Here is a 72,089-nt window from a genome sequence, read left to right as displayed (position 1 = left end):
AACCCAGAAGCTCTGCCAACTTCGATTTTGTGCTAATTTGCATAATATGCAAAATCACACATATTTTTGAGCGTGAACTAGTCCCTGGAAATGGACCCAATATGGACATATGTGGTATCAGCAGAATCCTAAGAACCCGAACTGTAAATGTTATCAAAGAAAAGCCTAGGGGGCGCTATAACAACTTCAAAATTGTTACGCTTTTTTATGCTTCACAGGATTGTCCAATTGACATGACATGAGTGGGTGATGTCCTGAATCAGATTCTATGATGATGATGTCATATTCAAAGAAACATGGCCACCATTAGCCAATAAGATTTCATCAGCTATTTGACAAACTTAACAAGGTCCAATCATCATGACACTTGAATGGTATGTCCATGGCAGCACTTCCTAAGCACATAAAAATGTATTCATATCAATAGCCACTAGGGGGCGCAGAATTACATTTTTAACATGGAAAAATGAAATATCTCAGCGAAAATTAAACATATCGACAAGAAATTTGTGTTACAGTATACTCTGCATAGCGTCTTACAACTATGCAATTACAACTATTGTCATTAAATGCATAGTTTATCCACAATAGTCAGGTATGTGAAAATGCAGATTTTCAAACTATTTTTGTTTCCTAACCATTTTGGGACACCACCCATTTTGGTAGTTTCATCAATATTATGACAACACAAAATAGGAAATGTCACAAAATTGGAATTCTAATGGGTGAAATTTAGAAACAGCCACCATAACAGGTTGTGTATCAAAATGTGTAGCACCCCAAAATGGGTGGGAAACAAAAACAAGTACAAAATTGTAGAGGTGGAGTCCAAAACTAGGCACAGTATAGAAATGGGACTCTTCTCAAGAGGTGGGAGGTGTCTCAAATCAGGTGGAAAAGCAGAGTCCAAAAAAAATTCATAGTAAAAAATGAAGGACGAAAATGGTTGGAGAACCAGTTCAAAAACTTGCACTGTATGAAAACTGGTTTTGTCCAAAATTATGTGCAGTGTAAAAACGGCCACCAAACTGGTGGCATCCCGAAATGGGTGGAATTCAAAAACGGGTGGGAAACAACAATGGACTTAGCCTGGAAATGGGTAGGGATTGAAAACAAGTACAAAACATGTGATGTACCAAACTGGGTGGGAAACAAAAATGTGTGGTTTCCCAATAATGATAGAATATAAAAATGGGTTGAGTCTTAAAACGGATGGTGAAAACAAGTACAAAATATGTATATTATCAAACTGGGTGAGAAACAAAAATGTGTATATACCAATAATGATAGAGTAGAAAAAATGGGTGGGGTCCATAAAAAGTGGGGGAACAGAAAACAAGTACGAAATATGTAGTTTACCAAAATGGGTGGGAAACAAAAATAGGTGTTGGCATAATATAGATGAATCTATCAAAATGGGTAAGAATCAAATACGGGTGGTCTCTCAAAACAATTAAATACAAGTTAAGTTCAAGCAATAAGTTCAAAAATAGTGGAGTAACAGAAAACAAGTACAAAATAAGTAGTGTCCTAAAATGGGTGAGAAACAAAAACAGGTGGTGCCTTAAAACGGGAGGTGCCCGAAAACTTGTGGTGCTTTGAAATGGGTTGTGCCTGAAAACAGGTGGAGCCTTAAAATAGGAGGTGCCCAAAATGGGTAGAGCCTTAAAATGGGTGGTGCCTTAAAACGGTGGAACCTTAAAACAGGTGGTGCCTTAAAACAGGTGCTTCCTTGTGGTGGACGGAATGAAGAAGAATGGCTCAAGATATTTCTCCCTCTCTGTGTGACTTTATTGTGCCTGTATACACACATACCCAATCTCTTTCTCGGGTTATGTTTTCTGCAACTGCACATAAGCTCTCCAGCAATGCACAACCGCTACTGGGCTACTAGTACAGATTTACTCATGAATTTCACAATAAATTACATTCTTGATTTTACAGTAACAGAGTCTTGTATGTTTGTTTTTTCTCAAAAAAAAAACAACAACTTAACTATTACAATGACTTAACTGTGATCGTTTTGTGAAATATAGAATTGCAACAGAGAGAGAGAGAGAGATTCACCAAAAAAAAATGTATTTTCTAACTTAAAGACAATACAACTACAACATACCTGTATACACACATACACAATCTCTTTCTCAGGTTATGTTTTCTGCAACTGCACATAAGCTCTACAACAATGTGAGAAATTAAAAATATTTAAACTTTAATTCCTAACTCATTGTTCAGCAGAGAGCAATTGGCACCAAAATTAAAAAATGCTGCCGCCCACTTACAGCTCCGTAGGGGAATTAAAGTAAAAATTTCGATACAAAGATCTATGCAAGTACATCCAAATACAAATACCAAAACTGGTGGCATCTCAAAATAGGTGGGAAACAACAATAGGCTGAGTCTGGAAATGGGTGGGAAATGAAAACAAGTACAAAATATGTAGTTTATCAAACTGGGTGATGTACTAAAATGGGTGGGAAACCAAAATGAGTGGTCTCTTCCAAAAAATTCATACACTACTATGGGTGGTGTCCCAAAACAATTAATACACCAAAATGGGTGGTGTCACAAAATGGGAATTCTAATGGGTGGAGTTTAAAAATGGGTCATGATGTACAAATGGCAACAAAACAGGTGGAATTCCAAAATAGGCTGAACCAACAATAGGCTGAGCCTGGAAATTGCTGGGAAAAGAAAACAAAAAATGTGATGTACCAAAACTGGTGGGAAATGAAAATGTGTGGTGTCCCAATACTGATAGAGTACAAAAATGTGTAAAGTTCAAAAATAGTGGAGGAACAGGAAACAAGTACAAAACGTGTAGTGTACCAAAATGGGTGAGAGAAAAAAATGGGTGTTGCCTTAAAACGGGTGCTGCCTGAAAAAGTGTGGATCCTTAAAACTGGTGGAGCTTTAAAATTGTGGTGCCTTAAAATAGGTGGTGCCCAAAAACAGGTTTAACCTTAAAACGGGTAGTGCCCGTAAACGTGTGGTGCCTTAAAACAGGTGGTTCCTTAAAAAAAGGGTGGTGCCCTAAAAGAGGTGGGCCCGAAAACAGGTGGGTTCAAAAAAACAATTTTATAGTATAAAAACAAGTTTCGTCCAAAGATCTCTGCAAGTACATCCAAATACGAGTACCAAAACTGGTGGGATCCCAAAATTGGTGGGAAACAACAATAGGCTGAGTCTGGAAATGGGTCGGAAATAAAAACAAGTACAAAAGAAGTATTTTATCAAAATGGGTGAGAAACAAATATGTGTGGTGTCCCAAAGATGATTATATGACCCATTTTAGTATATCATCTATTTTGGGACACCACCCATTACAGTGTATCAGTTGTTTTGGGACACCTCTTATTATAGCGTATCAATTGTTTTGGGACACCACCCATTATAACGTATCAGTTGTTTTGGGACACCACCCATTATAGCGTATCAGTTGTTTTGGGACACCACCCATTATAATGTATCAGTTGTTTTGGGACACCACCCATTATAGCGTATCAGTTATTTTGGGACACCACCCATTATAGCGTATCAGTTGTTTTGGGACACCACCCATTATAATGTATCAGTTGTTTTGGGACACCACCCATTATAGCGTATCAGTTGTTTTGGGACACCACCCATTATAGCGTATCAGTTGTTTTGGGACACCACCCATTATAGTGTATCAATTGTTTTGGGAGACCACCCATTTTTGTTTCTCACCCATTTTGATACACCACCAACTTTGGTAGTTTCATCTGTATTATGACAAACACCTGTTTTTGTTTCCCACCCATTTTAGTATATCATCTGTTTTGGGACACCATCCGGGTTTTTTTCCCACCCATTTTGGTACACTACATATTTTGCACTTGTTTTCTGTTCCCCTGCTATTTTTGGACTCCACACATTTTTTCTACTCTATCATTATTGGGACACCACACATTTTCGTTCCGACGGGATGCCACCAGTTTTGTGACCGTTTTTACACTCCACAAAATTTTGGACAAGACCAGTTTTCATACAATGCCTGATTTTGAACTGGTTCTCCAGCCATTTTCATCCTTCATGTTTTCATCATGACTTGTTTTGGACTCACCATCCACCTGTTTTGAGACACCTCCAACCTCTTGAGAAGAGTCCCATTTCCATACTGTCTGCAGTTTTGGACTCTCTACAATTTTGTACTTGTTTTTGTTTGCCACTCATTTTGGGCTGCTACACATTTTGATACACCATCTGTAATGGTGCCTGTTTCTAAACTCCACCCATTATAATTCCCATATTGTGACATCACTTACACCACCCATTTTTGTTTCCACACATTTTGGTACACTACATATTTAGGGTTCAAGCACGCAGTGCGTATAACCCTATTGCATTTGTTTGGATTTTTAGGAGTCCAAGCACTGAAAATGCTGGAGCCCTATTCTTTTTGTTCATTTTTTTCTTCTTTTTTTCTTCTTTTTCTCTGAAAAAACGCGATGCGCTGCCCAAACCGTAAGGTTTACAGACTTGACATTTGGCCAACAGGTAATAAACCCTCCCTCAGACACAAAGAATCATCAAGAAGCCATAAGCTCTGCCCACTTAGATTTTGAGCTAATTTGCATAATATGCTAAATCACACAAACATTTGAGTGCGAACTAGTCCCTGGAAATGTACATATGTGGTATCAGCAGAATCTCAGCTATAACTCACTAACGCTTTAACCAAATATTAATGATACTTCACATGCTTGATCCCTATATGAGTTGGAAAATATAATTGCATCATGGTGCAACTGCAAGCTTAGGGGGTGTTTTAACAACAAAGAAAATTTTTATGATTCACAGGATTGTCAGATTGACATGACAATTGGTATGCCTGTAGCAAGTGCTAAGAATGGTCACCCACCCGAATCATATCTGCTTAGTGTGGGTCCTTAACATTGGGTCAGAATCCAGGGTGAAACCCCAGAATGAGTTCTGTGCTCTGTTGTGTCTCTGTAACCAAAGCCCCACCTTCACCTGTCTGCAGACCAGAAATTTCCCCACTCATCCATTACCCCTCCCTCTTACAATCCAGCTCCACCATGACACCAGAACATCAAGGATCATATTTAAAAACACTTCAAAACTATCCTAAAGTGTGTCTCCTGTATCAGAAAGTGTCATATGCTCACCTCTTGCTCTGCAAAGATTGTTAGCTTTCACCCTGGTTTTCAATGGTCAGCACATCCATGCAGCAGGTATGGTTTAGGTGTTGGAGTTTTAAACCCCTCAGCATCACTGCTGGACTGAGAATAGTTCACAACCAAACACATCCAGCAGACAGTGTCCTGTGTCCACCAATGAAGGGCTACAGTACAAGAAACTCCACATCATATCTGCTATTTGGGGGTCCTGAACATTAGGGTGAGAAACCAGGGTGAAACTCCAGAGTGAGTTCTGTGCTCTAGGTTGTCTCTGTCATCCATTACTCCTCCATCTCACACAGCATCTCCACAAAGACACAAGAACACCAAGCACCACCTTAAAAACACTACAAAAACTACCCTAAAAAGTGTGGCTTCTATCTCAGAAAAGGTCATAAACTGACACATTGTTCATCTTTCAGCGAATACATGCTTGGAACCTGTAAATTGCCACTTGTGGCTATATTTATGTTTTAGTATAAGAAATATACTTTTGAATATATATTAACAGCACTGTCCAACATTTCTTCCAAAATTTGATGAGTATTAAATGAGTATTTGTTCTCCTTTTGCTGCACTAACAGGCCCTACTCTCTACTTAGGGAGGCTTTACAGAAGATTTTGGAACATTTCCCTGATGATTTGGTGACATTCCGCCATGAGAGCATTAATGAGGTCAGGTTCTGATGTTGTGTGATCAATTCTGGATCACAAACCCCACTCCAAATCCTAAACTCCACTCTCCCAACTCCAAAATCTCAGTATAAACATCTTAATAATAAAAGTTGAGCATGAGAAAAAAACAAATATCAAAATACTGGGAGAATCAAAGGGAAGTTTCCTAATGGAAATGAATCCAGTATCAATCTCCATGAATTATAAATTATGAGAGAAAACAAAAAGAATTTCAGGAGTTCCAATGATGCAAGATAAGTTGCTAAATGCTATGCTAAAGTTTGAAACTAATGTGGACCTAATTAAACCCTGGGTCAAATAATCATGCAACTGATTAAATGTTGGTGAGCTTGAACCCCGGTGATGGCATAATTACTATAATTAATCTTGCACATCTCAGAGGAAACGTGCTGGTTTTCATCCCCTCAGCTTGCTAGCATAATCAGACTTGGATACACCTAACAAGTCGATGGAACTGAAAATGACTTATTTAGAGAGAAAATGAACAGAAATAAATACAAATAAACATAATATTTTATGTTACAAGACGTTTAGAGGATACACTGTTATGGAGCTGGAGTGATGAATCATCAAAGGGTGTGGACAGGTAAATGCTTGTTTCATATGGAGGGTAAACTGGTCAGCCAGCCAGCTATAACACTGCAAAAGAGCCTGGACTGCCACCACCATCTGTTACAGGCCTCCTCTACAGCCTGAACACGTCTGAAGACACACACACATGCTAATAAGAGGGCTGCATGGAATAATCTGGACAATCAAATGGTCAACAGGGACCATCTGCAGCCATATGGACACCTACCGTAAAATCTCAGCAAGCACAAATTTTTACTTGGCTGTAATTAACTGAGTCCTTGCAAAGGAGAACCATATTTCAGCCATTTCCATTTTTTATAGCACTGCTTACTTGTCCAGTCTTAGCCGTTAAGTGATAAATAGTTTCTCAGCATGACTGTGCATTTAAAAGAAAAACTATTACCTGATGAATATGAGAATGCTTTAGTGACTGTTATGTTATACATTTATATACACTTTCCAAAAAATAAAGGGAACGGTAAAATAACACATTCTATATCTCAATGAATGAAATATTCCAGATGAAATTTTTTATTCATTACATAGTGGAATGCATTTAGAACAAAATAAAAGTGGAAAATCTAATTACAGGCTGATCCAGCTTTAGTGGAAATTACTCAAGACAAGTTAAAATGAGGCTCAGTAGTATGTATTGCTTCCACGTTCCTGTATGACTCCCTACTATGCCTGGACATCCTCATAATGAGCCGGTGGAGATCTCCTCCTTAGAGATCTCCTCCCAGACCTGGATTAAAGCATCAGTCAATTTCTGGACAGTATGTGGTGCAACGTGACATTGGTGGATGATATCCCAGATGTGCTCGATTGGATTCAGGTCTGGGGAACGGGGCCAGTCCATAGTATCAATGCCTTCATCTTGCAGGAACTGCTGACACACATCATCCACATGAGGCCTAGCATTGTCATGCATCAGAAGGAACCCAGGGCACACTGCTCTAGCATATGGTCTCACAATGGGTCTGAGGATCTCATCCTGGTACCTAATGGCAGTCAGGTTGCCTCGCCACACATTACTGACCCACTGCCAAACCGGTCATGCTGGAGGATGCTGCAGAACATTCTCCACAGTGTCTCCAGGCATTGTTACATCTGTCACGTGCTCAGTGTGAACCTGCTCTCATCCGTGAAGAGCACAGGGCGGCAATGTCGACCAATGTTGGTGTTCTCTGGCAAATGCCAATTGCCCTACACTGTGTTCGGCTGTAAGCACAAGCCCCACTTGTGGGTGTTGGGCCCTCATACCACCCTCATGGAGTTTGTTTCTGACAGTTTGCACAGAAACATGGATAGTAGTGGCCTGCTGGAGGTCATTTTGCAGGGCTCTGGCACTGCTACTCCCGTTCCTCCTTGCACAAAGGAAGAGGTAGCGGTCCTGTTGCTCGGTTGTTGCCCTCCTACAGTCCCCTCCATATCTTCTGGTGTACTGGCCGGTCTCCTGGTATCTCCTCCATGCTCTGCTGACAGACAAAGCAAATCTTTTTGCCACAGCTTACATTGATGTGCCACCCTGGATGAACTGCAATACCTGAGCAACTTCTGTGGGTTGCAGACACCACCTCATGTTACCTTTAGTGGTGAGAGCACTGACAAAATGCAAAAGTGACCAAAACATCAGCCAGAAAGAAGGAGAGCAGAGAAATGGTCTGTAGTCACCAACTGCAGAACCACTCCTTTATAGGGGTTGTCTTGCTAATTGCCTTTCATTTCTACCTGCCAACTGTTAAGCATTTTTGATGATTTGATTTATACTGAATGACTGATGTCTGTATTAAACAAATGCTGTGTATTTGGCCATGAACTAATCTTTCAGCCATGTGTTTAGGCCTGAGCATGGGCACAATCCACCAAAAGCTCCCTCTTGGGAACAAAGATGGTTGTGGCTCACCACTTCATGCCAAACATTGTGAGAGAATTGTCAATAAAGTCAGCAACATAAGTGAAACTGTTCAGTGCAACATTTCAATATAGGTTCTTCACCATCTGTACATAATACTGTAAAAAGACTGAGGTAATCCAGAGCATGACCTTTTTGCCCTCAGGCGGCAAGGCATGAGAACCTGTTGTACTGTCATGATAAATATTGCCAAAAGGGCATGGAAGCACTTTGAAAAACCCTTATCATATAACAAAGTCCACTGCTACATCAAGAAATTTTATTTAGCTAACAAAACACACAGAAACTATATCCAAAGTTTTCATTTATCAACTTGACCGCTTATCCAGTTCAGGGTCGCGGTGGGTCCAGAGCCTACCTGGAATCATTGGGCATAAGGCGGGAATACACCCTGGAGGGGGCGCCAGTCCTTCACAGGGCAACACACACACTCACACATTCACTCACACCCGCGGACACTTTTGAGTCACCAATCCACCTACCAACGTGTGTTTTTGGACTGTGGGAGGAAACCGGAACACCCGGAGGAACCCACACGGACACAGGGAGAACACTTGACTGCATATTGTAAATATATATAACTTTATTATCTGATGCCAGAAACACTCAAAAAAAATTGGGACAAAGCATGTTTACTACTGTGTCACACCATCCTTCCTTTAATTACAGTTTTATCATTTGGGAACTGAGGATTCGTGTTCAAGTTTTGCAAATGGAATTTTTGCCCATTCTGGCTTGACACAAGGCTTCAGCTGTTCAAAAGTAATATTTTATATATTTTTTTCCAAATCATTTCATAATAACAAGCTCAGACATCAAGAAAATACAAAAAATCTTCAATCCCTTTCAAAACCTCTCCCAGTAAACATATAGCCATTGATTCAACGTTGAAATAACGTGCTTTACTGCCATCTTATCAACGTTTTCTTAAGGTTGATAATGAAATTTGAAAAGACATCCAAACACAGACACTGAAAAGAAAACTATCAAAGTCACATTAAAGTCGTCTTGTTAAAGCCTTTATTTCAAACTTGAAATCGCATACATAAATGTCGTTTAATCAACAGTTCGTTAATGTTGAAAATAAATGTTGAAAAGACGTCCAAATATAGTAAGGTGGCTTGCATTTAACCGCAACCTAGACCTATTGCTGAAATAAATGTCAAAAACATTACTATTAATAATGTAATATTACTTGGAATTAAAAAAAAAAAACAGGATGGGTTAATGATTATCCTCCTCTATATGGAGCTATATCAGGGCCAAAAGTGTTCATCTAAACAAACAAAAAAAAATCTGAAACTGAAAGTTGAAATTTTGAGAAAATTAAAATAAGTCATAGCCATGGTAAGAGGGGTGTAAAATCCATGGTTTTGGAGCAATGAAACTTTGGAGCATTCTTCCCTAGAGTGGTGTCCCAAAATCCTACTTCTGGGTATTGTTGGAGGGGTGCTTGGAGTCCAGAACTAATCCTCAAACATCATTATCTGACCTCAGTTCTGCAAAGCATAATTTATAATAAATAAATATACAAGTTAATCCTAAATGGACTGGGTTTAAGAGTAGTTTTTTTTTTTTTTCAGGTTAAATAGAATTTTGATTCAATTATTATTATTTATCTATGAAACCCAAAAAGTAATTTAACTGTATTTGTACAGATTGCAGACAATGGGACACAGATTGGGATGTATTCATTTGTTCATAGTGAAACATATTTGTGACTTGTGTTTAATTTGTGGATGAACATTTATGTGTGTCATGTTTTAGACCTATTTTGAACGTTCTTGTTTACTGGTCCTGGATTAATCACATTCTTGGTGTTAATTGTAATCTCAGTGCTAACGATTAAAAAAAATCCTTCTTAGTCTGGATTTAATTCTGTTCTTCTAATCCTGTCCGTATATTTCCAATCAGTTTTCTTTATTGCACATTAATTATTGTATATATTTTCAATGCAAAATTAAATATTTGTAAACACTTAAAATTAGATGAAGTGGTGTTTGTGATATAGATTTAATGCCTACATGTCTGAATGCAATCAAAAGCAAACTGCAATATTTCAAAATAGTCTAAAGTCTTAGCCCAAAACTAGGGTGACCAGACGTCCTCTTTTTTAGACTTAAAAAAATGTCCGGGCAGAATTTCACAAACATCCTGGATTTTGTTTTTCTAGAGCTTACATAGAACTTCGAGAAGTTTCGTTCACAAACTAGACCCGCCCTCCCCTACTCCGATTGGTTCGCTTGAGTGAGAAGGGGGCGTGGTGAAGTAGCCTAAAATCCTCTGATTGGACGGTCTGACTGCAGAGCTACCGTTATTGGTCGATAACCTTCTCTGTAAACATTTAATTGGTCAGTCAGACGTGTCCTCTTTTTCACCATCTCAGATCTGGTCACCCTACCCAAAACAGCAGACGCTGTGACTGCTGCAAAGGTTAATGACTTCTCGATTACAGCCTTCATTTCCTTAGAAAATCTGGACGAGCAAGGCGGAGTATTCCGTATAGTAGAGTTTATCCAGATAAAGCCCAAAAGTTGGATATGTTCCAGTAGGAATTTACCTCGTCTCTTTTCTTATTTGTCAGGCTTGAATTTGTGCGTTAGTTGTCTGGCAAACCTGAGATAAACGTTAATCCTTCTTGTGTCTAATCATGTCGTCAAGCGTTTCCACATTTCTGCTGTCTAACATACTGCCCTCTCGTGGTCATTTAACAGTATCGGACTGTCATCCATTAAGGTCTATCTAGAATTTCAGACTAAAATGTGTTCATTTTAAGTTGATATTCTGCGTATTTTTTCAAAATTGAATTAAAATAAAAAGCAGTGGTAACCCAACTAGATTTATAATGTATGATTGTAATGTAATGCAATAATTGTAAGCTTCTACCACAAACTGGCACTTAATCCTTAAAATTGTATAGTCAAATCTGTTTATAAAATATAAAGCATAACGTAAAAACTTGTTGTAGACTTTACACTCCTAGGAGACCCTGATTTCTGCATAAGCTCTATCTATAGTACAAATACATGCATTTAGCTCCAGAGAGAATTATGTCACATAACTACAGCAAGAGGCTAAAACAATTGCACAACTGAGACAAAAATGTAAAAAGGGGTAGCATGTTCACATTTAATTTGCCATATTACTGATATGACTTGAGACCTTCAGTGATGCCAAAGCCATGGTAGGAGGGGTGTAAAATCCATGGCTTTGGAGCAGTGGAACTGTTCTCTTGAGTGATGTCCCAAAATGCTTCTCTTGGGAATTGTTGGAAGGGTGCTTGTGGTCCAGAACTAATCTTCAAACATCATTATCTGACATCAGTTCTGCAAAGCATAATTTATAATTAATAAATAAACAAGTTAATCCTAAATGGACTGTATCACATACAATAAGATGGCCTTATAACCCAAAACTACACCATTTTCATTGTGAATTTGCTTTCCTCTGGCAGAAGACTAGTTCCAGACTTGAAAAGGCAACTTGCATTGGATAGAATTTATTACGCACTGAAAAAGGTCACATAAAATGCAGGGAGTGAAATACAGAATGATAAAAAATAAACATGTATTTGTTTATACAATCATTATCAGACAAACAACAACAAAAGCTTTGAAATACATGTGATGAGCAAAAGGAATAAAACCAGGATCAGAAGCTGTGTATTTAAATATAGTCTTTGCTTCCATTAACAGAAAGGAAGGGCAGTATAGGGTTGCATTTCCACACAGAATTCCAGAAGGCATTCAAATTCCCTTTCAGTTCATCTGAGAGCAACTTAACACAACACGGAAGTTCTCGGGTGTGTTTTACAGAGGAATAGTGCAGGGTAACTTGGTGTTTCCTCAGCTCATAAACCCGTGTCCCTTTCTCAGCTGAAGTGGGTGTTTTAAAGCAGGTCCAAAACTATGGATTTACAACTGGGAACCACTGCAATCTTGGTAAAATATAATACAAAGAAGTAAAGCAGAATGTACTTCAGGTGATGTGTTGCAATGGTGGGTTGAAATAAGGTAATCACACATTGAAGGTGTCCAGTATGTCCAGGTGACAATCACAGTGAGCATGCAGAGACAATTCACCATACCTTGACTCAGTGTTACAGTCTGGTAAGATTCCAAGCACATCCTCAGCAAACAATACATTCTCAAATAAATTAAAGGTTGAGAGATGCAATAGGCAGTTGTGAAAACAATATCAATTTGGACAAATTATAATAACTACAAAAATTAAATTTCCATGTTACCTTTTGCATCAGACATCAAGAAAGCTCCAGTATTTCTCAGTGTAAAATATTAAGGGGCATGGGACAATATGTTAAACATTCATTGCATTTAATCTGCAATATTTATTGAAAAATACTGATGTACAGTCCCAGGCCTAATGACAACTCCTCTCCATTTCCACGTAAAAATATCAACAATATCTTTTTTTTTTTTTTTTTTTTTTACAGTCCACAGCCCATTGAGTGTTTGAACGTCATGTTGAAATAAATATATTTGTAAGCAGCTGTGAAAAATGATAGCACTGTAACACTATTAATAAAGGTTTGATTCTAAACGATTCTTGGCTTTCTGCTGTAAACCACAACCCATAAAAAAAAAAAGTATATCATTTGTGTTCATTAACATATTGCCAATATCCAATGAAAAACACATGTCCATTTTTGTTGATTCTTAATTTACATTGTTTGAACACAGCTGTCCTTCACATTGTGTGAACATTTCATGATGACTGGACCAATAGGAATGTTCTAAAATTACTTGGAAGTCGTGGGTTTTATAGCATAGTGTTTAGATGACGTCAGTTTCATTTACAAGAAAGCACTACCAAACTCATTCACTCACAAAAATGTAATTATCAACACACTTCAGAATCTCTTCAGAGGTTTTTTCTTCAGTCAAGTACCTTATATATGTCAATTCATTTTTGCTCAACATTTGAATTATGCAACCAAATTCAGCAAATAAAATGTTGGCATACATACTTACACACATGTGGACTGACAAAGAAATGTCCATCTTAAAAGTCTTTCTGATACAAGTCCCAAATTTAAGTTTCCCAATGAGACGTACTGTTAATCTGAAGAAAGATGCACTTTGCAAAGCCTTAAAAAAGTTAATTGACTGCAGGCAACCAACAGTCAAGTATGTGACCAAAAGTCTCCCTTTTCTTCTACACGTCTGGGAATGCCTAACACTACATATTTGAACATTGCTGTGTATTAGATTGCATTTAGCCACAATCAATCACAGATAAATCTCCTGATTTTGAAAGAAATGAAGGACATGCATATATATATGCAAACCTTTTGACGTAGTGAGTGAAGAGGAGCTATACTGAAAACTGATTACATAAATTATCCAGGGCCTTTCTGAGTCAGTTCTACTCAAGATGCTTTGATAATTTAATAACAGTTGTCAAATTAATGGTGGTTGGGGGCGGGGTTAATCAAACACAGTTCCCTCATTCTCCATTCTGAAAAAGTATATTGGGGCTTAATGTGGCAAAAGCCATTTAAATGTTAATGGAACCCCTTTGTAGAGTATGGAGTGTTAAACTGCTTAACTTGAGTGAGTGAGTTACAAGTCAGTCCCATTAGGTGCTTTGCATCTAAAAATACTTAAAACACTGTAGCATAGCTTTGAAATTTTGCTTGGTTGCAAAGTTGAAATAAAGTTCCAGAAAGACTCTGCATAGCCTGCTATTGTTCAACTAAAGAATAACTGTCAAAATATTCGTCAGATTACTTGATAACTAATCTTTGTTAGTGACAGGTCTACTGTAAAACAATTTGGTAGGAAGCTGGCAGCATTAGTGTTAGAGAAAACAGAAAAACATTATGTAACTACTTAGTAGTGCCACCACCTGTAAAGTGGTGTGAATGCAGATCACCTCTTAAGGCATTGACAGCCATTTGTCCTATGCAAAATATGCTTGTTTTAGCCTAATTCAGTTAATGGATTAATCAGTGTTGTGACATATACACAAATTACTATTTGAAGCTGGAAGACACTGAATGTGAACACTGAACATATACATTTTGACGCTGCATGTTCAGTTGACAAAAAACAAACACACACACACACACACTTAAATCAGAAGGAAAAGGCAAGTAGTGTAAAATTCAGTGTCACTGACACAAGTTGTTCCAAGCTTGTCAGAGCTTTTGGTGGAAATTTAGCAATGTTTAAGGTGGAACATATCACTTAATTAAGAAGCTTAGGTGCCAGAATGTAACCGTTACATTATTTAATGTGGAACTGACTCATAGGTTCCAGAATGTATTTTATGTGGTAACTTGGTCAGTTTTTCCCCCAGTTTTCATTCAACTGTGTGTAGAAATTCAATTTTGTTCAAAAATATTTAATGTATCACTTGGCTGAAATTTCATGACTAAAAGTGTCGAGTCCAAGGTAAGTCCTCCTCTCAGGTCTGTGTATAACATCTTGACATCTGTTTCATCGTGGCTAAGTGGACTGGTAGACATATTCCCTAAAAGCAGCAAACGATATTCTCCTCCAAAACCATAAATAACCACAAGGGTCTAGTGTTGTGTGTGAGATTCTAATGTTAACTTGTCCTTTTACCTTCTATAAATAGCTGATACAGCTGAACAGGGCAGAGGCCCATATTGTGGAACCACTTGAATAAATAATTGACAATGATAAAAATCTGTGCAACTAGTTGCTATTGGTGCACTGTAAACCTGATGAAAGAGAGATGAAAAGAAAAAAAAAATGGAAATCAATAAAGCTGGAAAATCTGGAATGACATAAACAAGGACCCAGGTATGGCTTGACCTGACCATCATGTGGATACTGAGAAGCCAACCCTGTCCGAGCTGAGGGACCTCTACAGTTCCTCATAGTCTCCTCCCTCAATATTTCCCCCTGAAAGGAAAGCCTCCAGATCATCCACGTTTCCAGATTTCTTGCTTTTGGATTTCCTCTTCTTCTTCTCTTTCTCATCCCCGGTCCCAGACTCCTCTTTTTCCTTTTTCTTGTGTTTGTGCCGTCTTTTACTGCTTTTCTCTTCCTCCTGGATAAAACCATACATTTTTATTCTTTACGTATAAAATCCCCCTAGTTTAATTAGTTAAATATCATGGTTCTCCAAATATTGGTATGAAAATGTTCTTTTGCTATTTGCCTCCAAATACAAATTAATCTTAAGAAACACACATGCCCGGCTTATATAAATCTAACATTAACAGCACATTAATCAGTTTCATCGGAGTGCACGTCTGTGTTGTTGTTGTTCACTTACCTAGCCACCAGAGGTCATGTATCCGGAATCCCAAATAATGAACCGGTCTATTAATCAAATGATCTCTGTTTGCCAAACAGGCGAACCACAACAACAAAGACAAACAGTCCAGGTCGGACTTCCATTTTTTTTTAAAACAGGTTTTATCAAAAACAGGAGCCCCTTTTTCCTGATGCCTTTGATAAAATAGTGTTCTTTATATTTCAGTTTAGTTCTCCTAGGTAAAAATCACCTAAAGCATCTTTAAAGTGCCACTCTGCTCTAAAACTAGAACCCACGTTGTTTGACATGGTATGTAGTGTTCTGTAGAGTTACACTGTAAATGCACTGTAATCTTTACCTCCTTTACTTTCTTTTTCTTCTTCTTCTTGTCCTTTGAAGAGTGCCTGCTGTCATTGTCTGCAATAGATAACAAGGCCTCAGAATTGCACAGAACCTCCTGATTCAACTGAATAGAAATTGCACTACTGATTAAAAAGCATGCGAACTTTACCTTCCTGGTCTTCACTGCTGTCTTTTACTTTAGGTGTAGTGTCCTCAAAGCCCAGATCAAAAAGGTCAATGTCACTGTTGAGGGGAAAAGGGGAAGGAGCGATTTTCGGCAGAACAGCGAGCCCAGGTAAAAAACCATCATCAGATTTCTCTGATATGTCAACTCGGGCTGGAAAAGACTGCTTTGATTTGAAATCATAAAACAGGAAAAAAACACGAGAGTGAAATGAATACATGTAAAAAGCTGTAATTTAGGGCAGTCTGCAAACTCTGTACTCAAGATACAGTATAAAATATTCAGAATCATAGATACAATGAGCTATGAGCACTTCTAGATGGCAATGCACTTCAGTGGTCCATATAAAACATGAGGACTGTAAATACAACATAGAAGAGCTGGGCCACAAGACTCTTTCCCATGGTGGCCTGAGAAGCCAGTATAAAATTTAATATTAGTTTACCCTTGTAGACACAACATATTACATGAGCTGAACATAGAACATGAGCTGCTCTGGAACAGCTGTGGAAAAGCCCAAGATCATAATGCCCAGTGCCAATATCAGATAGAGGGCTATAAGATTGGAAGATTAGGACCCTTTTAGATATCATGCATGCACAAAATTGATGGTTTGCAAAATGTTGTACTCTTCAAAGTTTCTGGCCTTGAACTGTATTCACTGAGGTACTGGAGCATCTTAGGCATGTGCTGAGACTGTCATGTGTGATCCAAAAATAATTATCCAACATCCTTGGCCTCACTAATGGTATTCAGATGGCAATCAGTTTTCAAAGAAATGTTCCTCCATCTAGTTTAATAGGGCTTTCAGAAGGTGTCTAAAATATTCTGGATAATCAGTGCATGTATGGAGAGCTCTTTGTTACCTTATTTGTTGTAGTAACATCAAGTCCCTTGCTCTCGAAGTCTGGATCATCCATAACAAAAGAAAGTATTTGCTGAGACTCTGGGCCCTCTACATCAGAATCGGAAGATTCTGCCTCGATGGCACCACTTGCGTTATGACTGTGCTGCTGCACTGGAGGATGAGTTGAAGTTTTCAAACTGTGGGGTCTTTCAGTGGGCTTAGTTTTGGTCCACTGCTGTTTGGTTGAGTTCACTGTGAATCTTTAAAAAAAACAAATGAGAGATCAACGTCACTAAAGAAAGAAAAGCTTATTACAACTACAGTCTAGGAGCTCAAAGACTGATCCTTCAGTAGGCTGCAAGCTTAATCCCTGGTGACACCCAAGTTTAGTTAGATGCCTTTGTTAAATTACATACTTTAAACATCAGATAAATATCAATGTCAAGTAAATGTCACATAAATATCAAGATATATCACTATTAGGGTGTATCAGTGCTAAAAGGTTAAAATTAGTTGCTATTAAGAGCTGTTAGATGCTTTATTTCTATTTCTGGTTCACAATTATTACTAGCATTTTTTACTTCTCTAACAATTGAAGCACATGTATTTTTTATTCATTGTATTTATTTAACATACAATACAACTACAGTGGAACTGCAAAACAACTTTGCAATATAGCTAGATGCATTGTTTACTGTTCATAAATTACAGCACTTAACCATAGCACAAGCTCTTATTATAGCTACATTAACACATCTACTGAGAACAATCATATTAGATTGCCTTTCCTCTTTTTTTTAAATAAAAAGAAATCCATTACAAAATGACTATACTTTCTAAACTTTTCTGTAGCAATTATTGTAAACAAAACATAAGGAGTTAAAGTTAAATTCTACAAAAAAACAAAACACACAGCTCCCTTTATAAAATCTTATGGTAATCCTTATCTTAGAAGTATTCTCAAATTTACAAACAGACTTGCTGACTTTTTCTTTTACAATTTCTCTGCCATAATGAATGATATATTAAAACAGAATCTGTGGTTTACTGCAAACAATTTTCTTCCTATGGAGTGTCTGTACTATCTAAACTATGTATATATGTCATAAAAGTCTTCAAGCATGTTTATTTGACTTTCATTAACTTCAAAAATAATTCATAAAAAAACAGCTTACCCTTTTCTGTCAAGGCTGAGGTCCTTATTATGAGTTGTAGAGGATGTGGGCTTCCCCTCATCTTCTTCATCGCTGGTCAGAGTGATGCCTGAGCTTGGGGCTGCTGCTTTAATCATGTGGGAAGGTCCTTGATCGTCTGGGTCCAAATCATCCTGGAAACCAGACACCAGTGGATTCCCACTTCTTCCCTCTGCATCACTGAATTTGAAGTAAGATGATTTAAATAAATGAACATAACAGCACATTTTGTAATATGCTTTAAACATGTATGAACAGCTTGCCTGTCGCTATCCTGGGCATGAGCTGCAGTTGAAGTTTTTTTCTTGGATTTTGTTGCTTCTCCACTGTCCTCCAGAAAGCTTCGATCCATCCCAACTTCTGGAACAAAATCTTCCACATTCTGCACCTTACCCAAGGGCTTAGGGGCTTCACTGGCTGCTGTTTCTACAAAGTAGTACAGTGTATATACACTCAGGCAAAGCACTTATACTAGTATTGACAAGCTACACTCAAAAATAAAGGTAAAGGTTTAAAACAAATAATTTGAGATTTATTTAGAGATAATAAGCAATTAGACTTGTTCTTCACTGAAATTTTGCATAGATCATGAATCCATTATATGGGCACATTTATCACAAATTCTGGATGTACTAAATCTATTCTAAACATGGCAGTCCCTATGTGGGTATCCTCTCTATTGAGCTTAAACTGGATCATTCAGGCACCTGTAAGCATTTTGATTGTTCAAGTCATGAAATCTGCACTTATAAAATAGAAGTATATTAATGCACAATGTTTAATTTATTAACATCCTTTGATATGTATTGGTAGTAAGTAATGACAGCTCCTTGCTTCTTTTATTTGCATAGAACCACTATATTATGTGAGCTGGATTCTTTAGTGAAACAAAAAAAAAATAAAAAATAAAACATTTTTTTACACCAATATTTGTGTCAGCCACAGACAAACTATATAAAAATGTCAAAATGTCTGACTTGATTAGAATAAAATAAACACTATATAACAGAAGAACATCCAGAGGTAGATGTTATCATATTTGGCTGTGTCAGCAGTGTTATTGAGGCCTATGATTAAATTACCAGTGTTATTCACCTCCAGAGGAGATCTTGATTTATAAATCAATTAGATGACCCTACAGGCTACCTTTAAAATCAAAACAAAGGCATTCTTAATAATGATATTTCTGCAGTTACATACATTCACCTTTGTATTTATTATATTCAGCAGTATATTTGGCTCTGCTCATTCCAGCTGAAGTGTTATAAAATAACAGTGTTTTTAAGAACCTGGACTGCACTGTAATCAATGCAAAACAGAACAGAGATAACATAAAATATTACTGAAATAGGTACAAAAAGTTCAAATTTCAAAATTCAAATAATAAAGTAATTATTTTAGTAGTAATCCGGGTCTGGTGCATTGTGGATCGGGTGGTGGTCGGGGTCGGGTGCCCTGGCGTTCCGATCCTCGGTTACTGAAACTGGCTTTTGGAACATGGAACGTAACCTCTGCGCCTTCGGGTTGGGGAAAGGGCTCTGACTGTTGTTTGTGCTTTGTGCTATATACAGCAGTTCAGAGTACCATGCCTTCTTGGGGACCCTAGAGGGAGTGCTGGAGAACACTCATTCTGGGGACTCCATTGTTCTGCTGGGGGACTTCAACGCTCACGTGGGTAATGACAGTGAGACCTGGAGGGGCGTGATTGGGAGGAACGGCCCCGCTGATCTGAACCCGAGTGGTGTTCAGTTATTGGATTTCTGTGCTCGTCACAGTTTGTCCATTACGAACACCATGTTCGAACATACGGGTGTCCACAAGTACACCTGGCATCAGGACACCCTAGGCCGCATTTCGATGATCGATTTTATAGTCGTATCATCTGACCTGCGGCCATATGTTCTGGACACTCGGGTGAAGAGAGGCGCTGAGCTGTCAACTGATCACCACCTTGTGGTGTGTTGGATCAGATGGCGGGGGAGGATGCCGGACAGACCTGGCAGGCCCAAACGTGTGCTGAGGGTTTGCTGGGAACGTTTGGCAGAGGAACCTGTCAGAAAGATCTTCAACTCCCACATCCGGCAGAGCTTCGACTGCATCCCGGGGGAGGCCGGTGACATTGAGTCCGAGTGGGCCATGTTCCGGACCTCCATTGTTGAGGCGGCTGAACGGAGCTGTGGCTGCAAGGTTGTCGGTGCCTGTCGGGGTGGCAATCCCCGCACTCGGTGGTGGACACCCCGGGTGAGGGGGGTTGTCAAGCTGAAGAAAGAGTCCTATCGAGCCTGGTTGGCTCAGGGGACTCCGGAGGCAGCCGACAGGTACCGAGGAGCCAAGCGGCTCGCAGCCTCGGCAGTCGCTGAGGCAAAAACTCGGGTGTGGGAGGAGTTCGGTGAGAACATGGAAAACGACTTTCGGTCGGCTCCGAGAAGTTTCTGGCAAACCGTCAGGCGACTCAGGAGGGGAAAGCAGTTTTCCACCAACACTGTATATGGTGGGGGTGGGGAACTGTTGACCTCGACTGGGGACGTCACCAAACGGTGGAAAGAATACTTCGAGGATCTTCTCAATCCCACCAGCACGTCTTCCGCAGAGGAAGCAGAGCTTGGGGACCCCGGGGGGGGCTCGTCTATCACTGGGGCTGAAGTGGCCAAGGTGGTAGTGAAACTCCTTGGCGGTAGGGCCCCGGGGGTGGATGAGGTTCACCCAGGGTTCCTCAAGGCTCTGGATGTTGTGGGGCTGTCCTGGTTGACACGTCTTTGCAACATCGCGTGGACATCGGGGGCAGTGCCTCTGGACTGGCAGACTGGGGTGGTGGTTCCCCTTTTTAAAAAGGGGGATCGGAGGGTGTGTTCCAACTATAGGGGGATCACACTCCTCAGCCTCCCCGGTAAGGTCTATGCGGGGGTACTGGAGAAGAGAGTCCGACCGATAGTTGAACCTCGGATCCAGGAGGAACAATGCGGATTCCGCCCCGGTCATGGAACACAGGACCAGCTCTTTACCCTCGCTAGGATCCTGGAGGGTGCATGGGAGTTTGCTCAACCAGTCTACATGTGTTTTGTGGATCTGGAGAAGGCATTCGACCGTGTCCCTCGGGGTATTCTGTGGGGGGTGCTCAGGGAGTATGGGGTACTGGGCTCTTTGTTACGAGCTATCCAGTCCCTGTACAAACAGAGCAGGAGTCTGGTTCGTATGGCTGGCAGTAAGTCCGACTGGTTTCCAGTCGGAGTTGGACTCCGTCAGGGCTGCCCGTTGTCACCGGTTCTGTTCACAATTTTTATGGACAGAATTTCTCGGCGTAGCCAAGTGGCGGAGGGTGTCCGGTTTGGTGGTCTCAGGATCCCATGTCTGCTTTTTGCAGATGATGTGGTCTTGTTGGCTTCATCGAGCCGGGACCTCCAGCTCTTGCTGGACCAGTTTGCAGCCGAGTGTGAAGCGGTAGGGATGAGGATCAGTACCTCCAAGTCCGAGTCCATGGTACTCAGTCGGAAAAGGGTGGAGTGCTCTCTCCAGGTTGGAAGTGAGATCCTGCCTCAAGTGGAGGAGTTTAAATACCTCGGGGTCTTGTTCACGAGTGAGGGAAAAATGGAGCGTGAGATTGACAGGCGGATCGGTGCAGCGTCAGCAGTAATGCGGGCTCTGTACCGGTCCGTTGTGGTAAAGAAAGAGCTGAGCAGAAAAGCAAAGCTCTCGATTTACCGTTCAATCTACGTCCCAACCCTCACCTATGGTCACGAGCTTTGGGTAGTGACCGAAAGAACGAGATCGCGGGTACAAGCGGCTGAAATGAGTTTTCTCCGCAGGATGTCTGGACTCTCCCTTAGAGACAGGGTTAGGAGCTCGGACATCCGGGAGAGACTCGGAGTGGAGCTGCTGCTCCTCCACGTCGAGAGGAGCCAGTTGAGGTGGTTTGGGCATCTGGTTCGGATGCCTCCTGGACGCCTTCCTGGAGAGGTGTTCCGGGCATGTCCAACGGGGAGGAGGCCCCGGGGCAGACCAAGAACACGCTGGAGAGACTATATGTCTCGACTGGCCTGGGAACGCCTTGGTATACCCCCGGAGGAGCTGGCGTCGGTGGCTGGGGAGAGGGAGGTCTGGGTTTCTTTGCTCCGACTGCTTCCCCCGCGACCTGGACCCGGATAAGTGGTGGATAATGGATGGATGGAATAATAAAGTAAAATTTAAAAATGGTCACGTTAAAGTGGATTATGAACATTTTTCATACAGTGTGTGGTCAAAAATCTGTGGACAAATACTTGACGTCATTTATTCTGAAATCAAGGGTATTTGATATTCTGGGAAGGATTTAGAGTACATGTAGGATCATTTAATTATTCATTATAGAAGTCTGTTTCTGATGTTTGGTAACCTTGTTTGAGTTCACAATGGCTCCACATTTGGAATTTTATAATAAAGTTAATACAAAACATTGTAATATGGCGTCAGGGTATAAACTGAAACAGAAGAGTAATAATACAGCTACTTCAAAGGAATCTTAAATGTGTATAGCATTACCTGATTTGTCTGGTGGAACCTCGGGTGTTGAGGAGCCAAACAGGCGGGACATAAAGCCTCGTTTTTGAGCAGGAGGAACAGCTTGGGCTAGATTGGGAGCAATGGAGGGTTCAGATTGTGTGGGTGGGTTGCTCTTGGGCACTGGAGGTGCTGAGGACTGTAGTGGGGACTGTGTGATCTGGGGGACCGGGAGTGGATTGACTTGGGGCTGTGGAGGAAGAGGGGCTTGAGGAGTACTGGGGCTGGAGCTACTGGGGGACGCAGCACCAGGCAAAACGATGGGGGACTGAGATCCAGAGGAAGGGCTCTGGCTGTTAGAAGGAGCTGGAGAACCATAGGCTTTACGTGCCTCCATCATCTCCATAAAACTGAAAATATAACAGGTAATATCACATTAAGACCTAGACCATCAAAAACATTAATGTAATTCTTTTAAAAAAAATGTTTTATTTATTTATTGTATAAATTCAAAGCAAATATCTTTGTTAGTAAAAGAAAAAAATAAATGAGCCCCATTTTTGCATGGTAGTGAATGCGTTGAAAGCTTACATGTCATAGTTCTGGTCCTCCGTCTCCTGCTGAACATTAAGCTCCTCAAGGGTTGCATCAATGTCAAGCTGATTGGTCTCCAGTTGCCGTAACAGTGTCTCTCTCTGCAAAAAGAAGCTCACATGTTTACTGATAGCGTCCAATGTAGCCTACATAACCTTTGGTGCTTTAAACTGTATTTTAACCAGTTTATTATATTTTTGCATACTAGTGCAATGTACACGAAAAACAACAAAAATGATCATCAGCCCAACAATAAATGTTCAGAGAATGAATTTGCTGAAGATCAAGGGCATGCTGATGTCTAAACAATACTTAAAGACAAATGTTGAAAATGAATGTTCTCTGACCTGCAACTGTAGAAAGGGAATGTTGAAAAAGCGATGCAAGTATTTAAGACCGAAGCCATTCTTCATGGACGACTCTGCATAATGAATGTAGGAGGAGCCGGGAGGTCTGCAATCAGACAGAATGCCAGGGTCAGTGAGAGGTGGGGTGTAATAACAACCGCTGTTCCTCTGATAGACTGATTATAAATAGTTAACTTAAATACTACTCTGACAGGTTTAGTTTAACATGGGCAGGCGTGGTAATGTAAGTACTATCACAATACCTCTGTGATTTTGGTACAACCAGAATGCATTTTATCAGTTACATTTATATGACTGTGGTTACCCCTCATTAACATGGTTGGATGTCTGTAAAACCACAGCAAAAATTACAGGGCCTTTAACCTACTATAAAATCAACAGCAAATATACTGGCCTGCATAAAGACATGTAACCCTGTAAACAGCCCCCATGTTTGAACCTTGATAACTTTTCTACTGTTTTCAGGAGCAGCGGTGTAAAGTCAACCATCTGGATCTACGCTACACAGTGCAATGATTCTTCTGAAACATCAGACAAAATCTGAAAGAGGTTGTCCCCCATTTGCTGAAGTAACGGCTTCCTAACTTATCTTCTGAAAAGACTTTAGACTAGATGTTGGAAATAGTTGAATTCAGCTACAGAAACATCGCTTACGTCAGGAACTGATGATGAAAGAAGATCCTATATTTTGTGGAAAAATAGAAAAAAAAGAACACTGCATGTAAAAAATTAGTAAAACACTAATTTTAGAAAAGGTTGACCTGTTGAGGCTGTTGATGAAGTCTCTGATGTCATCAGGGAGAATGACCCGATGTTCACCCATGTCTCGCTGGTTTCCTAGCACACACACAGGCACATGTGTGGGAACCTTGGGCAGCTCTCTCAGAATGTAGTTGAATGTCCTTAGAAAGAGTGAGAAATAAACCTGAATGCAATAGGGGTAACTTTGGAACAAACTGCAAAAAAATCTCAGCAAAAGCAACCCTGAAGAAAAATAAATCTGGGAATGGTTCTATACAGTTGCATACACTGAAAACTGAAAAACCTCAGGTCAAATTGCATGTTTTTTGATTTTTTAATTGAAAATAAGTTGTGTGCATTTCCATTTTATCAGCTGCGTTGACCATATATGTGCACTTATATATGAAGTTCTACAAATACAGAGTGTGCACACTTTGTTAGCCCCATTCTTCAATGGTGAGGACCCTCCCAAACCACAGAGTATGTATTACTTGGGTGCTGGATCATTCTTTACAGTGACAAAGTGTGGGTGTTGTATTTTAATGTGTGCTGCACTGATATGGATAAGCCTTAGCAATGCTGCTGGAATTTAAAAAAATCTTCAAGGTCACTACTGGACTCAGAACTATCCACAAACCAAACACATCCAGTACAATACAAACTACCACAGCAGCACCACATCTGTGTCTCTGATGTGCTAAGAAATGAACCATCACCCAAATAACAACAAAGTGCACCTATATGGTAAAGAGAGATGATACAACGGACAATGATTGTAGAAGCAAGGGTGTCATATTTTAATGATATGGTTGATATTTCTAATACATTATAGATAACTTTGTAGAGTTAGTCCTATGAAGAAAATAGACATTAAAACAAAAGTAGAATAATACATAAATTTACATTTATCTTTACCATTGCTTAGTTATGTCAAACATCATGATCACCCCATTGCAGTTCTTATAAACATCCAGGAACTCCGCATCTAGGGCCATCTCTGTCTCTGACTGTGTAAACAAGAACATTATTATACATTAAATAACATAGTTATGTTTCCATTTCTTTACACATCATTGCAGCTACTTAAACTATTTTAAAAAACTATACAATTCTACTGCGGTTGAAGCAATTTTCATTCAACATTCTGCCATATTTACAGGTTCAGCAGAACAATACAATACAATAGCGGGTAAATGTAACACTTGTTAAATCTAGTCCTCCACTGTCTTCTACTAAGCGGAATGTGTCAAGAGGTTTATTTTCATTTACCCTCCCTCTTTTTTCTCTCCCGTGAGCATGCTTCTAATGTTCTTTTGAATATTTACAGATGTAAATCATACTGAAATGCCTTTGTGTATGAAGTGTGTCATCTAATTCAACTGTGCCTTACAATATATAGTTATACAAATCATGATTAGACGCCAGGACACCACAGTCACTTATATTTCAGGTTTCAAGTTCATGAGGAAAAAAAAAAAGGGATGACATTTTTTCCAAAACTGTGCTATACTTAAGCTCACAATTACCGTATTTAAAATAAAACAGCAAAGAATTATCACTGGCCAAGAGACAGGACCACTGGCTGCTTCTGATGCCCTAAAATGTACTTTCTGAACTTTAATGATGAAACTGTGGCTTTGTTACCAGTGAGTAAGTCTTTTTTGCTGAGTAAGCTTAAAATGAGTTTTATTCAGTGATTTATTCATTACTGAGTACTCTGCACTTCCAAATATATGATAGTAAATATCCTACCTCCTGAGGTTCATTTTCCAGCTTCAAATTCTCTCCACGTCTTTTACCCTTCCCTATTTTTAAAAGGAAATGCAAGTTAAAAAGAAATCATTGCATCGAATCAAAACACAAGCAGAGTGCATTTAGTATATACTGCAGTCTATCCCCCATAAACCTGCTGGATATAAATCCAGTGACACATTAAAATGGCTATTCACTTACATCAATTGCAAAATCCAGGACCAGAAACTACATTCAAATCTTGTGCCTTACACATGTTCAACAGTATACTCTACAAAGGAAGTGGTTGATTTACCTAGTTTACTTGTACAATCCATGCCCTAGTTTCAAATATATTAATAGCAATGAAAGAATTTTCTACAGAAAAAAAATATTGGGAGTTTGCTTATATAATGTCTTAAGAGCCTTGTTTTCTTATGCAGTAAATACTTAATTATGAAATAATTCTCATTGGTCTTTGAAAAATAAAATCAGAACTAAAGCAGAATAGAGATATTTGCAACCATAATCACAGCAAATTACACACACTCTTTAAATGAATACTTCAGCAGTTTTCAATGTAAACCGTCTAAATTTAATGCATATACCATCCAAAAGAACAGTTTTACAGATAGCAAGTATTACATGGACCAGAAGACAAACAGGTTTAGCAGTGAAAAATTTCTCAGTACAGCTAGATAACCTAAGCTGATGACTGCCCAATATAATGGTGCCATAACTTGCATCCTATTGGGCACACTAGATTTGGGCTTAAAATTTACATGGTTAAATGAGGGAAGCCTGATCTTCATTTTCCCAATGGCTGCTATTAGCACTTTGGTTTCCTGTTCTCTACCTCTGTAGGACCTCTGTAGGCAAAGAAACAGTATACTACACATTTGAAATTATTGAAAAATGCTGGAGTAGTTCTTTATTTTCATGCTACTTTCCTATATGTTCATACTAGTCCACAACACAGCACACAGCATAGGTCTTTTATCAAAAACCCCAGCTGAGCGAAAGAAGGAAAGACAAAACAAAAACAAAAAACCACTGCAAATACAAGAGAACTGTGGCCTTGACTACTATGGGACAATACATGCTCACCTATACTCTCTGGCAGAGAAATCTTTTGGCCTAAGGGTGTTACCCATGTGAACAACATGACAAAAGCAACAGATTGTATTTAACAAAAGCACCATTAAGATGTTATGTCCCAATGTAACAATTTTACATTAAACACTGTTCAGACGATGGTTTCTGATCACTGCTGACTTGCTGTAGATTTCAGAGGGTTCACTGAAAGCTTACCTTTGTCTACTACATCCCAAACTTCCACTTTCACCACATCATCTGTCGCTGGGGATTAAGTAGAAAATAATGAGTTATTAATCAAGCAATGTCTTCTCTGGAGTGACTGAGCTCCATTAAATAACTTCAGCATGAGTTGGAGGAGTTCAGATCTTAACAGCCCAAATTAGTATGTAATATAACTACTGCTAATACAAACAATTTTTAACATCTGCCTATTAATTTAGTTAAAAAGAAATGAAGGGTAAGAGAAATATTTGGCCATACAGCATATTTGATTGATATAAACTATAGTCTGCACGTATATTTTTGCTTCATTTAGATACTAACTTTTGTAGTTCCAGTGAATGCTTGTGACCTGAATCTCTTGTGTGGGGATGTACTCCTCAATAAATTTCTTCCCCTGGAGACGATGCCACAGAGCACTCTTCCCAGTGTTCCTGTCTCCACGGATCACTATTTTCACTGAGGGGGTAGAAGAAAACACAAACCATATTGAGTCTAATACATACTGTTGCTGTCCAGTGAAAAACATGTATCTCCATTTTTGTTGATTTTGATTGACTACACATTTGAACACAGTGGTGGTCCTTCACATTATGTGAAAATTTCATGATGAATGGACCAATAGAAATGCTCCCAAATTACTCTTCACTGAAACTTAAAACTTCTGACTTTCACTGAAACTTAAAAAGGTTTTTTCCTTGTAAATTTGCTATTTTGAAGATATGTAGTTTCATTGGACAGTGATAGTATTCAATTTTATAAACTGTAATTACCTTACAATGCTTTATTACTGTTATCGTTCCCAGCACTTAGAAAAACAATGACACATTAAAAAATTATTTAGATGGTAGGACTGAGAAAAAGACGTTGAGCCTCTCTACCTTTATATGCACAAAAGCACAAAGTGATGTGGGACATAAAGTCACTGAATAAAGCAATTTTGTTGCTGATGCTTATGAACTACTGTTGTTTTTTCCTTCATCTGCAACCTCTCTTATGTAGGCTATTTTTATCCATAGTAGAATGACACAGCTATTAAAAAAAAAAAAAAAAAAAAAAAAAAAAAAAAAAAAAAGATATAATATCTTTATATATATATATATAGCATGTCATGAGATTCAAATCAGATGTGAGCACATTTACCTATGACTTACTAAATATATCATGTAGCATTAAAAAAATAAATCAAATCAAATAAAAATAAAATTCACAAGATGATATCTGTTGTGGGTTGTCCATATGGAGAGCACAAACCAGTGTAAATTAAACACTAACCCTTAGTTATGGCTATGCCAAATTCTGAATATGGTGCTCATACTATATAGTGGTGAACTACCCTTAAAATAAGGATGTTGGAGGCAGGATCAGGTTAAAGCTGCTTATGGATATTCTCCATTATTTAAACAAGCCTCATTCTGCTAAATATTATGAATACAATGATTATTTACTATTTATACATATTGCACTATACCAAGTCCTGTTCAACCAGACAAATTGCAACAAATTGTTCTGTGTTCTCAAAGTATTGTTGATAGCCACATTATGCTCAGAGAAGCATAAAAAATGTATCATCACAATAACAATAAAAATGTTGCTTTTGTGATGGTTTGCCATATTCCCTACCTAAAAATACAGCCTATATTGAATATTCTCATGCTTGTTTGCTTTTTATTATGCCAAAATATACTAATGGGCTTTTTAAAGGCTGATATGTAATTCAAATTTTCGTACAAGTCTCCTCTATGTCTGCGAGGCCTGGGCTCTGTACAAGAAACATCTTGAGGAATTTCACATGGGTAGCCTATGTTCAATACTGGGCATTTGTTGGCAGGTCAGCATCGTGCAGAGAGGCCCTTCACAAACCTAAGAAGGAAGTTCAGCAATGAACATTTAGATAGCAGTAACATATTTGTAAATACTGTCCCTAAATAAATTGTAATGCTGAATAGTGATTGTGTCATGACTTGCACATTGATAAAACAAACACTCTTTGAGGAAACATGCCATTCAGCTATAATATCTACCAATAATAAGAAATCAACTATATTTTACCATTTAATTTGAGACCCAAAGCATGTTTATTAAATGCAGATGGTGAACTGCCAATGCTAATGGTCAAGAATCCAATATTATTAATCATTAATAGATTCAGACAGCCTCAAGCACAAGTCTGTTTACACCAAATGTACCACATAATTAAAGTATTATATGGAGGCAATAGCACAATATTAAAAGTATTTTTGATCTCTAAAATTGTGATATTCAAACAAATAATGAGCCAACAACAATTGCTGCCACTAAAGTAGAATCCAGGTGGCTAAGACGAGAACCCCAGGTAGAAACAACAGGCGACTGGAAAAATAGGTCAGCAGGCCTGATCATATATCATTCATGCATTTTTTAGATTACCACATAGCGCAAATTGTACTGTGAGTAACCCATTTAAAGCAGGATCAATGGCTAACTCTAAGACAACACATAACTACTATATCACTGACTCTAGACTTATTTGTATGGATCTGCCACATTAAAAACCCATGACATTATTCAGACCAATTAGCAAGCAAGAAAGTCCTATACGTTTGAAATTTGTTCCACAATAGGTCCTTTATGTGTAAATCATTTGACTCTACAGCACAAAGCTGGCTCAATTAAGATTGAGAAATACATTTAAAAATAGATCACAAAAAAAAAAAGTCAGAGAAATACTGAACACTGTTACACTTTCCTAAAAGAACGCCCTACATAGTGTATTTTAAATGGACAGGTTTGTTCCATTTCTTTAAAAAGTGACACCAATACAAACCTTGCCTACTATTGTAATGTTAATCAGACAAGAAAATTATAACTTTTTATCCATTTTTAACTACTTCAAAACAACCCAGATCCCCTGCCAATGGCATGCAGTCTTATGCAAAAGAATATAAATTCAGTTAACACATATTCTTCAAAGAATTAATGTCTGTACATTTCAATGCATAATATAAGTTAATGCATACACAGAACATAAAATGTGGCATCTACAAAGGTCTGTTAAATTCGGTCAAATTACAATGAGAATATTAACAAAACATGCAATTGGACCATCCTTGTACCTATGACCACATACTGTAGTATACTGAAGCTTTTGTGCCAAATCCACTGCAAAAAACAGTTCTGTAAAATGACCTTAAGTAAACTTAATACTATACTCACTGTTGTATTGGACACCCTTGGCAAAGCGCCTCTGTAGACTCTGGTTCATGGACTGTAGACCGGCAGGAATGTTCCTCTCACGGAACTGCCCAGCTTCAGATCCGACCAGCTTCTTCAGTGCAGTGAACATTTTGATCCAATATGTCCAGACAATGCCCTTGCAGAACTAAAAACTATTTCTATTTATAAAATAATCCTTGCAATGTCACAGTGCCAAATGTTCTTAACTCATACTGATGGCCACTATGTTTTCACAAGGTGAACATTATAGTTAAATGAAGCCAATAAAAGCTAATTATTCTGACAGGTTACTTTATCAATTATAGACTCCAACGAGCCATTCTTACTGCTGAAATTAACCAATGACACGTCCTCCATATCCTTCTGCTATAACCTGGAAGAAAATACAAATATATACATGTTTAGACAGCTACAAACAGTAAGACAAGTATAAATTAAATGGCCATTGACACAAATAATCTACTAAACTTTGATGTAAATAAGGCAGTTCAAAATGGTTTGATGGTAACCTTACCATGTCCACATTGTGTTTTTCTGGTTTATCTTCTAGTGAAATAATCCATCAATGCTTGAGCATTCTGACTTTAAAACTGTAGTGTTCCAAAAACTACAACAGGCAGGTTCAAACAAGCATTTTTTCTTGCATCATAAATCTAAGGAACCAATCCTGTCACCCTGCAGGGCATGTTATTTGAGCCTCAAGAGGGGTAAGTGGAGATAAATGCTGGGACTAATTGCATATTCACAGATCTGTGTATAGTGAAACAATGCAAGTGTGTACAGTTACTTAAAACTGCAAGCATTAGGGTTTGTTTTTTTTAACATTAGAAATAACTTATAAATATTAAATTTTTATGAGCAGAGGTGAGTTTCTAGGTGTTCAAGCAATGACCAGAGAATGACTTTTAATACTATATTTCATTCATTAACGGGGAGGGGGGCGGATACATTCAGGTTTTTGTGAGACAACATTGTCCCTACAGATAATGAATTATTAAAGACATTCCTATCACCAGCAACACATATCTACAGTAATTTAGAAAGGCTCACTTGTCGTTCTGTGTAGTAAATAAAATGGCTACATTTGAAAGATTTGCGTTGTACACGTCATATCACGACGTCTGGTTCTCCTCCCCACCACAGTACAGGATTATGAATCTGAACATTTCTAAAAAACACACCATTATCTCACGTCAAAGCACGCGGAATGAGTTTATTTACATGGAAAATAATTAATAACGGGCAGATTTTGGGAAGTACTATTAACCTTTGACGTTCATAAGCCGTAAGCACAACGTTTATTTTTTTTTTTATCATTACGCTATTTAAATTAACGGTATTATTTATCGGCACACACTGCAGACGTAAGAATTAAACAGTTTATAGCAGAGAGAATATTTACTCATAGCTTACGTATGCTGTCTAACGCAAACAGCTTTGAATCTTCAGACCTGGCACTGTTTTTTAACGCAGTAACTGTACTGAATATCAGCTACATACCTATCTTACGGCGCTTGTGCAACAGACACAACACAGCCCTGTCGATACTGAGCTACGTGTCAACGGTTTTCAATTCAAACCTACAACACAAACAGCGCAGTGTATCTGTATATCACCGCCTTTTTCTCCGAATTACCTCACGGTTCGTCTTCGCCGCGTCCATTTCGTCAGCTTCTCGGCCCAAATGCTTCAGAGCATCATTTACTCCTCTTCATTTCCTTAGCCCCATCGGTCCGAGAGAGCCGCGAACAGCGATGAGAGTCGCTCCATCTGTTTATACGAGCCTTACGCTATAGCGCCCCATGTGTAAAGGTGATGCAATAACTGAAGAAACATAATATTTTCTAAATGTCTTTTCATGTCCAAGTCATATTATTATCCAAAGGTTTGTACACATCCCTTATTGAGGGAATTAATTTAGAATAGACGCTGTGTCATTTCTGTAATAATCTGATGGCCATAAGAGCATTAGTAAGGTGTTGGGTGTGAAACGTGCTGTGTACAGTTTTATACCGTTTTTATACACTTATTTTGTAAAATTGAGTGGTCTGTTTACACTCTGGAAAAAAATTCCAATGTTTGTATGCAGCCCAGTCTCTGTGAATGGGCAACAAATCAAAGTGGCTCTGAAAACACTGAAAACACCTACCAACCAGTCAATCAGCAGGATTTGTTTTTCCTGGTCATGAACAGGACATGGGAAGGGGTGGAGCTTAAAGTTAAGTTTAAGAATTTACAAACAATCTACAACTGGCTATAACCCAAACTTCCACCTTTCAAGACACATTAATGCAAAGGTATTTTAAATAATGTGGAATTGATTTGAAATTTCATAGAGAGATGAAATTCAGCTTCAGAATGCTAGCAGTGATATACAGTGATGCTAACAGCCAGGTACAGTGGAGTGGATGTTCTGAAGCAGCACTGAAAGGAGTGTGTTTGTTTTGCTATGAAAATGTATTGAGTAGAGGTCCATCACCCTAGAAAAGACACTGGCGTTGGGCATCATGACCTTAGTCTGCTGTTCAGCTGCTAGTATTAGCATGATCTCTTCAGGGCAGTCTTTATTACAAATGCAAAATTTATTAGAAAAGTCCACGGTTACTGCTGCTTTTATGTCAAAATTCCTTGTAGACACAATGCAACCTTGGGCTAGATGTGTAAAGCACACTGCCAGCATTGGCATTAACTGTAAAATGTTTCAATACCTGAAGTAAAGCCTTCCCAGAAGAAAATAATTTGTTATTTTTGCAAATAAGGACAGGGACGCGAGTAAATAAATGAATTTGGCCAAAACTGTTTATCTTAAGTGAAATCCAGCTGTGATGCCTTCATACGTCCAGAAGAGGACACTAGAGCATTTTCCATAATATTCATCATTATAATGTAACAATATTAAATATATTGATTGAAGTCCAGTTTGTTAGTTATGGAAAACAAATAAATGCTTGACTAAAACTGTTTGGAAAACTTAAGTGGAGCATAAATTTAGTTGTACATGTACGCACTGAAATTAGTTTTGTTTGTATAGAGAGGTTACAAATATGTTCTTAACATAGGACTTATAGGTTATAGGATGTATTTGTACTTTGAGTATTTTTTAATTGTAATACTTTACTTTCTAGTATATTACTGAGTAATGTAATCTACTGTTAACTTTTTGATAATGTACTATTTATTTATCAATTCCTTCTGAGTGATATTATATAATGTCCTTTGTGATCTGGCACTTCTTTAGAAAATTATAATTGAAATTTAGATCAGTCAGTGAGAAAAAGAGAAATATATAGCTAGAAAAACGTGTCTATGCTAATGGATGTTGGTATGTATTCATAAGTTCCATGGCACTTCTATTAGTTACTCAGTACTTAGCTACTTTTTTCATGTAAATATTGTAATGCATTCTGCATCAAGATCATTATTAAAGTAAGGAAATAAGCACTATCATTCCAGAGAACACAGTTCCAGTCCTACACAGCTCAATATATATATATATATATGTGTGTGTGTGTGTGGGTTTATTGTCCTCTGAAAGACTTCTGGTTTTGGTCATGGTGACCTTTAGCTCATGTGCAGCTGCTCCAAAGTGACCCATTTTATTTCATACATATACACATACATTTGTCATTTTAATGAAAACCTTTAAACTTAGAAATGCATAATTGTTTCAGAGTAATTTTAATGTAATTAATTTATTTGCGTTGGTTGGTGTTCAGTTTGTTGCAGATACAAAGTGTGGCTCAGGCTATGGGCTTTGTGATAGTGACATCAAAAGTGATAGTAATACTCATTATATACATAACAGAAATTTACAGAAGTTATTGGAACAAAGAAATTCAATCTAACCTAAAGATCTGTTATTTTTCAAACCTCTGAGCATTTCAGTTCTTTATTGATTATGGGTGAGAGGGGAAATTATTGGAGTTTTGGAGTTGAGCTTGATTCTTACTCCAAGTTCAGTTTTACACATTTCAAAAGTGAAAACTTTGTATAGAAGTGTAGGAAGATTTCAAACAGTTCAACTGATACAAAACATTTAGAGGCTAGCTTCCAAATTTATCATTTTAAATGCTCTATTGTCTCTATTGAACAGGACATTCTCTTAACATTAGTGGAGTTTCGATCTGAATATAAATGCGTATATACCCAAACAGGGAACTGATGGCAGTGCAACTGAAGAATTCCCACTACACTACATGAACAATATAAACAAAGAGGTGTATGTTACAAATAAGTCATCTATTATATTTGGAAATGGCCTTTCAGCGCTGATGTTAAGAGTCCTCCTGATTTTGTGAAAACTCTTTAAAACAATTAAATGGTTTATATTGGATTATAAGTTTGGAATGCAGTTCTTAAAATGTACTATAATATGATTAAGTTAATGGGAGGAAGAAAATATCCTAAGATTCTATTAGTGTGATGGTAATAAGAAGTGAACATTACTGGGACACTGAGGGGATGTCAGAAAAGTAGGATGCCCTTAACACTACAAATATTATTATAAAGTGTTTCTGAGAACATGTCAGAGAGGTGAAATATTTGTTGTGTTTCCCCGACTTGGTGTAAAAAAAAATACAATAAATAAAAATAGTAGAGTTGTGCTTTGTAACATGTAAAACAGAAATTAAAAATTGGAAGTAGAAAATTCAGAGTGACATTATCCCTCACTGACTTAAAAAAGTTATATGTAAATCAGGTGAGCTGCCAGATAAACTCTATGACCTCTTCCGTCTGCCCTCCAAATTTCTAAAGTTGACTGGTCGAATCTTCATCTCTGCGAATTGAATCGAATGCTCATGGCCTTTCCAATGGAACCAGTTTATACCCTGTAGAAATAAAAGCAAAACATACATTCATAAAAATGAATGGAGACCTTTGGTGTCCACCTAAATGTACAGACATTCTTCAACCTATGAGCATTTACAGATACACATTTAGTACATTTCTACCATTAAAAACCAGTATTAACAGAAATGGTTCATATTCTTTAAATTTTTTGTACTGTGATATGTACCAGTAGCATAGAGTAGTATGCAGTATGGAAACTAAGAACATAAATTTAACACTAGTTAATACCTATTGCAGTGAGTAGTTATTTTTGAAAGCACAAAATAAATGTTATGGATTGGAACAGAATCCCACCTTGCTGTGACTGTTATCTCCATATCTGCCCATAAGATTAACTCGATGGCAATTTTTGTACCAGAAAGCTCCTTTGTAGGACAAGGCACAGTTTGTAACTGCAATGTCATTGTCGTTGTCATATGTGGAGAAGGGTCTGTTTTGATGATATGTCATAGAGTCACCTGGGAAAGGGACAAAAGAGAATAAACAATATATCTTTTTTTTTCAGTAAAATAATTATTTCATATAGACTACTTTAACCATTTGAGTTCCTTTAAGACCTGTCAAACTTAATGGGTTAATTTGACCTGAGGTTTATGTGAGGTCAGCCATATCTTTTTGAAAGGTCACTAACACAATACCATTGGACAGCTCCACATGCTTGGAGGAGAACATTAACCTTTTTGGCTACAAATGGCAGTGGCATCACCAGTAATGGAACCTGCAATTTCCTCAATATTGGATCAACACTTAAACTATTGCACAATTGGATAGCCCAAAAATGTGTTCATTTTTCACACGTGTTCCGAAAAAACAACATATGGTTCTGCTGCAAAATATTTTAGGAGTGCAAAATGGAGGCATTTATCCCTACCTGCAGTCCCACTGTATCCACCAATCAGGATCTTGTATCGGCTGCGGGGTTCCGAAATGTAGAATTTGTCATAATGTGCATAAGCTGATTCCTGACCATCCCTCAGGTCCACACGGAGTTCATAGTGACCGGATGCAGTGATTTTGTGGAGGTTGCTAAGCCCTGGCAGGAGTGAGTTGCAAATTTACATATTATGAGAAAAAACACTACATAGACTTATCAGCCATAAAATTAGAATTAACTCTTTCTACACTCTTTGTCCATTTTACCAGCTCAACTGACCATATAGGTGCACTTTGTAGTTCTGCAATTACAGATTGTAGTCTGTATGATGTTCTGCATGCTTTGTTAGCCCTTTTATGCTGTTTTTTAATAATCAGGACCCCCAGAGAGACCATTTATTTGGGTGCTGGCTCATTCTCAGTGACACTGACATAGTAGTGGCATGTTAGTGTATATTGTGCTTATATGTGTGGGCTAGACCTTTTAAAGACAGTACCCACTCACTGGCCACTGTATTTGATATACCTACCTTGTTGGTCCACCTTGAAAATGTAAAGTCAGAGACAGTGGCCCATCAGATGTTGCACAGTTTGTGTTATTCATCATTTAGTCTTTCATTTGTGGTAGCAGGATGCTGCCCACAGGACACTGTTGGCTGGATATTTTTGGTTGGTGAATACAAACCGGATTCCAAAAAAGTTGGGACACTAAACAAATTGTGAATAAAAACTGAATGCAATGATGTGGAGATGGCAAATGTCAATATTTTATTCGTAATAGAACACAGATCTGAGTAAATGTAACATTTATAAAAAAATATGTTGATTCAAAATTTCACAGTGTCAACAAATCCCAAAAAAGTTGGGACAAGTAGCAATAAGTGGCTGGAAAAAGGAAATTGAGCACATAACGAACAACTGGAAGACCAATTAACACTAATTAGGTCAATTGACAACATGATTGGGTACAAAAAGATCTTCTCAGAGTATCAGTGTCTCTCTGAAGCCAAGATAGTAAGAGGATCACCAATTCCACCATTGTTGAGCAGAAAGATAGTGCAGAAAGATACCAGAATGGTGTTACCCAGTGTAAAAAAGCAAAGACTTTTAAGTTATCATCATCAACCGTGCATAACATCATCAAAAGATTCAGAGAATCTGGAACAATTGCTGTGCGTAAGGGTCAAGGCCGTAAAACTCTACTGGATGCTCGTGATCTCCGGGCCCTTAAACATCACTGCACCTCAAACAGGAATGCCACTGTCAAGGAAATAACAGAATGGGCTAAGGAATACTTCCAGAAAGCATTGTCAGTGAACACAATCCATCGTGCCGTCCGCCGTTGCCAGCTGAAACTCTACAGTGCAAAGAGGAAGCCATTTCTAAGCAAGCTCCACAAGCACTGGGCCAGGAGTCTTTTAAAATGGAGTGTGGCAAAATGAAAGACTGTTCTGTGGTCAGATGAGTCACGATTTGAAGTTCTTTATGGAACACTGGGACGCCATGTCATCCGGACCAGAGAGGACAAGGATAACCCAAGTTGTTATCAACGCTCCGTTCAGAAGCCTGCATCACTGATGGTATGGGGTTACATGAGTGCTTGTGGCATGGGCAGCTTGCATGTCTGGAAATCACCAATAATGCAGTGAACTATGTTCAGGTTCTAGAACAACATATGCTCCCATCTAGACGTCATCTCTTTCAGGGAAGACCCTGCATTTTTCAACAAGATAATGCCAGACCACATTCTGCAGCAATCACATCATCATCGCTACGTAGGAGAAGGATCCGGGGACTGAAATGGCCAGCCTGCAGTCCAGATCTTTCACTGATAGAGAACATTTGGCGCATCATAAAGAGGAAGGTGCGACAAAGAAGGCCCAAGACGATTGAACAGTTAAAGGCCTGTATTAGACATGAATAGGAGAGCATTCCTATTTCTAAACTTGAGAAACTGGTCTCCTCTGTCCCCAGACGTCTGTTGAGTGTTGTAAGAAGAAGGGGGGGTGCCACACAGTGGTAAAAAATGGCCTTATCCAAACTTTTTGGGGATTTGTTGACGCCATGAAATTTTGAAACAACATAGTTTTCCCTTAAAATGATACATTCTCTCAGTTTAAACTTTTGATCTGTGATTTGTGTTCTATTCTGAATAAAATATTAGATGTTGGCCCCTCCACATCATTGCATTCAGTTTTTATTCACAATTTGTTTAGTGTCCCAACTTTTTTGGAATCCGGTTTGTATTTCTCAATCCAGCAGTGACACTGACAATTGCAAAAACTGCTGCAGCATTGCTGTGTCTTATCCACTCATAATACATAAACTAATACTCCACTGCCAAAATATTACCTGCCCAGTGGGGATCCTGACAATTGATGGAAGGAGGCTAACAAAGTTCGTAGAGTAACACCTGAGCTACAGTCTGTAATTGTAGAAATACGAAGTGCTCCTATATGTATAGTGAAGCTGATTACATAGACAGTGAGTGTAGAAAAGGCGACTTATGTTTAGTCAGATGTTAAGCAGTGTTAGGCAGTGTATCACATATTTTTAATTATTCAGATACAAAGACATTTGTAATGATGTTTACAATGTCCTACCCAGCCAGAACTCATCATTCACATCCCCAAATCCTGCAGTATAATTCTTCCAGTTCCTGTAGAAGTCAAGATTTCCGTGATAGCGTCTCAGGAACACCTAAAAACATTGATGCACAACACAGTTTATGAGAAGTCACATATATGTCAAAATACATGTGAATTGCACTGCTTCTTGTAATTACATTAGTCTTTAGTGAGGGCTGTATTAATCAGGGGCATTTCAAACCTTTGCACTGGGGTTCTGCCCTACTGGTTACCGTGAACAGACTAAAGACTTAACAGTATTAAAACATGAAAAATATCTTTTTAATAAATATTTGATTTTTGGTAATTGTTTGATGTGTCTGTAAAACGGACTGGAGTGTTGAAATGTTCCTGTTCATAAATCTTGTAAAAGCAGCTGGAACATATTAGGAGATTGCCATATTAATCAATCCACAGGGCAGAAAAATACTGGCTCTTGACCAAAGACCCGTTGGGCTAGATATTTGTAATTATATGCTATTCATTCATTCATTCATTCATTCATTCATTATCTGTAACCGCTTATCCAGTTCAGGGTCGCGGTGGGTCCAGAGTCTACCTGGAATCATTGGGCACAAGGCGGGAATACACCCTGGAGGGGGCGCCAGTCCTTCACAGGGCAACACAGACACACACACATTCATTCACACACTCACACCTACAGACACTTTTGAGTCACCAATCAACCTACCAATGTGTGTTTTTGGACTGTGGGAGGAAACCGAAGCACACAGAGGAAATCCACACGGACACGGGGAGAACACACCAACTCCTCACAGTCACCCGGAGCGAGACTCAAACCCACAACCTCCAGGTCCCTGGAGCTGTGTGACTGCGACACTACCTGCTGCGCCACCGTGCCACCAATTATATGTTGTAGAATTTTTAAATTATAAGTCTGGATTTTAAAATCTTTCGGCTCTGTGGCTTATGGTCTGTATATATTTGTATGTTATTCTGCTAGTCATCTGAGATTCTGTGTGTTTAGTGGCATTTGTTGAATGTTATGCTCACTGTGTTTTAAACAGGCTGGTTGTGATGAGTTTCAAATGGTGCTGTGCAGTTTATCTCTAGAATGATGTTGATAATATGTGCTGCTCAGCTGTTTTGTCATGTAATCTATATTCTGACTGCTGCTTTGTCAGTCATGTTAAATACAGATATAACATTTATGAACAATGTGTTTGTGTACATTTAACATTTTCATTTGCAAAACCGTGTCAAACCACAGATATGACTCCTTTCCACATTTAGATTCAGACACACTGATAAATTCCCCTTATTTCCCCCTATTAAGAGTCTTCCCATTTCTTTTCCCCATTTTTTCCCTCGTTGTGTAAAGTGACCTTGGGTATTAGAAAGGCACTATATAAATGTGACGTATTAAATATACATTTATTATTATTATTATTATTATTATTAATTCTACTGACTCACCATCCAGCCACCTTCATCAGTGGTCATGTCACAGTAGGCCTTCACAGGCAGGTTCTCATCTCCTCCAGGGTAGATGGTATATTGACCTGAGGAGGTATCTCCATTCAGCAGAGTCTGGGAGCAGTCCTTTGGATTCCTATACAGCTTTCCACCTGTTCCACAAAGGTGGGGATAGAAGTTTAATGATGCATTTAAAACACATTCTGCTAGATCTTGAAATTCACTTAAACAAGTAATGCTCAACAACTACAGGATAGTGAGATATGAAGAAGCCTCTTACATATGCTGACCTTTACAAAGATTTCAGTTAGTTCAGGAGGCCGTTTTTATTTCAATCTTAAAAACAAATGTAGGCCACCAGTAAAACAGCAAAAATAAATGTTGGAGTATGTAAATGTACTCACCAGTGGTGAAATCAGTTTGGACTTTCTGGCTCTGCTTTTGGCCACTGTCAGGTCCAGTAAAAGCCTGTATTCTGACGGAGTACGGAGTGGAGCCACTGAGCTTGGAAAGCCTGTGTGAAGTCGCAGAAGGCTCCAGAATCTCTTCCTGATGAAACAGACAGCAATTAGTCATCATCCAAGATTAGCTCAAAAAGGCTCTGTAGACTGTGTTATGCAGGAATCTGCACAGGGCAGACTGGCTATAAATGAAATCCTAGGTTCACTGCACAAAGCAGGAGATGTGGAATATGTACACTTTCAGGAAAAACAATCAAGAGACAGGGATTTTAATTAAATTATATTTAGTGAATTTGTACTGATTGTATTTTCTACATCTGCGCTTGTGTGGCAACAGAACTAGATCAAGATTCAAGCTACTGAATCTCAGGATAGAGTATAAATTATACTTATAAACTGATTTGTCCAGCACTGTTTTCACTGTTGCAATAGATGCCGCAAGTGGAAGTTCCCTTGCACCTCAGAGGGCTCATTTAATAAACTTTAGTTAATACTGAAATGAAACATCCCTTAAGATGGCATCAGAGATTCCCCTGAGTAGGAATAGAGAGGCGAAAGGATGAGAGCAAGTTAAAATTGCAATTGAAATGGTAAGATGACAAATGACCTTGGTTTATGCAGTTCTGAATCAATTAATCAATTAAGCAATTATATAATTAAGTCAATTATTTTCTAAAGGTACTGTATGTGGAAAAAAAACCCTTGTAACATAGTATCACATGTTCTGTTGTAGTGTGTCCTGTTGTAGTGAGTATGTAGAATTTTCTCACTGTCAAAGAGCTTGATAAGCAATTTTACACAGCCAACATACGTTTTTGACTGTTGGAGGAAACCGGAGCACACTGAGGAAACCCACGCAGACATGGGGAAAACACACCAAAATTACAGACAGTCACTCAATGTTGGGATTGAATCCACTACCCCAGTGTGAAATGTAGTGATAATGCACTCACCATTATAGTGCCATTAGGTGATTCAAAGGTTAGCACATAGAAACTGATGGATGCCCGAGGAGGTTTCCAGGTCAGAAAAGCACTATCTGTCTGGATATCACTGGCCACAAAGTCCCGGGGTGCATCCACATCTACACCAAACAGATATTATTTGTATATTATAATTGTTAAAATGTAAAGTTCACAGTAATGTTTTACAAACCGGATTCCAAAAAAGTTGGGACACTAAACAAATTGTGAATAAAAACTGAATGCAATGATCTGGAAATGGCAAATGTCAACATTTCATTCGTAATGGAACATAGATGACAGATCAAAAGTTTAAACTGAGAGAATGTATCATTTTAAGGGAAAAATATGTTGTTTCAAAATTTCATGGCGTCAACAAATCCCAAAAAAGTTGGGACAAGGCCATTTTTTACCACTGTGTGGCATCCCCCCTTCTTCTTACAACACTCAACAGACGTCTGGGGACAGAGGAGACCAGTTTCTCAAGTTTAGAAATAGGAATGCTCTCCTATTCATGTCTAATACAGGCCTCTAACTGTTCAATCGTCTTGGGCCTTCGTTGTCGCACCTTCCTCTTTATGATGCGCCAAATGTTCTCTATAGGTGAAAGATCTGGACTGCAGGCTGGCCATTTCAGTCCCCGGATCCTTCTCCTACGTAGCCATGATGTTGTGATTGCTGCAGAATGTGGTCTGGCATTATCTTGTTGAAAAATGCAGGGTCTTCCCTGAAAGAGATGACGTCTAGATGGGAGCATATGTTGTTCTAGAACCTGAACATAGTTCTCTGCATTAATGGTGACTTTCCAGACATGCAAGCCCAGTTCAAACGTCTGAGCTTGTAGAGCTTGCTTAGAAATGGCTTCCTCTTTGCACTTTAAAGTTTCAGCTGGCAACGGCGGATGGCACGGTGGATTGTGTTCACTGACAATGCTTTCTGGAAGTATTCCTGAGCCCATTCTGTTATTTCTTTGACAGTGGCATTCCTGTTTGAGGTGCAGTGACGTTTAAGAGCCCGGAGATCACGAGCCTCCAATAGAGTTTTACGGCCTTGACCCTTGCGCACAGCAATTGTTCCAGATTCTCTGAATGTTTTGATGATGTTACGCATGGATGATAATGATCACTTAAAAATCTTTGCTATTTTACGCTGGGTAACACCATTCTGGTATCTTTCTGCACAACAATGGTGGAATTGGTGATCTTCTTACCATCTTGGCTTCAGAGAGACACTGACACTCTGAGAAGCTCTTTTTAAACCCAATCATGTTGTCAATTGACCTAATTAGTGTTAATTGGTCTTCCAGCTGTTTGTTATATGCTCAGTTTCCTTTTTCCAGCCACTTATTGCTACTTGTCCGAACTTTTTTGGGATTTGTTGACACTGTGAAATTTTGAATCAACATATTTTCCTTAAAAATGTTACATTTACTCAGATTAAACTTTTGATCTGTCATCTATGTTCTATTACGAATAAAATATTGACATTTACCATCTCCACATCATTGCATTCAGTTTTTATTCACAATTTGTTTAGTGTCCCACCTTTTTTGGAATCCGGTTTGTACATTTAGTCTAGTGACTAACAGTATTTCCAGTGAATTATTTCTATATACAAATCTAATACTTGTGTTCCACAAGGCTCTGTTTTGGACCACTATTGCTTTCTAGTCATATGCTGCCATTGAGTACAGTTATATGTATTCATTATTAATAATAATTTAACTATAACAGATATATTACCATTTGTTTTATTTACAAGATTTACATAATATTTACAAGATGAAGAAAACTGTAAGGTATTGTAAGGACAGCTCCCCTATATTTTTCTGACACTTTGCTGAAAGACATAAAATGACAAATGTCGTTATGGTAATTACCTGTTATAAAATCAACAGTAGCAGGAACGCTTTTATGGCCATCTTTAATGGCATGTACTGTAGCTGTATACTGAGTGGCTGGTTCCAGATTATTCATCTCAAACTCTACAGTGTTCCCAGATACCTGTTCTGCCACTGGTTCCACTGTGAAGAAGGCAGATTTAACGTACATTGACATTCTGAATTTTATCCACACACAAATAAGGTGACAATGTGTATTATTTGATATTTGTAATAACAAACTGAAAAACAACAGATGTTCTCACCTGTGCCTGCACTGTACGTAATGACATATCCATCTACAGTGGCTACAGCTGGCTGCCATAGCAACAGTGCATCGGTATCAGTGACATTGGCAGCAGTGAGACTCTGGGGCATATCTACAACTTCAAGTGAAGAGAACAAACTCAGTGTGAAGAACACACAGATGGCAAACTTTTGTTTGATTCTTTAACACTCTACTCTTTAATTCATTTTCATAAAGTATTTACATCCAATACTCAGGGCTTGGCTTTTGAGCAAACATTAGATACACATTTCTCAGGCAAAAAAACTAATCAGTGTTTATCAGAGGCATAAACACGTTTCAAACGCATCAATATTTAGTGGCTTGTTCTATGACACAGTGAACCTCTGACAGACACAGATTTTAATGAGACTCCCAAATTGATATTCATCACTTCCATATACAGTCTGAATATCTGGACATAACACAAAATGGTAATCTATATAACAAACACTAAATTGGAACAAATTCTGATATTAACTATTATTTAAGTCTATGCAGAAATCAAACATGCTACAAATTTAACAGCACCTTTGTATGAATAGAGTAATTATCTAATTAAAAGGAAACAAGTGTTTCTTATATTTGAGTTTCTGAAGTTTGCGGTTAAGGAATACAACAGTTCAGAGCTGACCACCATGTGGTACATTTCACAATTCACATTTAGCAGTCATACAACCTATAGGTTAGTGTAATTTTTTAACAAATTTATACCAGGGCTTTTTAGGAAGTTGGCTGTATGACTGGAGATTGCTAGTTGTCCCCTTGTGATCTGAAGTTCGTACGTAGGAGTACGTAAGTGTATAATTATTACTCATCATATTATGTGACAGGCGCAGCAGGTAGTGTCGCAGTCACACAGCTCCAGGGACCTGGAGGTTGTGGGTTCGATTCCCGCTCCGGGTGACTGTCTGTAAGGAGTTGGTGTGTTCTCCCCGTGTCTGCGTGGGTTTCCTCTGGGTGCTCCGGTTTCCTCCCACAGTCCAAAAACACACATTGGTGGATTGGTGACTCCAAAGTGTCCGCAGGTTTGAGTGTGTGAGTGAATGTGTGCGTGTCAGTATTGCCCTGTGAAGGACTGGCGCCCCCTCCAGGGTGTATTCCCCGCCTTGATTCCAGGTAGGCTCTGGACCCACCGCGACCCTGAATTGGATAAGTGGTTACAGATAATGAATGAATGAATGAATGAATATTATGTGACTCCCTGAGATGCTATACCTTGCATAGAAAAAGGTGCTGAACTCCAATAACAATGCATTAAAATTCATTTGAAAAGACAGATGGGTTTTCATGCTCCAGTCTTTGTGGAACAGCGTGATGGGAGAATATATAGCTATCAGATGCAACTGTCCATGATCAAAATAGAGAAGAAACTGGGTACAAACTAAATAAATTTTAACTAACAACTCAGTTACAAAATGTTCACATCCAGCCTTAGTGTTAATGTAGCTTATAGTGAGTTACAAAGCCTACCAGTAGTAAGAGTGCCAGACACTGGATCACTCTCCTCCAAACCCTTCATTGCAATGGTTGTTACTTGATATGATTCACCCGGGATCAGGTTGGTCAGGCGAGTCTGAGACTGTGATCCATCCACTTCAATCACTTTGGCAGGGCCACCTTTGACAAAACATTGGAGATGTCTTAAATTGTTAATAATTTGGGACTGCTTAAAATGACACTATGTAACTTCTGGGGATTTAGAGACATCTCTAGTAAAAATTGCATGCAACAGTTTGTAATGTGGGTTGTGCTTGGGCATCTTCCCCAAGCATTTGAGGGGCACTCACCTCCCTGGAGTGGTACATAAGTAATACGGTAGCTGTCAATATTTTCATGAGGGATGTTCCAGTGGACCACAGCAGAGGTGTCCGTAACTTCAGAAAACTGAATGCGCTGTGGCGCTCCAAGACCTTGAGCAAAGAAATGAAATGTAGGCATTTCATTCAAGTAATTCAAAGTAAGAACACTGGGGAACTGGGAAACTTTTGGTCTTCTTGGATATTAAGGCAAGAAAGATAGACAGAAGCATTCCTGTAAAACAGTGCAAATAATGACTACAGAAAACAAATTCTAGAGGGGACAATCATTAGACACACAAGAAAGTACTTTTAATGGAGAGCAGACTGCTTCCATTCCAGATACGATCAGGCCAAAGTCAATCAATCTGTATTACGTGTAAGTCTGGATATGCATAGTCAAATATTTGTATAATTAGTAGTTTGCATGCTAAAAATGAAGGCTGTTAATATAGGCTCTGTTTGGGCAACAGTTTCTATGAGTACCATGTTTTAAACAACATATAAATATGTTATAAAACATTATTATGAGGCATTTGAAACATGTCTATAATCAATGTAATAAAAAGTGCATTATACTTTATTTTATGCCATTTTATTATATTAAATACTTCATAAATTATATTCATCACATGAAGTTATAAATTAGTTACTAGAACTTGTATGTTATGTTTGTAAACTCTATGTTAAGTTTAGGCAAATTATAAATAACAATATATATTAATAAAACCATGATGTATAGTATTTATGAACATGGCATCCACAGAGAGTGTTATTTTCTTTAGATTAAATATATACAAAGGCCTTCTTCATTCAACAAAACAACTACTCAATGCATAATTACATGCACATGTTAAACCCCACGACACAATGCATTCTGATGAACACATTCCAAGTCATTAGTGTGAGTAGCAAACTGGCACATATGTAATACTTGTTTAAGATAAAATCAGATCATACTTCCACAGAAGGCAACAGGCTTTTCCAGCTCAACCCAATACAGATGCAAAGATGAGACATTGTAGTATTGTACAGTACAGTAGTCATAAATATATTATTCACAAAAAAGTTAACATTAAAATAATTATTGGTCCGATATTGGAATTATAGCCGATAATTATAACCAATACATGTATTCCCATAAATTTTAAATCATTCAAATACAATATGTATTTGGCAGATGCTCTTTCCCACATTAAATTCAGTGTAAAACTACTAGCCAATGGAGTAAAATTAATCAATAATATTTGTTTGTATGTCTCAAACATATATAATATATATCGATTATTGTTGTATATTATATTAAATTATATTAAATGGTTGTATTTATGCCAAAATTAAATGACAATTATCGGTTATTTCATCGACCAAGAAACTCCATATCGGTGCAACCCTGTTAATGGACGAATGGTCAAAATGGACTGACAGGGGATTATGTAAAATGGTACCTGTTCTGGCAACAGCTGTAATGGGCTGGGAACGGCGTTCCAGTGTGACACCATAAATCTCAATTTCATACTCAGTCCCCCCAATAAGAGATTTCAAAACTTTGGTTCTCTCATTCCCAGGGACAAGGAACTCTTGGAGGTAGGTAAGCTTTTTGGAATCCCTGACTTTAATCACAAATCGATCAAAGATGTCATCCACAGTCCAAGAAATGCGGAAGCTCTCCGGAGTGATATCCGACACAAAAAGGTGCTCGATCTCAGGCTCAGCCTCTGGGTTGACAAGGGAAAATGCATCTTTTTTTCTTTCCTTTCTTTCAATGTGAAAGGACACAATCAGCAGCTTGAAGCTTGCTTTCATTCACATCCCCAAACTGGCCATGCCTTAAAATACAAGGAACTGTTTTCAGTTCATAGAGGAGCGATTTTACATGCAACTAAGATTCACAGTTCGTCTACAGATGTAAAGTCTAACAGAATTAGAAAAAGAAATGGATCAGATTATGCCCCTATGTTAATAACCACAGCATATTTAAAACTAATGATAAGTGATGACTTTTACTGATGTCAGATACATTTTGTAGCAATCATTGTGTTTAAAATTTACATTGGGATGCTATTTCTCTGAATATCAATACATGGTTTGAATACAAATTTTCTACACTCTAGGATATTTTGTGTGTTCTCTGCTCCACACAACTAGGTCTTAGAATTGGAGAAATTTAACTGAAATTGCCTACAGAATCTACAGGTATAATTACAAATAAGTTCTACATAATATAAAACTATATAAAACAAATACACGGTTAAAGCAATGTATGTAATATGAATGTACTATGCAATATGACTGTAATAACTGTCAACGTGTAGGAGATAAGACTAAGATTTTTATACTATTTTGCCGGAGGCCTCTAAGACTTGAGCTCTAAAATATGGCACTGACATTTCTCTTGAAGATGCTGACATCAATAAAGACAATCTCGCAAAGCTTATTTTACATTGCTGTGTTTACATTACTATGTTTATATACTATTTTATATTATTATCTGTTTTCTAGAATCTCAACAAGGATATGTTACATATTAGAAGTTAGATTTCGGTGTTTATCTGTCAGTGAAAACACATCAATATTAATGCAATCCTAGTAAGTTCCTATTAATGAAGAGCTTTACTAGAAAACAGTGTAAATATGGCAAAAGGTTCAATTGCACATATTTTTGAAGCAGCACATACTCAATCACCGTGCTCAGAGACACAACAACTTGTTAGAGAATAAGAAATAAAGGACTGAACAAGATTTAAGTATTTGTGTTGCATTATGACTCCTCAACCAAAGGTGGTCTGGTGGACCCCAGCCAATGTTGGTCCTCAGCCTAAGAGCCTAATAATTAAGCAACAGTTGAATTAAGCTAAATTCCCAACAACAAAACATACATGTTTGTATATCATCGCTATTCAATGATAAACATTATCTCCAAAATTGATAACTTTACAGAAAAAAAACATTCTTAGGTCAAAGTAAAAAGGATTGTATTCCTTTTGGTCAATTCATCATTTTTTAAACAATGTGAGGACATCAGCTTGTTTTCAGTGGACAGTAATAATATATCGGGAGATCACTACAATCAAAATTCAAATGTAAAACGTGCAATAGTAATGCCAAAGGGTAAGTGTATATGTATAAATGTATATGATTTTGAATTTCATTTCAGAGAGTGCATGTAATGTCTTAAATTTAAAATTAAATTCTCGTTAAGGAGGTCCCAAGTGTAACACAGAAAGCAACAAGATGAAAAAAAAAATAAAAGGTGGTACCTGTCTCAGCCACTGTGGTCACTGGGAGGGACTGCAGCCCTGACCCTGAAACCCCAGACAGACTGATCTCATAGCCAATGCCAGTGATCAAGCCCCAGATTTCCAAGGATGTCTGGTTCCCTGGGACCAGGAACTGCCGTGGTTCCAGCAGTCGGCCAGAATCTGACACTTTTACTTGAAAATGGCTGAAGCCTTCACTGGACCGAGCTGTCCAGGACACACGAAATCCAAACGGAGTGATTTCCGAAATTGTGAGGTTTTCCACTTTGGGTAATGAAGCTGGGAAGAATGGCATAGGTTTCGTTTGGGTCCAAAGTCAGAGTCAGAATGAGGGGAAAAGTAGTGAGAGACAAAGTTGATTCTGCAGTGTTCGCAAGAGTCAAAATTGCTTGTCATAGAATTGATCAAACTAGTCATTTAATTTGTAAAATCAGTGTCCTTAAAACATGCAAATTGTTGTATTAACAATTAGATTTCTGAGATTATGTTGGATATTTATGAGATTAGACAAGGCTTTTATTCTTATTTAGTGAGATATTGTCCAGTTGGAGAACAAAAGACTTTAATCCAGTGATACTGACTGAAGGAGAATGATAGAGCCAGTGATAGCTTTTTAGTATTCAACATTTTCTTCTGAGTGGACACTTATGATCACATTATGAACATACAGTACTGAGCAAAAGTAAAAAAAAAGTATTGTCCATTTATTTCATTTCCTTTTAAAAGACATCATTTTCCAAAATTTCACTGTTTTCCATTTCACTGTTTGAAATGGGCACTTGGAATTTATTGGAAATTAAATTTTCTTTTGCACTCTACTCTATACCAAAATACCCTGTTTTATTAATATCATATTTATGGTAAAACATGAAAGTATAGACAATTTGAGATGTTCTGTTGTACCTGTGGTGGCATTGAGGAAAACTGAAGGGGTTTTGCGCTTGTGAGAAATGCCATAAATCTCAATATCATACAACGTAGAGTCCACAAGACCTGGTACTGTGATGTTTCGCACAGCAGCTGAAGGTTTCAGCTGAATTACATCATGTAACTGATCTCGGTCAATCACACGAAGCACAAACCCATCAAAATGTCGGGTCACTGTACTCCAAGACACAGTGAGGTTATTGGGGTGAATTTCAGACACGACTACAGGCCCCAACTTGGGCTTGGGTTCTGAACAAAAGACAATGTCATAATGGTTATTTTAATGCAAATTCATTTTGGTTTGATATGATTTTAAATACGGTACAAATGGATGAATTATGTCAGTGTCAAGTAACATATTTGTTCATTTTTCACATCCAAATAATTATCACATCCTTCACAGAAAACTATAATAAATACCTTTAATTTGCAATTTGACTAACTGCTATACATTTCTAATAAAACCTATGCTACATTCAGATTCTCCATGTCATGCTGTTTCTTACTTTATCTAAGATCTGCATTGTTGTTTTAACGATTTAATAATTTCTGTACTCTTCCTAAAATGTGTCTCCGGCAGCACCCCATTTCAATGTATGAAAAAGTGTGGCAAAGTAGAAATCCAGTTTCTAAAATGTAAACAGATGTAACTAATAATGATTAATTGGTTTTGATTACTGCAGCAGGATCTCCAAACATTAGTACTTACAACATTTGTATGTCATGACTGTTAATGATTGGTATTTTATAATTATTAAACAAGCTCCTGTCCACTGTTGGCGCACTTTCACAAAATCCATAGAAACTCTCCATTACATGAAGAAATTCCTGCTGTTTCTAACTGTTAAAACTGTTTTGGCCTATTCACATGTTAAAGATATTTTGGCCTATTCACATTACTAAGATAGTAATAGCATCAAATGTGAACATATAACACAACTGCTATGAGGAACTATGACCAAATAGGAGGCCTATTCATCTACAGAGATTGTTTTGATTATTACTGAATTCAGCAAGGAAAGTCAGTGCAATTTCTGTCTATGCCTTATTGTATTTTACATTCTTTTACATCTAAGTCAATAATACAGTTAGCAGTTGCACTTTCCCTGAACTTCTTGGGGCTCTCGCCATATGTCCAAACATAGGCGCCATAGGTTTGTGCACACAAATCTCTGTCCTGCTGTTCTAGTACTTGTACAAGCAAAATGAGGAGGGAAAATCTCCCACACTGTGGTCAGTGCCGCATTCCTCATCTGTACATATGGTAGCCATTTGTCTGGGTTTTTAGGATGCTGCCCACTTAATGGTTTACATGTTATACTGTAACAAGTTTCATCCCAAGTCCACTGAAATTTCACTCAATAACATAGGCCAATTGAATATTTGACACTGAGCACATGTCAAATTTTTAAACAACAGTATGTAACTACAGTTTTGTACAGTTTACAGTACTTTTAACATATCTCTAACCTGCTTTACCACATTTAAAGAACAAACAGTGCCAACTCTCCAATGTATTACAGCAAATACAGTCTTAATTGACATCTGTCTTTAGATGGACCCTAGGAAAAGTGTATTGTAAGCATGTAGTGCAGTACCTGTGGTGACCACAGTTGTCAGGGGGGCGGAGTTGCGATTGCCTGAGGTAGCAAACAGCTTGATATGGTACTGTGTGCCTCCTTTTAATCTTTTCAGCTCTGTGGAGCGTGCCCCCTTGGGCAAAATACGCCCCATGGCCTGCGAGGGCAAAGCAGACTCTCTCACCTCGACTATAAAGTTATCATACAGCTTCTCTCCAACCCGCCAGGAGAGAGACAGTCCGTCTGATGTTACGTTAGAAACAACTAGCCCCGACAGATCTGGCTCTGCCGCTACAGAGGAAAGAAAATCTTCTTACACTGCTGTTACAAAGCATCAGGCATACCTTTTACTAAATAGCATAAACACTATATGCCCAAACATTTGTTGACATCAGCTCATCCAACATTTCCTCTGGCTGGGACTCTGGGGGTTTTGAACCCCCTTTGCTGCTGTAACAGGTTCTACTCCTCTAAGAAGGCTTTAAATTATATAAGGTCTATTGCTGTGAGGTACAGATATTAGACGGTTACTTCTGGATCCCATTATAGCAAGAAGTCCAGTGCCTGGGGTCTTTACTGCTTTATGAACTGTGTGATTTTAGGCTTGTGTAGCAGCTCCAGATGAACCCATTACATTTCATGCTTTTCTATGGAGTTCTATTATTCTATTATTTTTTTTATACATGCTATACACAACTGAACAAGGTTTAAATAGCGGAGTCTACAAACATGTGGACATAAAGTGTACAAACTGACCAAGACTGGTTTGAAAGGAGAGGCGTCCGTTTACCTGTGGTTGCAAATGCACTGATGGTTTGGGTTCTTTTTCCCTTCACAACTCCACTGAGGTAGGCTATATAGTCAGTGCTTGGTCTCAAGCCAGTGACATCATGGGAGACAGCCTTGTGTGAGAGGTTATACTCAGCTGGCTCCCTGCTCCAGCTGGAGTCTATTATCTCCAGAATAAACCCTTCAAAATTCCCTTCAGTGCCATTCCAGGATAGGGAGAAGCTCTCTGATGTCACATTAGACACATAGAGCTTTCCCACCATTGGTGCACTCACTAAAGGAAGAAATGTATTAGATTTAACAAAGTGGAAAGTTGAAAAGCATATGTTTTTGGAAACAAAGGTCAAGATATAGAATTCCACTATTGACATTCCTTGCTAATATAAATAGCACAAGGCCACATTTTATTAAGGTGTGAAACCAGGAGGCTAAAATGTGGCTAAATCTTAGTAGGGTGTTAAAAAGAGTTGCTTAACTATGTCATTTCCATGTTTTACTAATATATGGCCATGACTTATACATCTCATTTCCACGACTTACTAGTAGTGGCCACCTATTAGGACCTTTCTTTTCACAGATTAGCATGTGATAGACATATATTATTTTAATCATAAAGGGATGTCACCAGGTATTGTTCTATAGGCATAATGGGACCATCCTAAATAGTAAGAGATAATGGACAAAGGAGAAAGAGGTCCTAAAAAAACAAACACATTTGATATTATGGGAAAGGAACAGTTACAATAGCATGCTATCACATGCTAGCCTTAATATATGTAATATTCAAGTAACTAAAATTTTGCAAAACTTGTCTCCTATGTCCAAACATAGCTTGGACACATCAAACAAACAAAATAAACCATGAACAATAAAAACAATGTGTACATCTGTTCTAAGTAAGCTAGCTATCACTTTTGGCCAGTTAACTGTGTATTAACATTGTTTAGTATAATGGATTTAACTCATGATATAAACATAGATCACAATAATTTAAAAAAAACATATGTGATGAATATTTTATGATGAGAGCCACTGTTGAAATATTCTGTTCAACTCAATGTATGTTAAATCTAAGTTTGATCAAAAGCAGACAGAACAAAGAAATAAAATGTGGATACAGTTTACTATTCCATATTCAGTGCAATGTGGTACCTGTGGTTGCTTCAATGTAGATAGGCCCTATGTTGGAGCCCTGATACACTCCAAACAAGGCAATAGTGTATGTGGTGTTGGGGCTTAGGTCAGACACACCCAGGCTGAGGGTATCATTGGACACTGTCAAATTCTGCCTCTCTGGATTGTTTGAGTTTACCATCTCAATCACAAAGTTCTCAAAGACAGTGTCACCCTCAGTGCTCCAGGACACATTGAAGCTGTCCCATGATACATCAGATATAGTGGCATTCACAATTTGGGGCTTATTTATCTCTGACAGACAAAGAGACCAAACTGAAGTTTAGACATAATTGTATACTGCATTATTTCAACACTGAATATTTTGGTGAAATGGTTTGGTTCCATTACTTTTCTGCAACATTACCAGCTGACACATAAGAGGTAAGAATGAGGCAAGAAGGAAAGAATGGTGGAAGCTAATTTACAGAAGAGGAATTTTGGCAATGAGTTAGGTCAGAAATGTGTGAACTGCACAGTGTTTTTCACAGATTTTCACGGTCTATCAGATTCATTGCTCTGGAAGTAGATGTTATCTACATAATCACATAGGCTTTACTTTGTAATTTAACCAAAGTCCAGGTGTGATGTCAGATTTGATTTTATATAGCAAATGGCTTGTGCTATTTGCATTTGGTTTTTATTAAGTTATTCATAAAGACTACTTGGTAGACAACAGCACAGTAAACTTGACAAGAATTTGAGCAATAAATTTGGAGTAATTAGAAAAATAGCCTACAGACTGCTAAGAAAAGTGTAATGCATAACTTTGCCAACCTAATCTCTTTCGCTGGAACAGACTGTGCAGATTAACCCTACTGGAAAGCACAGGTATGTGGGTTAGACAAATTTAAAATTAATTCTTAAGGTTTGTATTGCATATGTGAGGTAGAGAACTAAGAAAAATGTGCTTTTAAATGAGATTCCATAGTATTGTTGATTTCAATGTGCCAAGAACTGCAAAACTGCTGTTTTTTTAGTAGCCAGAGATTCCCAATTGATTACCATTTGGACACAAAAAATGACTGATGAAAAACGTGACGCAAATGAAACATGAACTTCTCCCATACTCCAAAGTGCCTTAGATATGTATCAAAGGCATGATGAGTCCAAGTTGTTTTCAATAATGTTATGCTGATTGGTATAGCAATAAGTATAGCATAGTGGATAATGCTACCTTATACTTCAGTAGAAACATAACACAATTCCAGGACAAATGCCATAAAGTACAGAAAAATTGTACTATAAAATTGTTATGACGTACATATAAATGTGATGCACCACTACAAACCTATATAGCATTATAGTCAACAAGATGTACTTAACAGCATGTGAATATGTGCAATCTCAAAAATACAATGGACTTTATACAACTTTATATATTTCCAGAAACACGGTTAACTTTCCCAGATAATTTTTCAGATAAATAAGCTTCTCCAGGTGTTTCCCAAAACAGAATATTTGACTAAACCTAGTCAACTCACTTTGTTAGTGCACTGTGACCAATTGTGGAACCTGCAGAACTGCATCTCATACTGAGTGAATATTAAAGACTGATATTCCCACTATTTTGGAGTGATGCTAAAATAGATGATGAGAGTGTTTTTCCCTAAATAAACATTTTATATTTGCAGCATTAAAATAATTGATGAACAAAAGAAATTAATTTTGTGTACCTTTCTTGGCCTGTGCATGGACTGCTTCAGATTTCTGTCTTTTCAATAGCCCAAACAACGTCTTATTATAGAGCACTCCAGGGACTAGTCCATCTATTTGGTTTTCCTTTGATTCTCCCAAAATTTTTGATATATTCACTTTTGACAGCTTTGTTTTTGTTTGGGTTACATTTGGGGCGTTTACATCAAGCTGTTGTTTTTCACTCAAATTCCCAGGTTTATAACCTGCTGCCACAATTGTTACCTCCTCAGTGAAGGTAGGATCTGTGGTATTAACCACCATTTGAGAGGTTGGCTGCTTTGTTGGTGGCATTCCATCTTGCAGTACTATAATACTTGGAGAAGTAGAGTTTGGTGCTAAACAAATAGACATTGTTAAAGACACAGCACAAAATGAACAAAAGAGACATTTTGAGACAATTTACACCTGCAGGAGGAAATTTGATGTTACTGACCTAATCAAAACATATAGATCAATGCAGAAACACATAGCCATCCATCCATCCATCCATTATCTGTAACCGCTTATCCAATTTAGGGTCGCGGGGGGTCCAGAGCCTACCTGGAATCATCGGGCGCAAGGCGGGAATACACCCTGGAGGGGACGCCAGTCCTTCACAGGGCAACACAGACACACACATTCACACCTACGGACACTTTCGAGTCGCCAGTCCACCTGCAATGTGTGTTTTTGGACTGTGGGAGGAAACCGGAGCACCCGGAGGAAACCCACGCGGACACGGGGAGAACACACCAACTCCTCACAGACAGTCACCCGGAGCGGGAATCGAACCCACAACCTCCAGGCCCCTGGAGCTGTGTGACTGCGACACTACCTGCTGCGCCACCGTGCCGCCCACACATAGCCAATACCCAGTATTTTTGGGCACCTGCATATCCCACATTTCCTCTGCAATAAAAAGTATTAATGAGTATATGACACTATTCAGATACTCAGAACACTACTGTTAAGATTTAAGGGCAATCAGCCATAGCAGCATTGTTTGTGACCAGGTAGTGATGGTGAGTGACTAGTTCTGGATTACACCACTTCAAGGTACACTCAGAAAAGCACAATTCTACTGTTCCAGAGCCAAAGTCCATGGAGATTTAAACCTCTTTTGCCAATTCTTGGAAGTGCACAAGTTGGATTAAGCTCATGCATAGCAACCATTTCATTTCGTGATTTTCTATATATTATACAATCATTTGTATATAATATATCAAAATGTTATGGTGACAAAAATGCATTAACAAAACTTTCTTGTTCTTGTGGCATCTCACTATTTAATAGGCAATCTTTGTGTCTGCAAGTCACGTTTACCGAGGCTTAATCTTAAACAACTAGAGATTCCAGAGTCCAAAAAAGAGCACTAATAGGATAAGCTATTAATCATTAAGGTTTCCATGAAGAATGCCAGAGGAAATCCATGACAAAACTTAGACTGATGAAAAAGACATACACTGATCATAACAGTTTAAAGAACAGATGCATATACATTTCTAAGAATTAAGTCTCCAACTGGCAAATGCACAAACACCTATTTATATAGGGGTTTTTACTCTAATCTGAAATCATCTGAACTTTATATTAATTCCAGTATTTGGCAAAGCTATATTTCTCTCAAATGTCCAGACTGACCATAAAAATTGCCCTAAACCTGAAACTGGCCATAAATCACTATGGTTCTGTGATCTGTATAAAACTTATTCTCCTTGATATCATTTTCACACCTGTATCCAGTTTAGTTCACTCTCTTAGCAGATCGTAAAAGGTGCTGACACAGTTTTCACCTGCTTGCAGCAAATTCATCAACAGAAAAAAACATAGTATAGATGTAGAACCTTGTTTCCCATGTAAAATAACTATATCAGAGAAAAGCATGGAGAAGAGGGAATGTTGCTTGAGAAAATCAGTGATTAGGGGTATTGAAGTTCAAATAAATAAATAAATAAATTTAATCTGACTGAGGCAATAAGCAAAATAATAGAAATAGCTATACTTCTCATTATATATCACAGGTACATGTAGAAATAAAGGCGCAATCAATCATTTTATCCAATGATTCTTCATAAACTGCTTCGTTCTCGAACTACGCAACAAATTGATAATTCATTACATGTAAATTGCTCTTAATATAAACATATTACTGTTTTTTTAAATACTTTGCCTTTTTTCAGTGGTAAAAATAATTGATTACTCATTTAAATACATAGTAATAGTATTAACCTGTTAATGTACAATTTAAACACATCTATAAACAATAACAATACAGAGCTCATTCACTCACCTGTGGAAGCAGTGATGGATGTGGGGGCACTTTTATTCTGCCCCCGTTCTGCCACCAAACTGATATTATAGAGCATGTCCGGCACAAGGTTTTTATAAGTGAAGGAGGTGGCAGCAGCAGGCACCTCCACTTCCTTTCGTTTACCATCAGTGGACACAAATGTCAGCCTGTAGTTAGAGATTTTGGCTCTGGGCCTTTTCCAAAGCAGGCTCAGTGAGGTTTCTGTGGATTCTCTCACTTCTAGATCCTTTGGAGCATCCAGTCCTTTTGGGGAAGAATGAAAAAAAAAAAAAAAAAAATATATATATATATATATATATATATATATATATATATATAGAGAGAGAGAGAGAGAGAGAGATAGATAATAGAACGAGTAATATTTTATGTGCAGAAATCTGTACAATCCCAAAAATGTATTATATATAGTTATATAGAAATTTATAACTAGACATTTATAAATTTGAACTAGACAAATAAAAAACTAGACATATAAATAGACATTTTCTTATCTTACCTGTCATTGCATTAGTGGTGGATTGCTGACTCTCCTTCTCTTTTTTTATTGCTGTAACTCCAATCCCATACTCTGTTCCAGGCTTAAGACCTACAATACACAGAAGCATTTAAGTCAAGGTAACAGACAACTGACAGACAAATACAAATCTGAATCAGAATCACTGTATTTCAACTAGTACATTCTAGATACAGAGAATTTGAAGGCAAAGCAGTACTATAAATATAGACAGTTCATAGACAGGTCATAGTTTGTGGCAGTTAATAGACTGTGGATGTCATGTAACGTTTATGTTATAGTCCATGTCATGCAAGCAGATGATTCGCTAAAAACTAGCTTTAATGAGTATTGATGGCCTACCAACCAATGAATATGTACAATATGAGCAGTCCAAAATTACCAACTTCTGTAATTTACATGAAAGCCTGTTTCTTTCAGGTAGGATAAAATGTTCTTTATCACTTTTCTCTGTTCATGGTACAGAATGTCACTCCTTAGAATAAAGATAATTTTTCTTAAGATACTGACTGACAAACAATAGGAAAATTAGAAAAAAAAATGTGTATATATTTTTAAGGATTATACAGCCAAGCAAGCTGACCCATTGATTTAGTCTTCAGCACCTGAAATGAAAGCCTAATGTATCAAAATATCCACTAAGCTAATTGCAACCCAACAGTGGAATTAACCAATCACAACCAATCATTACTTTAAGTAGCTCATCCAGCACTGACTGAAAAATAATACTCACCAGTAATGGTCGCCTGTGATGTATTTCCTGGTCTCCTGGCAACTATATCTTCTCCATGGCTTCCTCCTATAAAAGGACCATATTTGATACGGTAGCCATCCACAGGCACACGACTATTTTTCCATTCCACAGTGATGCTATCCTCAGTCTGAGCCACAGTGTGGAGGTCACCAGGAGCATCCAGACCTGCAGCAGAGTTAGGATTTTTCAGGATTAAAATGTGCAAAAATAATGGAAACCTAGTATTTGCATATGTCTAAAATAAAGTATAATTTCAAAATTTTCTTCATATTTTAACCCCCAAAAAGGGCTACACTGTGAAAACGCTTAAGAACCCCTGCTCAGTGACATTGCTACAATTGCTCTTTTGTTACTTGTAGCACTTTAGAGTAGGTTTTTATTCATAAGCCCATGATACATACATAAGCCTTTCAGAAAAACTGACAGAACCCTACAGAACTATTTATCAAGAGCCTTTACAGAGTTGTATTTAGGTTTATGTTAATTATAATTATTCTGGGGTTGCATACTGAAGGTTTTCCTTCACAAGGCAACATGACACCTCTATAAACCTTCATAAACATCTGAAATTTGAAGGTTTGTAACAAGTGTCAATTGTAATTTCACACAATAAAATGTTGGCATACGCCTATATAGAGGTTAATATGTTTAGGTCAGTTGTCATGAAACTGTACATAGGTATAATGTAGCCATATAAATGAAGTATTACTTCTTAAACATAATATGTACAAGTGTGCTTGTATTTAAGGGATGAGTACCTGTGGTGAAGCTCTCATAAACAGGATCACTGCTTCTGTTTCCCCTCTTGGAACTGAGAGACACTCTATAGTCGGTGTCAGGCTCCAGATCCTCCAGACTATGTTGCATGTTTTCTGCTGGGACCTCTATATGCCTGGCTGAAGGGTCTCCACTGGGACCGTAAAATATCCGGATTTTCTCTACATCCGCCACAGGCTTGGACCAGGAGATCAAAGCAGATGTGTCTCCCACATTTTGGATAGCAACTTCAGTGGGAGCATCAATTTCTGTACAAGGAAAAACACAAAAATAAAACAGGTCTATTTTTACTCTTATTTAGTGATATATAATTAATATTAAAAACACATACAATTTATAAAGTCCTATTTAAATAAGTTTACACACATACTCAAACAAGCTTAAATGGTATTCAATCATATTTACCACCAACAACTTGTAAACAACGTTCATGAAAATTAATGATTAAACTTTTTCTTGTTGTTCTACAAACTGAAAACAATATGAGATGAAGAATAAAATTGTTTTGGAATGCCTGAATCAGTTTATGCTCCACATGATGGCAGTCATGCTTAAAATAGGTTTAATACAGAAACTTTGATACATCCATGACACTAGGTGTCAGTATAATGGCCTTTTTAAAATAAAGATAAATCATTTGAGAAAATAACACATTTCTGCAGTGAATGTGAGTTTGTGTAAAGATGCTGTATTACTCGTTGCGACGCTTTTTTTCAGTGGTAATCCTCTGCTGTTGTTCTTAAGGACTCGCAAAAAGACATCATACTTCTGTCCCGGACCAAGTCCAGACTGCTCAAAGTTAGTTTGAGAAGCTGGCAGAGTGTTGACAATCTTCCCATCCTCTTTCTTCTGTAAAAGCACAAAGACATTGACATTTATGGCATTTGGCAGAAGCCCTTATACAGAGCTAGTGGGAAAAATTTAGGAAAAATATTAACTGGTTTTAACTACACTTTTGCATACTAGCTATAATGGACTAGCTGTAATAGATGCACGGTCATTTTAATGGAAAGTCAGTTTTTAAATAGACAAACGTGTCTCAAATCAGCCCTATGATTTTCGCTGACCATGTCATTGACTCAAATGGAAAAAATTCTCCTGTATGGAATAACTCAATAAACTATCAACTTAGCTCCTTAAGATGCTATTTTTAGAGAAGGGCTGGGTTGAGTGGGGACACTTTATAGACCCAGCAGGAATAATAAGCAAACCTTGGCTGAGTATTTGAGTTTTGATGAAGACCTGTGGAAGAAATTGAAAGCAGTGCTGAAAATTCTAATAGCAAACCACTTTAACCTCCAGAAAGTTACTGTAGTCCTAGGCTCATCAAATAGCTTTCCATGAGAAAAATTGGGGCGATAAAATTAATTTTCACTTTTAAATAAACTGTTTTCCAGATATATTACATATAAGTGATAGAGTGAATATGTGAGTATATATATATATATATATATATATATATATATATATATATATATATATGGTTTTCATAATATTTTTAAATAGCTAACTTAAATACAGGAATACAGAACATTTTTATAATTGCAGTAGGTTATGGTACAATTATGTTCCTCTTCTAAAGGTACTGAACATAGAACATTGAGGGGACCACCCCAGTGAGAGTCTAGCAATTTTTATCTTCAGAGTTTAATCAATATACTACACAAAATGAAAAATGAACAATTGGAAAACAATTGTTTTGTTTTGAAAAGCCAACTTTCAGTTTCAAGTTCTAAATATTCTGTAGTATAACACTTCATTATACTTAAGGTTTATATGTAGCAGTCCGAGATAGGATGTGTGTTTTTGTACAGTGTACATTTCAATCAAACATCCACTTTGTGCATTCTGTGAGTGCCAATGCCTACATTGTTTGGTCCATTTTGTAGATGCAAAGTTAGAGATAATTGCTCATCTGTTGCTGTGTGTTGGTTGTCCTCTAGTCGATCAATGGTCATAGGACACTGCACACAGGACATGGTTGGCTGCATGTTTTTGGTTAATATTCTCAAGAATATGACTATTCTATGACTTGGAATTAAATTTTGTCTTGATGAGCAGAAATTATATAGTGTACTTCAAACTTGCAGTGGTACAATCTTTCATTTTAAACTGTATTTAGATTGGATTTATTTTTCAAATCTAATGTCCACTTTAGACAGCCCTGGCTTTTACAAAGTCAGTATCTTTTAATACTGATCTAAATCCCTTTATGTAATAAAAAGCAGCCCTCCACATTAACACTGGCCAGACTTTGGACTACTTTCCATGCTAAGGAATAAGAGAAGACCAACCATATTCTGGAAGGTGAGCTCCCAGCCATCGAATGGAATGTCCAGCTGGTCCCAGAACACCTCCACAGATGTTTCTCTGATAGATTTAAACTTCAGACCTGACGGCTGTGGCAGACCTGAAAAGTAAATGAGAAGAGAAACGTGAGCTTTTTCTGACTTTTCTTTTCCATTCATCCCCCACTTTCCTATATACAAGTACTATAAGAAACAAAGTGCCCAATTATGCCCATGAGAATTGTAGAGTCATAGAAACAGAGCTGTGTTCTGTTAAGTCAGATAAACAACACACAGTTTTCCAGTGTGTTTATATATATTTTTAGCTCCTGACATTGTGTAGAACAGTGCAGTTTGCAACAGTCTCTTATTGTGCTGGCTCTGTTACTGTAATCAGTCATCTCATACTTGTGGGAAACACTATACCCAAACAGATGTTGCATTACTTAACAGTAGCAAGAAAAAAAGATGAATACTGACAGCAATAAAGTATTAAAGGGGACATATTATGAAAAAATCACTAGTTTGGTGCATTTGCACATTAATGTGAGGATCTGAAGTTCCTACCAGCCCATAAACCCAGCCAGGTTTTGTGGGCTGCCTAAGTCAGAAAACTAGGGATGACGTTATTTTGCTCTGCTTATGACATCAAGTTCAGAGACATTACAGTCATCCTGCCTTCTAGTCTGAGTCTCTCTGATCATATCACTGGACCCACATTTATGTGAAAGTGCAAATATTTTGAAGCACAATGAGCATGGAGAAATAAGTGTACTGAGTAGAAATACTAAAGAAGTGAAAATCCCTAATAACCAGGATTTCTTACTCATGGGCTCTCACACTGAACTGATCTGTGGTTTGTTCTAATTTAAAGGAACAGGCTCTGAAACACTGCTGTGTTGTCTGACCCTTGTGATATTTTAATCAATGCACATCACATTCACTTCATTAGGATCAAAGGGAATTGTATTTACTTTTGGAAAAGGAGTATAATTTGCCAAATTTAAAGAATTACACCATCACTTTTCAACCTAATCTGTATTTCACATTTGCATTTTATAATTATTTACTGTTAATAATTATTTTGATGCTTTTTGACATTGTGACATTATGGTTTGTGCATCTCATATAAAGAAGATAATGATTCTATACTCCATGCTTGGTACTGAACAGGGTGATCATAGGCTCATGCACAGCTGCACATGCACAGCTGCTGGCGATAGTATGTTTTTGTGATAGTATGATAGGTTTTCTATTATTAGAACCAAAACTGAACATTTTTTTTAAATTAATATCTTATTTTACATTTGTTGTCAGCATATACACAGACAAAATGCCATAAATATGTTCACTTGTAATGTAGTAAGAACGAGGAGGAAGGATGCTGGTGTGAATGTGGTTTGTTTATACAGAAGAAGAACACAAAGGTGACAAATACATTTACAGATTTACAGAATATAAACGTGGGAATACATAGACATGAACCCAACATTACACTTGCACAATGACTGACAACACAGAGATGAAGAAATAGGGCTTATAAGAGTACAGAGAACAGGGGACATATCTGAGCTCTATCACATGACTACCAATAGCTCACATGTCCGGGGTGAGGCTAGAGGAACACAAGAAAGGAACAGAGAGGGTGGATAAACACAATAAACACAGAGACAATGGCCAAAGGTGTGGCAGACTGGAGAATGTGACATGACACCCCTTTAATAAACTTGTTAACTCATTATCACAAAGAAAATAAGCAAAACATGGTACTTGGTCAGTGGCGTCCAATGTTTTCATGCAGTTATATTAATGATGATGAGCTAACTTACTTGTTCTCATTGTGTGAGTGACTGGAACACTTTTCTTATTATTGAGGATAGCGTAGATAATGATGGAGTATTCATTGCCAGGTTCAAGCCCTGTTATTCTTGCAGTTGTTTTGTCTCCAGGGACACGCACCTCTGTCTTCAGTCCCCCTGGAGCTGTGGGGATGTAAGTGATCAAGTACTCTTTCACCAACATGTCATTGGTCCAGGTCAGGTTCACTGACTTTGGGTTTATCTCAAAGGAATTCAGGTGCTTTGGAGGAGAGACTATGAAGAGATCAGAGAAACATGAAACATGAATTATTTATCATTACTTCACAGCAATACAGGAAAATATGGACTCACAAAAATGTGAAATCACTGTAATATGGCTGTAACCCTGATAGCAAAGGACATTTGGCCTAAAATGTGGCCCAAATGGCCCACATTTGATCTGGAATGATGCCATTGACTCTGTGTGAGTCTGGCTACCTCAGTTCAGCCACAGGTCCAGCTTACATTTGGCCCAGGTCCGGCCTACACAACACTTTTCCAAATCAGATTGACTCATGACATTTGGCCCATATTTGGCCCATACAACACTTGCCAGTGCCGTAACTGTGCCATAAGTACCGAAAATGAAACAGATTTGGCCCAAAGTCTGTTTTTTCCACTTGAAATGTGCTAGTTGAAATACAATGTGGCCAGAAATGTTAGCTGAGGTGACAAAATCTCGATTAGCATTTTTTGTTTTTGGTAAGGATTTTAATTTGATTCCTTTGTATCTGATGTAAATGTTGAGCTACGTGTCACCTATTATGGCTTAGTTATTTAACTCTGGGTTTAATATAGCATGGTCATAATATATAATAAATACTGATTGGCATCACTGTCTCTGGTCTGGTGTGGTCCACCTGATTTACGAATGATATCAGTGATATCATCATTTTTTAATTAAAACCTTCATATATGAATATCATTTTGACTGAAATGCTCATCCACATTAGTACTTTATATTTACCGACCTTCTGAACAGTCCTCGCCAATGTAGCCTTCATCACAGATGCACCGTCCCTCCACACACTGGCCCATTCCATGGCAGTTATTTGGACATTCTTTCTCTCCACAGTCACTGCCCACAAAACCCTCATTGCAGAGGCATATGCCATTTACGCATCGTCCATTGTTGTTACAGTTTGTAGGACATGATGGAACTGAGCAGTCGTCACCAACAAAGCCTTCTTTGCAGATGCAGAGTCCATCTTGGCAGTGTCCATGGCCTACGCAGTCATTGGGACACTTCTTCTGACTACAGTCCTCTCCAGTGAAGCCCTCATCACATACACACTGTCCTGCTACACAGAGACCACGGTCCAGGCAGTTGTTGGGGCAGCTCAGGTCACTGCAGTCTTCCCCTCGGAAGCCTGCAAAGCACACACATCTGCCATCCACGCAGTGTCCCTGGCCATAGCAGTGGGATGGGCAGGTCTTAATGCTGCAGTCTTCACCTCTAAATCCTTCCATGCAGACACACTGCCCCTTAACACAGTACCCTCGGTTGTTGCAGTTGTTGGAGCAGGAAAGTTCTGAGCAGTCATCGCCATGGAAACCAGCATCACATTCACATTTGCCGTTGATACAGCGACCTCTGTTGTAGCAATTGTTGAGGCAGGAGAGGACACTGCAATCTTCTGCTTGGTAACCACTGTTGCAAATGCATACACCATTAAAACACTGACCTCTTCCATTGCAATTGTTAGGGCAAGTCAGCATGCCACAGTCTTCCCCTGTGTACCCAGCATTGCAAATGCACTGACCATCCACACAAAAGCCTTGACCTCTGCAATCACTGGGGCAGACACGCTGTCCACAGTCTTGTCCTCGGAAGCCTTCATCACAATAGCAGGTACCATTGACACAGCGTCCACGGTCATAGCAGTCTTTCGGGCAGATGAGCTCTGAACAGTCAAAGCCAGTCCAGGGCTCCTCACACACACAGTCCCCATGCACACAGCGTCCATGTCCCTGGCAGTCATTGAGGCAGGCCGCCCTTGAGCAGTCATCCCCAGAGAACCCCTCGGCACAAATACAGATTCCTCTGACACACCGCCCATTCTCACCACAGTCAGTAGGACAGGCCTCCAAACTGCAGTCCTCACCGGAGAATCCTTCAAAACATTCGCATTTGCCCTCAACGCAGCGGCCCTGGTCACTGCAGTCTCCAGGACAATCAGGGAGCGTGCAGTTGGGGCCCTTCCAGCCTTTTGAACAGATGCAGGCACAGATTTCAGCACTGTAGTTTCCACGGCCACTGCAGTAGGGCTTGGTTCCTACTTCCCCTAAACAAAGGAAAAGTCAGAACAGGTTAAAAAAAGATTACAAAATCAAACTACTCAAAAATTAGGCAACCCTTGTGCTAGAAAACTTCAAAGTTTTTAAATACATGTGAAGTTTTAAAAATCTAACAGTAATCTTTTTTTTTCTTAACCAGATGAAATAATCTTTAACATTATACATTCTCATATGTAGGAACCATGTGGCATCTGAATGCTCAATTCCACCAGAGGGCAGTGTAATGCTTGTAGGTTAGAAAAACTCAGTAAGACTGTATGACCTGGATTTTTGCACCAAACATTTGTTAAACCGCTAGGAGTCACTGACCACACCAGCGTGATCAAACCTCAAGACTGTTTCAAGAAGAGATGCTTCATAATATAAACTCAGATATCATCATTGAAATGTTGTTAAAGTATCATGCTCCAATGTGTTTTGGAGGATGGGATGGGACAGAGACTACTTTTAATCTTCTTCATTTTTAGTCTTATAAAGACACAGAAAAATCTGTCTTAAATATGATTGCCTTCAAGGATAGACCATGGTATTCAGAGTCTACAAAGAAATATGCGAGTTATATAAAAATGTCAAATAATAAATGATCACATTCAAAACTATTTTTGTGCAGTCTGGTATTAAGGACAACATACAGGTCCATTGTTTCTGTTCTATGAACACAGAAGTTATTTAAATCATACCTGTGACCTGGGCACTACAGCAGCTGGAATCTCCTCCACACTGCCCTCTGAGAGTGGACACTTCTCCTTCCAACACTTCCAGACGACTCAGGAGCTCTTTGAGTTGTGGAAAGTCATCAGTGCAGCCGCATGCCTGCTTGGGAATGTTGATGCGATGAGTGAAGACGATCTGATTATGTCCATTTAAGGTGGGCTCAGAGGTTTCTGAGTCTGATGGAGAATAATTTGGCTTGAGTTCTGAACCTGTAGGAGAATCTAGGGTCTCAGAACAGAAAGAGTTCTCTGGGACGTTGATGTTGTACACATGGCTAAGGATGACTGGCTTTTCTGAGCTGGACTGGCTGATATTGTGCATGTTTGGAACAGTCAGAACTTTGGTCTGGTGCTGTAGAACCTTCTTCACCAAGCCAGAGAGACTCAGATTCATCAGGACAAAGAACAGCAGACATCTCAGAACCAGGCCTTGTGTCCACATTGTACTGGACAATCCAAAATGGCACTAGTAATGGAATTTTCCTAGGCAAGGTCTCAAACTGGACTGATCTGTTGTAAAGCAAACATAAGAAAAAATATGTAAAAACCAAACTCATGTATTTTCATTGTTTATATATTTTTATTTTACACAGTTTGAACACAACAGATATTCTTTATCTTGTGGGAAATATTGGAAAGTGAGATTTTACAATAGTTGGCTGAATATTTTTGTAAGTGTGTGATGGCATTGAGAGCATTAATGAGAATGATGCTGGATGATAAGTATTGGAAGAAATTCCAACTCTCACAGTCCAATGCGGGGAAGCTTTACCTCTCTAGCCTTACCTTTTACCTCTTTAGCCAATGCCTGGCACTGTGGATGGTAAACCTTGGGCTCATATGCAGTGGTTTTAGAGCACCCCATTAAAATTCATGCCTTTATAATGAGATTATAGAAGCTTTGGGTAGGTTTTGAAATTCCTGCTAATGCTGTATCTGTTTTATTACCAAAAATAATCCATGCTGACAATTGTATGACAGTGTATGACAACTGTCTTGACATGTTTATTAGCAGGGTAAAATAAAACATTGCTATTTTCCCTTTATAAGACAGAAGGTTGTCATTGGGTTGACCAAGGACACACTCCCCCAGCATTGGGATATTTCATTAGGAGATACTCCCCATGGCACCAAATGAAATAAATACCTGTGTTTTCCCTAAATTATAATCTTAAATGACTGGGTCTTTATTGCCCTTCCTTGTCTTGGCAGTTGTGAGGGAACTTTCCCACATGGAAAAGCGGGATGAAAAATGTTGGCCTCAGTCTCAGGCCATCTGTTACTCCTGATCCATAGAGCAGAGCAGAGCTAGTGTGCGCGTCTCACACACACTATCCTCCAATCTTCAGACAGTTTTTACAATTCGTTACATTTCCCGCTGGCAGGTGCTCAGTAGTAGTGAGGAATCCTGGAGCTGGAGGATTGTCTAATATGACTCTTCTCAGACAGAGGATATCCAGCTGTTGTCTGTCTAGTCAGATTTTGGCCATTATGTCTGCAGAACATCCAGTTTATATAGTACCTTATAGAAGCACTCTTCAAAAACATAAACATACAGAGTGCTATAATTACTAAATGGTTAATAAATAACATAGTGTTGGCTTCTGCTGTAATTTTAAACTAGAGTAGCTATTAGTAAATTTTTGGCCCACATTGAAGGCCCTCCCCCTCTCAATTACTGTGATTCTACCCAAACTGGGCAAGTAATGTTCTCCTTCAAGAGTGTGGAGTTGATAAATAACACTGAATTAGCATTTGGCGAGGTAGTGGGAATGGATGGGGGAATATTGCTGTCATAATTCCTCAGCTAATCCGAAAGGGTTATGGATTTTGACTACTGCTGCCATTGTTTTCCTCATAGAAAAGCCATTTAGCAAAAAAAAAAAAATCTACTTAAAATCTGCCATTGAAAAAGGGAATATCCATGGCCTTCTTCAATAAGTCTTTATTGCAGCATGGTTGTGGACACAGTTAAGAAGATAAATTTTTAATGTCATTCTGCTATCATACTATTTTGAACAGATGAGTCATTAGTACTAATATTATTTTGTAAATGTTATTAAATGTTATCTAATGTACTTATATTTTATTTATCTGTTAAAGAACCACTAACCCTGCATTAAAAATACTACCTAGTGTTTCCTTAATGTATGTAGAAAAAGAGTAACAGTCATCTGCAACATGAAGTTAGTTGTTATTTAGCAACCAATGATTAGTGGGTGCAAGACTGACATAATCATGACAATGTGGGGAGAAAAATTTTTAACCACCATACCACCACAACTAATTGCTTTATACAGCTTCAACTTCTCTAGGTTTTTTGTTTCTTCTCATAATTCTGAAACACATATTGGTCGGAGTCTTGGCTGTGTGAAATCATCCACAGGTGTGAGTGTGTGAATGACTGGGTGAATGTGTAAATTTGTCCAGAAGTGTGAGTGTGTGGATAACGGCATGAGTATGTTTTGCCCTGTGATGATCTGGCTCTCTTTCCATGGTGCACTCCTGTAATACCCAATAATACCGGGTACATTCTGGACCCAGCGCAACATGTATGAATGAATAGGTATCATGTTACATTCTGATCAATGCCAGGAATAATTCAGATTAAAAATGGAAAGCATACAGATCTCCAGGGAACACAATTAGATTATGATTAGATAGAACCTCAACCACTGCAGTAAATGTTTTCCTCATCATGTTACTGTCAGAAATGTGGTATAGATTTCTTCTTCTGTGTGTTATTTATATAGCTGTAAGTATTAGGATAAGATTAATTATGATTATTAGGCTTTAACAATGGTAGGCTAAATACTTATTATTGTATGATCAGTTATATGAGAAGTAATTCAACTGATGTATTGTTTCTGAGTGTCTAGAATCACTGTGTGTTATTCTTCACAAGAATATACAGAAGCATCAGGATGAGGGGGTGTCACATTGGGGGCTTCTAAATGTAAACATAAAAACATGAAACCTATTGCTATACTTTTCTTCGATTCTGCTATTAAGGTTGTTAATAGATAGCTGGCTCCCCTTTAGCACAGCATCAGCCTCGACTGTTCTGCGAAGGATTTAACACTAAGTGTCTTAACATTTATTTTTTGATGCCATTCAATCACAAGAGGACTTAAGGGTTTTGGAACTGATGGAGGATGATTAGTGCTGGATCAGTCACACCAATTCATCTCAAAATCTCTCCAGTACGCTCTCACTCCTCTGGCCAATGCTTAGTGCAAAACATGGTGACCATAGCAGTTATATTCTGGTGCATCTGCTCCACCTTAAATGGGTACAGCATTTATGCTGTCAAGCAGGCACCAGAATAAGTGCTGCACCACTTAAGAGTCAAATAAGAAGCTGCTTCATCATTTCACTTCATGATTATTGAAGATTATTAAACCTTAGGCCGCTCAAAAGTAGATGAATATTTGTCCACAAACGGTGCACCTTAAAAACCCGAACAGTTGTTTTTACTAATTATAAAGTTATAATATAATGAATTTATCACATGAAAGATATAACAGGTTTTGAGTGTCAGGAATGTTTGATTGGAGGACCAGTTTGGATACTGTGATTCCTAAATCCCCCCCTCCCCCTGGACACAATAAAGCAGATGTAAAAGTGACTGAAACTGTTAGCACAGCCTAGATATTATGGTCAATGTCTGTGGGTTCACTTTCATTATTCAGACAGATGGGATAAAGTGCAAGTTTAGTGTGAGACTCAGGACTGAAAAACAGAGCAGTGACATTTACTCGTGTTGTGATATTAGTCTTTGGGTTTTTTACGCTTTATCACCCCCCCATGGAGTGAAAATATGTGAGAAGCAGGCATGGGACCAGAATGTAGCTAGTTCGATCACAAGGACTGGCAGGAAAAGTTTGTTTGTGTGCGTGTGTGTGTGTGTGTGTGTGTGTGTGTGTGTGTGTGTGTGTGTGTGTGTGTGCGTGTGTGTGCGTGTGCGTGTGTTTTTGGGGGTGGTGGTTTATATGAACAGTGTTGCCTTCTCATTCAGAATCCTTGGCTGAAGTGCCCTTAAGCAAGACACCATACCCTCAGGCATGATGCTGCTCCACATATGCCTGTGCATTAGTCAACTAACTAGAAGGTACACTCACTGTATACAAAGGAGCAGCTACACATGAGATTAAAGTTACTTTGTGGTCTTATGATCCAACATCCCCTCTAAAGTCATCCTAGAGGAGTCAAGGTTACTGTAGCCCAGGGGGACATCCTACCTGTCAATACCCTTCATTTCATGAAAAACATTGGGTGAAAATATTTCCACAAACCTTTGGACACAGGAAGTCTGGTGCCAACCATGTGCACACTGATATAAAAGAAATTGAAATGATGAAGTGCTAGTGAAGTAATGGGGTCATTCTGACAGGGCTGTTTTAACAGTCTGTCTCTTATTTATACGGAGGTTAATGAGCATTAAAATAACCATTTGTTTATTTTATCAGCATTATTATCATTCCTTAAATGATAATAATATGTAAAACAAATACTGTGCTTTGGTACTGTTTTAACTGAATACAGATCAATTAGGGTTTACTAATAACAGCTGGTTTTGAATTTGACAAACACTCCTAGCATTTGTGGAATTGAGGTTTCTATTACTTTTCCTTTTGTCCTGGATATTTTTGTCCTAGCAGTGACAGTGAGGTGTTTAGGATCCCCAGCAAGACAAATGTGCCTGAGGCACTTGTACCAGTTCAACACTAATATGCCACAGTGTCTGCATCACTACTATGCTGAGAATGGTCCATTACCCAAAAATATTTGCTCAGCGGTGGAGCTGTTTTAGTTTTTTTCATTGTTGCACAGCTTAATGGGGGGGGGGGGGGGGATTATGATAAATTATGCAGTTGCTGATTAAATACACACCTACAAGTGCACTTAATATCACTATCAAGACTCAAGGTACACTATATGTTCAAAACTATATAGACACCCATTGTTATTATTAATTTCATATATTTTATGGTGCACACATCATGAACAGCTGTGCAAGCGCATCTTATATAATCTCTGTAGGCATGCATGAAATTAATTGGCGAGCTCGGAAGCAGATTAACATAAGCTTTAGATCACCATGCTCAATGCCAAGGGCCAGACAGAGGGGTATAAATGCCTTAGTAATGTTTTAAACTGGCAGTTGATTTCCAACTGTCCATGCTTCCTTAGAGAAGGCTGTAATGGAAAACATGCCTCACTTTGGAGCTGAGTGGACCGAATCAGACAGATAGCCTGCCGCTGAATGGAAAAAAAAAAAAAAAAAAGGTTTGACTCACAACAGTAAACCACAGAAGTGGTTATTTAATTAGCTCCAACCCCAAAAACTGACTATAAAACTTCCTTTCTTTCTATGCTTTAAAAACA

The 72,089-nt window shown here is 38.2% G+C and overlaps 2 protein-coding genes across 7 annotated transcripts; both read right to left on the bottom strand.

Annotated features, from left to right (window-relative positions):
* Positions 1–11,542: 11,542 nt before the first annotated feature.
* On the bottom strand, positions 11,543–32,368 carry rabl6a (RAB, member RAS oncogene family-like 6a). 6 transcript variants are annotated; one of them, XM_066659887.1, is made up of 17 exons: positions 32,243–32,368; positions 30,933–30,979; positions 30,586–30,758; positions 27,715–27,849; positions 27,385–27,432; positions 26,095–26,147; positions 25,258–25,349; positions 24,363–24,503; positions 23,581–23,686; positions 23,231–23,334; positions 22,682–23,049; positions 18,430–18,592; positions 18,149–18,346; positions 16,993–17,233; positions 16,112–16,292; positions 15,959–16,017; positions 11,738–15,390 (listed from the first exon to the last, which is right to left on the bottom strand). In XM_066659887.1, exons 3-17 carry the CDS (start codon positions 30,713–30,715, stop codon positions 15,205–15,207), a joined length of 2,205 nt encoding a protein of 734 aa, XP_066515984.1. In that variant the 5' UTR covers positions 30,716–30,758; positions 30,933–30,979; positions 32,243–32,368; the 3' UTR covers positions 11,738–15,204. The 6 variants fall into 6 exon arrangements, with proteins under 6 accessions (XP_066515987.1, XP_066515984.1, XP_066515985.1 ...); XM_066659888.1 differs by lacking the exon at positions 32,243–32,368 and adding an exon at positions 31,121–31,216; XM_066659885.1 differs by having other exon boundaries at positions 30,586–30,979.
* A 1,982-nt stretch (positions 32,369–34,350) lies between these two features.
* tnca (tenascin Ca) lies at positions 34,351–67,143 on the bottom strand. Its single transcript, XM_066659814.1, has 22 exons — positions 66,669–67,143; positions 64,662–65,975; positions 63,661–63,924; positions 61,838–61,953; positions 60,239–60,392; positions 59,525–59,791; positions 58,746–58,931; positions 57,995–58,084; positions 57,478–57,741; positions 53,490–53,765; positions 47,230–47,499; positions 45,773–45,895; positions 45,456–45,602; positions 43,963–44,082; positions 43,697–43,840; positions 41,809–41,939; positions 40,799–40,943; positions 40,395–40,546; positions 38,934–39,030; positions 36,329–36,490; positions 35,752–35,915; positions 34,351–35,435 (listed from the first exon to the last, which is right to left on the bottom strand). The coding sequence occupies exons 1-22, from the start codon at positions 67,141–67,143 to the stop codon at positions 35,325–35,327; spliced, it is 5,172 nt and encodes a 1,723-aa protein (XP_066515911.1). The 3' UTR covers positions 34,351–35,324.
* Positions 67,144–72,089: the final 4,946 nt, after the last annotated feature.

Source organism: Hoplias malabaricus, chromosome 2 (genome assembly GCF_029633855.1).
Source record: "Hoplias malabaricus isolate fHopMal1 chromosome 2, fHopMal1.hap1, whole genome shotgun sequence".
NCBI lineage: Eukaryota > Metazoa > Chordata > Actinopteri > Characiformes > Erythrinidae > Hoplias > Hoplias malabaricus.
Note: the sequence above shows the minus strand (reverse complement) of the source record. Positions and strands in the feature narration are given on the sequence as shown.

Bases quoted from the DNA above. Each gene is read 5' to 3' on its own strand.
- tnca (XM_066659814.1), bottom strand. From the start codon at position 67,143: ATGTGGACACAAGGCCTGGTTCTGAGATGTCTGCTGTTCTTTGTCCTG. The intron at 59,792-60,238 runs GTAATACAGCAT...TTCCTTGTACAG, and splicing joins GAAAAAAAGCGTCGCAACGA to AAATTGATGCTCCCACTGAA. The intron at 43,841-43,962 runs GTGAGAACATCT...CCTTCTTCACAG, and splicing joins TACGTACAGTGCAGGCACAG to TGGAACCAGTGGCAGAACAG.
- rabl6a (XM_066659885.1), bottom strand. From the start codon at position 30,715: ATGTTCACTGCACTGAAGAAGCTGGTCGGATCTGAAGCTGGGCAGTTC. The intron at 23,335-23,580 runs GTCAGAGAACAT...TTCTTTTTGCAG, and splicing joins TTCCCTTTCTACAGTTGCAG to AGAGAGACACTGTTACGGCA. The intron at 18,347-18,429 runs GCAAGCTGTTCA...CTTCAAATTCAG, and splicing joins CATGCCCAGGATAGCGACAG to TGATGCAGAGGGAAGAAGTG.